At 46.8% G+C, this 71,783-nt stretch overlaps 3 protein-coding genes across 3 annotated transcripts in view; 1 reads left to right on the top strand and 2 right to left on the bottom strand.

The window, feature by feature from the left end:
• slc6a8 (solute carrier family 6 member 8) overlaps positions 1-13,887 on the top strand; it is a gene marked incomplete at both ends in the record, with an annotated part of 26,024 nt that extends 12,137 nt beyond the window's left edge. Inside the window, 11 exons of the mRNA XM_084575239.1 lie at positions 1-140; positions 1,491-1,623; positions 6,529-6,663; positions 6,762-6,865; positions 6,961-7,085; positions 10,126-10,238; positions 11,113-11,250; positions 11,346-11,448; positions 12,514-12,614; positions 13,098-13,268; positions 13,753-13,887. The exon at positions 1-140 is cut by the window's left edge and continues 131 nt beyond it. Coding sequence (XP_084431365.1) covers positions 1-140; positions 1,491-1,623; positions 6,529-6,663; positions 6,762-6,865; positions 6,961-7,085; positions 10,126-10,238; positions 11,113-11,250; positions 11,346-11,448; positions 12,514-12,614; positions 13,098-13,268; positions 13,753-13,887 — 1,398 coding nt within the window. The remainder of the gene's footprint in view (positions 141-1,490; positions 1,624-6,528; positions 6,664-6,761; positions 6,866-6,960; positions 7,086-10,125; positions 10,239-11,112; positions 11,251-11,345; positions 11,449-12,513; positions 12,615-13,097; positions 13,269-13,752) is intronic.
• A 5,765-nt stretch (positions 13,888-19,652) lies between these two features.
• On the bottom strand, positions 19,653-31,455 carry bcap31 (B cell receptor associated protein 31). The gene is made up of 8 exons (XM_084575242.1): positions 31,335-31,455; positions 27,323-27,415; positions 26,737-26,837; positions 26,131-26,275; positions 24,896-25,031; positions 21,517-21,643; positions 21,316-21,416; positions 19,653-20,475 (listed from the first exon to the last, which is right to left on the bottom strand). Exons 2-8 carry the CDS (start codon positions 27,412-27,414, stop codon positions 20,449-20,451), a joined length of 729 nt encoding a protein of 242 aa, XP_084431368.1. The 5' UTR covers position 27,415; positions 31,335-31,455; the 3' UTR covers positions 19,653-20,448.
• Positions 31,456-40,850: 9,395 nt separating this feature from the next.
• LOC311509802 (plexin A3) lies at positions 40,851-64,295 on the bottom strand (the record flags this gene model as incomplete). The annotated part of the gene is made up of 32 exons (XM_084575238.1): positions 40,851-40,964; positions 41,058-41,208; positions 42,168-42,380; positions 42,462-42,631; positions 42,798-42,910; positions 43,017-43,094; positions 45,660-45,756; positions 46,339-46,442; positions 46,688-46,847; positions 46,926-47,072; positions 47,946-48,012; positions 48,135-48,235; positions 48,320-48,475; positions 48,788-48,930; positions 49,018-49,252; positions 51,866-52,009; positions 52,296-52,415; positions 52,639-52,758; positions 52,847-52,940; positions 53,099-53,269; positions 53,351-53,487; positions 54,420-54,540; positions 54,614-54,762; positions 55,213-55,403; positions 57,742-57,838; positions 58,361-58,561; positions 61,273-61,387; positions 61,494-61,593; positions 62,069-62,222; positions 62,422-62,545; positions 63,258-63,358; positions 64,137-64,295. 32 exons carry the CDS (start codon positions 64,293-64,295, stop codon positions 40,869-40,871), a joined length of 4,329 nt encoding a protein of 1,442 aa, XP_084431364.1. The 3' UTR covers positions 40,851-40,868.
• Positions 64,296-71,783: the final 7,488 nt, after the last annotated feature.

The following is a 71,783-nucleotide window of genomic DNA, read 5'->3' as shown; positions in this document are numbered from 1 at the left end:
TGGAACACGCCCAGCTGCATCGAGATCTTCCACCACCAGGACTGCAAGAACGCCAGCATGGCCAACGCCACCGTCAGCGGCAGCAACTTGACCTGCTCAGAGCTGGCCGACGCTCGGTCGCCCATCATCGAGTTCTGGGAGTGAGTCCTGCGGGTTCTGGTCTTTAAGGGGGTTTGTTGGATCAGTCGGACTCAGTCCTCATGTCCAGTTAGAAGATAATCCTGTCACACAACAATAGTACAATAATAATCATCACACACGTAGAGCTATAGAAACACAACAAGATAATTAATCTGAACATACAAACAGAACAACCTGTTGATGGTTTAACGCTGACAGCATTCAGAAGAACTCGTCACTAGATTTATTTATCTCCATCAAAACGTACAACACACTTATTTATTTCAACCAACAGAACCATAGACTGTAGAACCAAGATGGCTGCCGCGTCTCCTCCTCCTCCTGTTGGTCAAACTGAGTCTAGAACTGGATCCAGGTTCTGGATGATCCGTCCAGCTTTCCTCTAGAAGGTTAACTCTGCTCTCTCCTCTACCTCCACCAGCTACTAATAACATTTAAATCCAGCTCCATCATAGATTCTTTTAAAAAAGAAGGACCTGGCCTCCAGAAGGCCGTGGATAGTTTCCTCAAAGCTTCATATGTGACCAGATTCAGACGATCCAGGTCCGAGAGTCTGAGAGTCTGGGTCTGGACTAACCTACACCTTGAGCTGGAATCCTTGATAAAAATCTAAATCATGAAACTTAAATTCATGTCCTCCAGATCTCGGCTAAAACAGAATTACAAACTAAAACTATAACCAACAAGTGTGGAGCTGTTTACACAGAAGAGCTGCAGCTTCTATGAACTTTATTAACAGAATTAAACGACGTTAGGGGTCAGTGTTTGAAAGTATTTCTCTCTGACTTCCTCTGAACGGCCACTAGTCTTTTATCTTTGCCTCCATGGCAGTGTTGTCATGGCAGCAAATTGAAACAAGGAGCAGTTAACGAGGTGAAAATGTTCAGAGTCAGTCAGCCATCGTCTTCTAATGAAAGACAAATCCTGATGATGTGACAGTTTTATTATAATTATTTATTATTTAAATGTGTCAAAGATTTAACTTTAACAAACTGATATTAAATCAGTGTGAAGCTCATCATTGTAAAATTAACTGATTATTTAATGAACGTTTGATTGTTTTCTCTTTTCCTCCTCTCAGATGTTTTATTAGATAAAGTTAGCATTGCTAGCATCGTTAGCATCGTTACCTCTTGTCATGTAGATTTGACAGGAAGTGTTTTCTCCTGCCTGGTTCATCTAGCTGACCAATCAGCTTTAGACTGAGGTTAGGACCTCCCACCTCATTGACATAAACATTTATGAAAAGATAAAGACGTTGTGTCTTCATCTCGTGTCCTCCATCAAGCTGAATATCCGTCCTTAGAGCTGTCTCCTCTCTGACTGACGCTGCCGTCGTCTCTCTGCAGGAACAAGGTGCTGAACATCTCGTCTGGTCTGGAGGAAACTGGACAGATGAACTGGGAGCTCATGTTGTGTCTGATGGCCGTCTGGGTTCTGGTTTACTTCTGCGTCTGGAAGGGAGTCAAATCCACGGGGAAGGTAAAACACTGACAGCTTTCAGGTTCTCTGATGGTCCGTGCTCAACGTCACTATTAGTTATCACAGTTCAACAGGTCATAGCTAAAGCTGATTTATCTGTTCCTAATGGACCTTAACCTGAGGACGTACGCTCTGCAGGGTAAAAGTATTTATTACAACAAAACGTCAGATTCTTCTTTCCAGAGACATTTAGTTTGTGTGTATTTGTGTCTCAGGACAAATCAACAGTGTTCACAACACTCTGAGTAACAGCAGAAAACAAATATAAACCAGTCTGAACCAGTCTAGACTAAATATAAACCATTCTAATCCAGTCTAGACTAAATATAAACCATTCTAATCCAGTCTAGACTAAATATAAACCATTTTAATCCAGTCTAGACTAAATATAAACCATTCTAATCCAGTCTAGACTAAATATAAACCATTTTAATCCAGTCTAGACTAAATATAAACCATTCTAATCCAGTCTAGACTAAATATAAACCATTTTAATCCAGTCTAGACTAAATATAAACCAGTCTAATCCAGTTTAGTCTCTACAGGTGTAGCACTGCCCTCTACAAGATAAAAGTGTTTACTCCCACCACACTTCAGACTCAGCTTCCAGACCAAGGTCAGACTAATAGAACATGTTCACACGTTGACCCTGATAGCTGATAGTCCTGTTATTGACTCAGTGCAGTTGTTTATATAAACTGCTGGAGGTCAGAGGTCACCTGACAGCTGATTGGGGATCATTCTCCTGATGGTGGATTCATCAACATCAGTCAATAGGAGACTGTTATGGACTCTGATCTGACCTTGAAGTTAACTTGAATCCTAGAGGTGCACCTCTATGATATGTAATATTGGCTCATTTTTAGTCTAATAAAAGTCTCTTTGTTGACTTTCAGGACTTTTAAACAGCATTAATATTTAAACAAAGAAAGGCAACAGAACAAAAACACATCTGGTGCTAAACTCAGTTAAAGTTTCTGTGTTTGTCTGTGTCGTCAAAATGAAACTAGAACCAGGAAATAAAAGAAAAGAGAATATAAATAAACATGTAAAGGATCTAATCCTCCATGGATCAACAGATCTTTTTATTCCCTGACTTTTCTCTTCAGACCTTTATTTAGTCCCTAACGTCAGAATGAACCTCTCTCAGAGCAGAATAAAACTGTCTGTGTTTAGTTTTTCATTCAAAGCTCATCATGAGACTCAGGTCGATGTCTTTCTGCCAGGACGTCCAGAAAGTGTTGGACTGTTCCTTTAACCGTCCAACCTTCAGATGACAGCTGTGATTCACTGTGAGTGCATTTCATTGGCTCATGATTCCTACACACTGCTGTCACATGGCCGGCTGAGTGTTGCTATGACAACCCTGGAGGTGGGGGTGGAGGAGGCGCCTGTGAGGTGGCAGCCTGTGATTGGCTGTCCAGTGGGAGGTCAGCTCGACTGCAGTGGGACGTGACTGAGAGAAGGGACTGCAGGGAAACCTCATAACTCCAGTCAGAGCTGACGGGACGGCAAAACAGCTTCACAGCTAATGATGAACCAGATAGAAACCAGATAGAAACCAGATAGAAACCAGATATGAACCAGATAGGAACCAGATAGGAACCAGATAGAAACCAGATAGAAACCAGATATGAACCAGATAGGAACCAGATAGGAACCAGATAGAAACCAGATATGAACCAGATAGAAACCAGATAGAAACCAGATAGAAACCAGATATGAACCAGATAGGAACCAGATAGGAACCAGATAGAAACCAGATATGAACCAGATAGAAACCAGATAGAAACCAGATAGAAACCAGATAGGAACCAGATAGGAACCAGATAGAAACCAGATATGAACCAGATAGGAACCAGATAGGAACCAGATAGAAACCAGATAGAAACTAGATATGAACCAGATAGAAACTAGAAATAAACCAGGTGTAAACCAGATATAAATTGGATTTAAACTAGATTTAAACCAGAACCAGTCTGAAACTACCTTTATAAAGTCTTTAAACTTGAGGTTGAAGACCCTATAAAGACATTCTAAAACAGACCAGAACCTCAAACAGAACCAGTCATGACAGAACCTTTAAAACATCAGAGTGTGTGTTTACTCACCAACATTCATATGATCCTCACAACTATTGTAGGATTAAGACTGGCTAAGAAACAAATCTAAACTAGAACCAACTCAGGAAATAAAGAAGAACTTTCCATCTGGTTCCAACATCTGGATCATGTCTCCAAGTCAACCAGCAGCTGTTGATGGTTCTGATCCAGCGGTAGGTAGAGATCCATTAGAGACAGCAGCTGCTACAATATTCTACTGACCACATGATGGCGCTGCTGATTTACAGACACACACACTGAGATCAGATCTCAAGTGCTGGCTGGGGACGCATGTGGAGACACATTTATATGAAGACCAGGTGGATGGACAGGTGAGGTCAGATTGATCAGCTGAGTTCAGGACGTGAACGAGGCCTCGTAGAGATGGTTAGTGAATACATGATGTCAATAGAAGGTCCTCACATGTATAGAACTCAGAGTGTTTTGTGTCTCAGGATGAATCCAGCAGCGTTCACACGACTCTCAGTCCCAACAGAAACAGTTTGTGTTGTTGGACGTCAGCAGGAGACTGACAGCTGAGACGAGGACGAGAGACATTCATAGGAAACCTCCTGACTCCACTCTGCTTCACTCTCACCTCGTGTTCATGATAAAATAAATCAGATCAATACTGATCTTTAGGTTCTTTGACTCATCTGGTTTTAAGGTGAAACATTTAAATCCAGACTGAGAAGATCTGATTGGACAAGAAGTGTTGAAGGTTTGTGACCTTCTGCTGCTCAGACTGAGGGCTGGAGGAAGGGTTCAGAGAACTACGAGGAGGAGAGGTAGGAGGTAGTAGTATGTCCTCCTCTGACATGTCCTCCTGCATGTCCTCCTCCTCCATGTCCTCCTCCATGTCCTCCTCCTCCATGTCCTCCTCCTCCATGTCCTCCTGCATGTCCTCCTCCTCCATGTCCTCCTGCATATCCTCCTCCTCCATGTCCTCCTCCTCCATGTCCTCCTGCATGTCCTCCTCCTCCACTCCTCATCAGTCTGATTAATGAGTCCATGACTAGAGTCCATGTGAATGTCTTAGTCTCACTATTTGACAGGAAATGACAGTGAAGTCAGAGTGATTCATTCTCCTCTGGTTTCAGTAACAGGAACTGTGCTGAGGTCAAAGGTCAAAGGTTAAAGAGCATCACCTTCATGTTTACACAATAACTTACATATAAAATCATCTGAACATCAGAACATACATCTAACACCTTCTGACATTATTATTATTATTATTATTCCTGGTTTTGATTGTGAATGAGCTTCAGCCTCAGAATTAAAGTGAAACCTGAACAGACCGTGTGTCATTAATATGCAGAAACATCAGAAAACACATCAACTCACCCCCAGACACACTCCAAACCAGATCTAAACCAAATCTAAGCCAGTCTAATCCAGTCTAAGCCAGTCTAAGCCAGTTTAAGACAGTCTAAACCAGTCCAAACTAAATCTAAACCAGTCTAAGCCACTCCAAACCAGATCTAAACCAGATCTAAACCAGTCCAAAACAGATCTAAACCAGTCTAAGCCAGTCTAAGCTAGGTCTAAACCAGTTTAAGACAGTCTACACCAGTCTAAACCAGTCTAAACCAGGTCTAAACCAGTCGTTGTGGTCGGAGCCTGAACAGAGTGAACTCAGAGTGTTTTGTGTCTCAGGATGAATCCAGCAGCGTTCACACGACTCTCAGTCCCAACAGACACAGTTTGTGTTGTTGGACGTCAGCAGGAGACTGACAGCTGAGACGAGGACGAGAGACATTCATAGGAAACCTCCTGACTCCACTCTGCTTCACTCTCACCTCATGTTCACAGACTCATTAACTACAAATCTTAGAATAAAAAAGTCTTATTTAAGATATTAGTGATTAGTTAGTTTTTAGATTTCTGACATGTTGAACTGGACCTCGTCAGAGTCTCTGCTGTCTTTGAGTTGTCTTCAGTTTGTCTTCATGTCTCTGATCACGTCCACCTTCTTTTAGGAAACGAGTGGTTGATAATCTCAGACCTTCATGGAGATTGTTGACTATTAGAAGTTATCTGTGAACAGCTCGTTATAAACAGATCAGTGAACAGTGTGTTTGTGTTTGTGGTTCTGAAAGAACGGTACCTGATATAAACTGTTTGTCTGTCTGGATCTAAACCTCATGATACACGTGATGTCACTGATGATGTCACTGATGATGTCACTGTGTGTCTCAGAACCAAGAACAGAACGAGCTGTTGTGGATCAGTGTGGGTCCGTTTGGTGTTAAATCATTTGTCGAAGGAGGAATATTTTCCGCTCCTTCAGCCCAGGTTCTTTCTACCTATTGGAAAGGTTAGTCTGACTATGAATAGATCACCCGACAACTTCTCTCCAATCAACAATTTATTTGACAAGCAGAGAATAGGTGCAGAGTCAGCGCTGAGACTTCAACTTAACCACCTTAAGGGTAGGACAAGAGAAGCCTAACTAAGTGTACACTCAGGTTTTATTCTATCTAGGCTCCACCCGAGGACAATAGGAGGAGCGCCGCCTTTCGTGTATCAGTGGTCTTCTATGTGTAGCTGAGGCCGGCCCTAACCGGTATCTTCAAGGTGAAATATGAGTGTGGTGCATCTTATCTAGTGAGCAAAGCTGCAGCAAAGAAGTAAATAATCCCATATCTGGTAAGACAGAAAGAAGAACATTTCTTTCTGTTTTTTCCCTACCATAACTCTTTTACATCTAACACATTGTTTGTTGTGTTTGTGTTGAGTTCTTCAGATGGTCTGTGGTTGTGAAGTGAGTTGTGTGTTTTACTGTAACATGTGTGTGTTACAGATTGTGTACTTCACGGCCACCTTCCCTTACGTGGTCCTCATCATCCTGCTGGTCAGAGGAGTCACTCTCCCTGGAGCCTACGACGGCATCATGTACTACATCAAACCGGACTGGTCCAAACTGGAGGAGGCTCAGGTCAGTCCAGCCTTAGGGCAGCTGTCACCCTGAACCCTGACTTTCAGGCTGATCTGTGAGCTGTGAACCTGTGTGACCTCTGACCTCTGACCCTGCAGGTCTGGATCGACGCCGGCACACAGATCTTCTTCTCCTACGCCATCGGCCTCGGCGCTCTGACGGCTCTGGGCAGCTACAACCGCTTCAACAACGACTGCTACAAGTAGGACAGTTAGAGGTTGTCACTGTGAATGAAGCTGACCTCCATGTCGTCCCTGAGACCTGCTTCACACCCATCTCCTCTGTCCTCCCCTGCAGAGACGCCTTCGTCTTGGCTCTCATCAACAGTGGAACCAGCTTCTTCGCCGGCTTCGTGGTGTTTTCTATCCTGGGCTTCATGGCAGCTGAGCAGGGAGTGGACATCTCACAGGTGGCTGAATCAGGTAAGAGCCAAGCTTCACTCAGACACTGAGAGCCGAGTGTTCATCTGTCCTCCAACGACAGCATCGGTAATCTGTCAGAGCTTCATGTAAACCTGGAGAGAGCTGGTCATCCGTCAGTCAGACTGATCCCATCAGATCATTGATCATTAATCACAGTGATGGTGGAGACTCAAGGTTTCTAGTGGAAACCAGAGCTCCATCAATAAAAGAAGAAGAAGAAGAAGAAACTCAGTTTACTGTCAGGACGGACACCTCGTTTATTAAACTAGGATCATGTTCAGTTCTGATAAATCATCGACAGTGTGTGAACCAATCAGCATCCAGGCTGTGGACGGGAAGTTAAAGGACAAACAGGAAGTGAGTGTATCTGAGCTGCAGCAGCTTTAACTAGTAACTGTAACTGTATGTGTATTAATAGCCGTGCAGCACATGACTCTTATATTTAGTTTGTCCACAGAAGGAGACATGGCTCACATGGCTTCACCTCCATGCTCTCATCCTGTCTGCAGGAAGACGACGATTCCTGCAACGTGCCACTGATTTACACATGATGATGATGATGATGATGATGATTCTATTTTAACACATTTAAACAGAATCTGTGAGAGAACGTGAAGCTTTTCATTTAATCTCACTGTAAAAAGAACAAACACACAAATCCAGTTATCTGTGAATCCTGTCACACACGTTTACACTGGTTTAAAGTATTAGTGTGTGTGTGTGTGTGTGTGTGTGCGTGTGTGTGCATGCATGTTGTGTGTGTGCAGGATTATTTAACCGTGACCTTTCAACTCCCACCATGTGACTCGTCTCTATTTCCTGCAGCTCAGCTCAGAAACTCAAACCAAAATAACCGGCGTACAGTGAACGCACCTTAAAGTGTCGACTCTGGTGACGTAACACACGAGGTCACAGCAGTAAATACATCAGGGGGTGGAGCTGACCTCAGCTGATTGGGTGACACACCTGTCAATCATGACAGAGCTCAGTATAAATAACAACAGATGAAATAAACTGAAATAAACTGAACCGACACATTTATAGATTATTTATTTATTTATTTATATTAAAAAGTTACCTTTCAAACTTCATATCAGTGTTTTTTATACTTTTATTTCTTTAATATATATAAGTTTAATATTACTGACATACACAACGCCCACTGAACAACAGCTGATTGGATGACACACCTGTCAATCAAGACGGATCAGAAGACTTAATTAATTGCTGTTGCTGAACTAGATGATAGCAGTGATCATAAAGGGTCCATGTCGTGGTCAAGTCGTCCCTGAGCGGGACGCAGAGGCATGAGTCACCAGTAGCGCCCCCTATAGACCGTATTACACCAAACCTGGAGGGCTAGTAAGGAGTCATCCACAGATTATTATTGTCAGATGTCAAGCTGTTTACTGTGGTGGTTTGTGAGATATAAACATGTAGTCGTTGTAGCGCCCCTACAGCCAGAATATCATGAAACTTGGCATGATTGTACGCAAGCATATTATAATGACGGTCGCTAAGTTTCATAAGGATTGGGTGAATACTCCAAAAGTTATAGGCCTTAAAGTCATATGAAATGTTTCCGTGTCACCTGTAGCGCCCCCTGTTGACGTAATGTCACACAACTTGATGAGCGTCTACACAATATGTTACAGGTTGTTTATGCCAAATGTTATAAAGTTAGCTATTGCAGTTTTTGAGATATTGAAATGTTGCTTGTGTAGCGCCCCCTAGAGACCAAGGGTCACAAAAGTTGGGGTGTTTGTACAGAATCATATTATTATCAATGATATCAAGTTTGATTCAGTTTGGGTATATACTTCACAAAATATTAGCTTTGGAGTTATACTGTTCCACGCCATAAAAACTAATTATCCATTAACGTTGTAATCAATAACTCTGATAAAGTTCTTTAGAGAACTTTTCATTATCTTTGTCCATAAATGGAACATGCCAAGTTTGGTGAGAATTAGAAGAACGGGCTAGGAGGAGTTGATTTTGCTTTGAGGTGCAATCTTTTCAAAATGGCGGGAAAAAAATGGCAGGCGGAAATGGGCGTGGCCTAGTCCATTAGAACCAGGGCTATATAAGTAACCAGAGGGAGAAAGAAATTTGTTTCTAGGACACACGGTTCTAGAGATATGAGCCAAAACGTAAAGTGTTTTTATTATAGCGCCACCTAGCTGCAGGCATGTGTAATGACACCTTGGTAAAGTGACATGATAGGACTTCTACCACGTCACCAGGTTTGATGCCTTTCACCCTGCAGCTTGTCCTGAGACACGTTAGCTACGCAGAATGAGATTAATCATTATTATTATAATAATAAGAATAAAAATCACAACAAAATCAACAGGGACCCTGCAACAACGTTAATAAAAAGAAATATAAAAATATATATTAAAAAAAGTTTAAAGGATCAGTCAGCAGCTGAACCACAGCTGTCATTACAGAGCTCGATATTAAATAAAAATGCATGAAATAAATAACCTAATTAATAAATATAAACCACAGAGTTTTATAGATAAATATTTTAAAATCTGTCGGTTTCATGACGGCTTTTTTTATATTTTTATTTCACGTAACAAAGAGTTCCTTTTTAACTATTTAATATTGATCCGTATAATTTAAAGCTTCGATTTAAAAACAAAACAAAAACAAAAGATGAACTAAGACTTATTCCTGGTCCATCCTGTCGAGGGTCTCAGCTGGTCAGATGTGTCTTTGTTTGACGTTTCCATCTTAAAATCACAACTTCAACTTTGTGTCTGTTCACACAAGACAATAAGTAAATGCTACAACCAATTATTAAAGTACTAAACTGCAAATAAATGATAAGATTAAACAGATAAATGTTTTTGTAGTTCTGAGGATCAACTCAGAGATAATTTCCTTTAATTAGAGTTCAGTCAGAGATCCACTTCTACTTGTTTCATGTCTTGTATCTAATGCTGTTTAATGTTCTCCTTTGTGTTGAGGTTTAACAGCGTTTCACTGGTTTACAGTCAGTAACTAGTCCAGTGTCTTGGGTGTCTTCCAGGTCCTGGTCTGGCCTTCATCGCTTATCCAAAGGCGGTCAGTCTGATGCCGGTGGCTCCAGTCTGGGCGGCGCTCTTCTTCTTCATGCTTCTGCTGCTTGGTCTCGACAGTCAGGTGATGATCCCTAACCCTGACCCTAACCCTGACCCTAACCCAATGCAGTCTGCAAAGTAAATGAATACATGAATTCAAGTCCTGTGTGGTTAGATGAGCCAGGATCCATCTGATTAAACAGAGATCTTCTAATGTGAGCGTCATCAGCGTATATGGAGAACGTGGACAGATGGTGGTCCCAATACAAAACCTTGTGGAACTCCACAGCAGCAAATATAACAATAAGAAGTACTTTACTTGAGTATTAACTTTGTTTCCAGGTTCATACCTGTATTCTGATATTTTAAAGGACATTATTTAACCTTTAAGGTTTTACATCATTTACGTCTGTTTTTGTTATGTTACTCTTTAACCTTTAGTCTTTTCTTTCTCATGTGTTCCTCTGACTGTGCCGAAACATTCCAGCTTGTCTTTTAGTTCCACCAACTTATTTGACTTTATACATTTATAAAATATAAATGATCCACAACTATCTAAACAACCAGCAACTTATTGTCACAAAACAAAATTAGGTTTGCAGCACTTTGAGTTTCCCTCTGGTTTGCTTGTATATAAGATATGCAGTCATTAATCTTTTTACATGAGTAACTTTGAGTTTTGGATACTTTAAGTGCATTCTGCTCATAATACGTTTTTACTTCCATCCACCGTGTTTAGTTTAATCTCGTTCCTACCAGGCAGATAGTCAAACCTTAACCCAAACCTGCAGGGACTCAAACAAACTTTATCATTTTGACAGAGTTGGATTAGCATCATGTGCTAATATGACAGACTCAGATGTTTCTGATTTCATGTGCAGTGAGGTTGTGCTTTGTTTAGTTTTTTGCATGTAGATTAATAGCTGATCTGTCTTCCTGTGTGTTTATCCGTCCAGTTTGTCGGGGTGGAGGGTTTCGTTACTGGAATTCTGGATCTGTTTCCTGGGAAATACTACCATCGCTACCGGAGGGAGATCTCTGTGGCAATATGTTGTTTACTGTGCTTCATTATTGACCTCTCCATGGTGACACAGGTCAGTTATCAGTTTATCTCTAACTCTTCAGCTCGTTAACTATTGTGGTCTAAACTGACACGGTGCATTAATCTAGAAACACACTCTGTCTGCAGGGAGGGATGTACGTCTTCCAGTTGTTTGACTACTATTCAGCCAGTGGGATGACTCTGCTGTGGCAAGCATTCTGGGAATGCATAGTAGTGTCCTGGGTCTATGGTAAGAACTATTTCACTGCAAAGCAATGGCAGTCTGTGGCTATGTAGACATGTGACTATAATATATTACAGTATAGTACGACTTTAGGGTCACATGTTATAAAAGGTCATGGTATAGAGTGAGGCTACTGTCACAGGATAGTGTGTCATATAATACGTCATAGTACATAGTACAAAGGTCATAGTAAGAATGTGATGGTAGAGTTTGACTTATAAAGCGTCTAGTGTTTCATAGAAAGGTCACAGTTAGTCATCGTATAGTGAGATTAGAAAGAACATCAGGGTGAGGATTAAAAACGTCTCCCTTTAGTGTGACCCCCCATGTTATAGTCTGTCACAAAAACATCTGAACCCCTGAGTCCTATGATCAGCTACTGGACACCTTCATGGCCAGAGGGTCCGAAGTAAAAGAAACAGACATAAAATCCTTAAATCCTAAAATCATTATTTGTTTCTGCTTTTCTTTCATAAATCACTTAAACAACTTAAACAAAACAAAGCTATCAATAGCTTTTAGGATTTTTATCACAGTATATGATAGTATATAGTAGTATATGATAGTATATAGTAGTATATGATAGTATATGATAGTATATAGTAGTATATAGTAGTATATGATAGTATATAGTAGTATATGATAGTATATAGTAGTATATGATAGCATATAGTAGTATATAGTAGTATATGATAGTATATGATAGTATATAGTAGTATATGATAGTATATGATAGTATATAGTAGTATATGATAGTATATAGTAGTATATAGTAGTATATGATAGTATATAGTAGTATATGATAGTATATGATAGTATATAGTAGTATATGATAGTATATGATAGTATATAGTAGTATATGATAGTATATGATAGTATATAGTAGTATATGATAGTATATGATAGTATATAGTAGTATATGATAGTATATAGTAGTATATGATAGTATATAGTAGTATATAGTAGTATATAGCAGTACATGATAGTATATAGTAGTACATAGTAGTATATATTAGTATATAATTATTTAGTGTGTGAGCTGTGACGTCTCTGATGGTGTCTGACTCGTAGGCGCTGATCGCTTCATGGACGATGTAGCTCGGATGATTGGCTACCGGCCGTTCCCCTGGATGAAGTGGTGCTGGTCCTTCATAACGCCGTGTGTCTGCATGGTAACCATGAGCCCCTACACACACCCCTACCCTCAACCTCTGACCCAGGACCCCCCAAACCCTGACCCTGACTCTGACCCAGGACCCCCCAAACCCTGACCCTGACTCTGACCCAGGACCCCCCTACCCTGACCCAGGACCCCCCCAAACCCTGACCCTGACTCTGACCCAGGACCACCCTACCCCCCAACCTCTGACCCAGGACCCCCCAAACCCTGACCCTGACTCTGACCCAGGACCACCCTACCCCCCAACCTCTGACCCAGGACCCCCCAACCCCCAACCCTGGCCCTGACCCAGGACCACCCTATCCCCCAACCCTGACTCTGATCCAGGACCCCCCAACCCAGGATCCCCCTACCCCCAGCCCTGACCCTGACCCAGGACCCCCCAGCCCTGACCCAGGAACATGTAAAGGACCAAATTCAACATATCTACGTATCTGGGGGGTGCAGCTGAGTCAACTGTGTCCTCTGTCCTCAGGGCATCTTCCTGTTCCACCTGGTCAACTACAAGCCTCTGACCTACAACAACGTGTACGTGTACCCGTGGTGGGGGGAGGTGATCGGCTGGTGTCTGGCTCTGTCCTCCATGCTCTGCATTCCTGTCAGCGTTCTCTACAAACTCTTCAGAGCCAAAGGAACCTTCAAAGAGGTCAGAGACAAAACCAGAACCTGAAAGAACCCAACCAGCATGTTAGACTAAAATACACCAATATTACATATCAGAGAGGAGCTCCTCTAGGATCCAATCAGAGTCCATGTGTTCAGAAGTGTTTCCATCAATGTAATGAGACTCAGGTGTGGTTCAGTTCCTGGTTTAAATAAATCAGGGATTTGTCTCAGTCTGATCTTCACAACACGTTTGTGTGTGTATATCTCTATATATATATCTCTCTCTCTATATATATATATATATATATAAAACACAGATGTGTCTACATGATATATATATATATATATATATATATATGTATATATATATATAATATAATATATATATAATGTAATATAACACATCCGTGCCAGTGTCCCGTCTACACTGATAAAGGTCCTGCCAGGTTCTGTCTGGAGTCTTTACAGGTGAGATACTGACGTAGAGATTAAATCCATTTTAAACTGACCTCCTACCTTTGCAGCGCTGGGCCCACCTGACCACTCCGGTGTGGGGGGCCCATCACCTGGAGTACATGGCCCCCGACATCAAGTCCCTGAGTTCACTGTCGCCCGGCACCGACGACAACAAGGTCATCATCTTCGAGAGCGTCATGTAGACGTATCTCCACCCGTCCCACCCGACAGCCCCCACCCCCCACCACCCTCCAGCTTCACATCAGTCTGATAGGACGCCATCGGTCGGACGTCTGCTGATCCTCAGGAGTGTTGTTGTAGGAGAGTTTCATCCAACGCGTGGGACGGGTGGGACGGGTGGGACGGGTGCAGAGCTGATGAAGGACTCTGATCAGCTGTCACACTTTCACCAGCTCAGCGTTTGGTTACTAACAGACAGAGTTGTAGACGCACCGACGGACCGAGAACATCCCAGAGCTCGTACCAGTCGTCTCTTCAGTCCTGCTTCCCTGAACGCATCGATACGACACAAACCTCCTGTTACCGAGCAGCCAGCGGTCCCTGAATGTACCACCACGCTTGGTTCTGAACCAGCAGCTCCTCCTGCTGATCCTAGAACAGCCCGGGTTCTGTGACCTCTGACCTCCGACCTGTTTCTGATTCACTCAGGTGGCGGTAGATGTGACAGGATGAAGGCTCCACGGAGCGTTCAGTCACATCTAAATTCTAAATGAATCATTTCATCAGGTTTAAAGACTTTTAATAACTTTCTAAACAGCCAATCAGTGTCTGACGTGTCAATCATCTCCACCTTTAACAGCCAGTTTGATTGGTCTGGAAGAAATGAGATGAAATGAAAAGTTATTTGATTGATGGATTGATTGTTCCAGGTACGGTCATGTGACCAGGTCATCTGTACGTCACATGACCGTCTCCCGTCTGAGAACACAAACACTAATTCTGACGCCCTATAAACTGAAACCACACAGGATCCGACCTTTGACCCCTACCTGTCCGTCATGTGTCCTCCTGACAGGGAGGTTCAGGTCTGAGTGAGAACCAGGTCAGAGGTCGGGCTTCGTTCTGCATCCCGGGTCGACTCAAGTGCCAAACGGAGCGATCTCGGCTGATCCCAGACCAGGGCTCCAGACCGCCAAGTTTTCTCTGCTTCGTCTTCGTCGTCCTCCCGCCAAACATCACGTCCTCCTCCTGAACCGTTGCACTTTTGATTTAGAACCGGAAGAAGACGATTTAAACTCCGCCTTTCTGAACGTTGTTAGTGCCAATAAAATCTGTTAGAACGCGACTCATCCGAGCGCCAGCCGATCAGCTGGTGGACGGATGAGAGCCGAAGGATTCAGCTCGTTACCGAGCGTTGCCTTACGTCGTTGTCTTACGTCGTTGTCTTACGTCGTTGTCTTACGTCGTTGTCTTAACTCTAGAGCCCAAACGGTTGATTAGCCAAACCTGGAGACCTGCACCCCGTCCTGTGTACGGCTCCACTTCCTGTCCCACCAATCAGCAGTCTGTGGGGGCGTGTCTACAACTCTGTCTCCTAGCAACCACTCTCCATCCATTAGAATGTAAGAAAAACTAAACGTACACACATTTGCACATTGTTGTGAGATCGTGTTGAAAAATCACGTTTTGTTTTACATATTGTAAAATGAATCAGAGATATTTTGTGGAGGCTTTTATTTTGTTGACAGATACTTATATACAGACGTAATATATATATATATATACATATATATATATATATACATATATATATATATATATATTACGTCTGTTCTCTATACTTGATGCAGAATGTAATTGAGGATTTGTGGCTGATTGTTCACGTTTAGCCGGCGGACACAAGCGACATGCCGCCGGCCGCCATTGGGTGGCGCTCCAGGGTACCTCACTACTCTGCATTCAGACTTTCAAAATAAACTCCTTTTAGCTTTTTATGCTAATGTTTAGCTGCTACCAGGAGGGGATTAAAGGTTCAATCTGACAGCTTCATTTTATTCTGGAATGGTGTCTGAGCGGCTAACGTGAACAAGCAGCGAGGGCCGGGGCTTTTATTGTGGCGGGTTTGCTGCGATGCAGTGATGTTTGGTGTGAATCTGAACACACGACAAAAGGGAATCTCTTCTTTATTCTCTTGTACGGCTCAAAGTGCTAAAGTGTTGTAAGAGTTTTAGCTTCAGATTATTTTAATTTTTAATTTTTTTCTCTGTGTTTAATGAAGATCAGTGCCCCCCCCCCCCCCCACACACACCTTTGATTCAATGTATTTTAGGCTGGAGGATAAAAGACGCTGAATCACTAGCATCAAACAGCAGAAACACCAGCAGTCACCTGACCTACCTGACCTACCTGGGGGGTCAGAGCGGGAAATAAAGTCTCATCTGCCAAAAATCACAAAGTCACAGGATGTTTAATCAGAACAGAACGACTTGATGAAGACGTTTCTTCACCAGAGACAGACTGACGTGGTTTGAGCCTTTTTTAGTTCCTGGTTTTGGTTTTACGACTACAAACCAGAACAAGGAAGTTTGCTCTGTTTGCTAACATGTTAGCATCAACTGCTAACGATCAAAGAAGACGTGTTTACAAAAAAAAACAAGTTCGCTTTAAATTTTAAAGATAAACCAAAACATTTAACGAAGGATCGGATCAGGTGGTCGCGTCAGTTAATCGTCAGTAAACTCGTCAGTCTGGTCAAAGCTCCGGGAAGACATTTATATAAAAATATAAACTGTAAACTAACATGTCCAGATTTTAAAACCCAGTTCAGACCTTTAACGTCTGGTCTCACCTGGTCTCACCTGGTCTCACCTGTCCATCCAATATAAATGTGTCTCCACATGCGTCCCCAGCCAGCACTTGAGATCTGATCTCAGTTTGTGTGTCTGTAAATCAGCAGCGCCATCATGTGGTCAGTAGAATATTGTACCAGCTGCTGTCTCTAATGGATCTCTACCTACCGCTGGATCAGAACCATCAACAGCTGCTTGTTGACTTGGAGACATGATCCAGATGTTGGAACCAGATGGAAAGACTCTCACATGTTAAGATCTGATTGATTTTAGAGACAAAGACTCAGATTAGACCTGAACCCTGGAAGCTTCATCCTCAGAGGAACCAGGTCTCTGATGAGGAACAAAGACACAACAAATGTGTCCCGGACCACGTCCACACCTGTTCACACCTGGATGCAGATGGACAGGTGTAATCAGATTACTCAGAGGTACTGGACAGGCTCAGAGTTATTGACTAAGATCTTGTGTAAACAGCAACTAATTTTGTTAATAATATTTTATCTCTTATATCGTGTCCGATTGTTAACGTCTATTTAATTCAGTTTAATCTGATATTTTTGTTCAAACTACAGAATGAACACAAACTACATATTTTTAGACTAATATAAAAGTAAATCTTGATAAAAATGTTTTTAAACTGCATCTTAAAGAGATTAAATGTACAGAATAAAACTGTTCTGCTGCAGGTGAAGGGATGCCAAATGTTTCAGACTCTTAAAATCTAAATGTCTCTGAACAGCTGGTTCTGATTCTGATACCTTCCTGCTGGACGTCACTGCAACGCTAAACCAAACCAAAATGGCTGAAACAGTTTTTAATGTTTAAATAAATGGAAACTAGGAAGATGGAAAGATTCTGTTTTGTGGGAATGAACAGCACAGGTTCTACTAAAAACAACCAAACATATCCTGAACGGTTTCGTGTTAGATGTTGCAGCAGTGGAACCAGCAGGGGGCGCCCTCCTCCGATCTGACCCCATCTGTGTTCGGGCTGGAAACAGGACGTCCAGAGCTGGAGGCAGGTTTAACAAAAACGAGTTTCATGTTGAGCTTCATATTAGCAGCTGGAACTAAATGAAAACAAATACAGTTACGGCCCAGAGTTAGCCGCCAGCTTTAAGATGCTGTTTAGCCACGTTTAGCTCTTAGCGTTAGCTTTGTCTCGGTTATATTTTGTAGCCGAAGAGCTAGTGTTAGTTGTAATGTAGCTAGTTTGGCTAATTCTTGTTGAATTATATATGGCCAGGGCTAATTTAGCTTAGCAAAGCTAGCTGTAGCAGTTCAGTTTATTCAGTTTCTGACCATGTTGTTCAGCTGTTCGCTAACATGTCCCACAGTCACGTTACGTCCGTACGTCAACGATAAGAACCACCTCAGGAACGGAACCGAAACTTTTAATCTCCTCAGTGTCGCTAACGGTTTAGTCCTTCCTGTTTCCAGCCCACACTCAGATACACGGTGACCTCATCATCCCAGCGTCGGCCATTTTACTGTGACTGTGTTTCTGTGACTTCCTGTTTAACCTCAGTCTTCCATAAATGTAGATTAGCTGATCGATTAGCTTCATGACTTCATTAGTAGCTGTTAATGATGGTAACGGATCTCGAGGCTTGATGCTAACCGCTAACCGCTAACCAGCCAAAAGAGTCGATGACGAAAGAGTTCATGTTGAGCCCTGATGATGTCACTTGTGTTTCACTGACCTCTGACCCCTGTGAGGGTCGTCATGCTGTAAGTCGCTGTGATCATCACTGTGTTCATTCAACTAAACCAACGGCAATAAAACTAATGTCATAACAGCTGCTCCGCCTCTCGTCTGATGGGGGGGGGGGGGGGGGGGGCTTGATGCCTGGGGGCCCTACAGGCCTGGGACCCCTACAGGCCAGGGACCCCTACAGGGACCCCTACAGGCCTGGGGGCACTACAGGGACCCCTACAGGCCAGGGGGCCCTTGAGGCCTGGGGGCCCTACAGGCCAGGGGACCCTTGAGGCCTGGGGGCCCTACAGGGACCCCTAAAGGCCTGGGGGCCCTACAGGGACCCCTACAGGCCAGGGGGCCCTACAGGCCAGGGGGCCCTTGAGGCCTGGGGGCCCTTGAGGCCTGTTGAGGAGCTGATCCCTGAGGAGGTTTTTTTCCACATTAAACTAAGAAGCTAGTTAAGCTAACACAGCCAGCTAGTAAGCCTGAGCCTGGAGGTCATTCACTGATTCATCTTCTGTAACCGCTTGTCCTCTGGAGGGTCGTGGGGGGCTGGACCCTATCCCAGCAGTCATTGGGTGAGAGGCGGGGTCCACCCTGGACAGGTCTGTCTTTGGACGTTGGGAGGAAGCCGGAGTACCCAGAGAGAACCCGTAGGTCAGACTGAGACTAAATGTTGAGTCCAGTAACGTTTACCTGGAGTCTCTCTGTTGGGAACTGATTCTGCTCCAGCAAAGATCTGATGGACCAAGCAGATAATGGGGGCGGGGCTTAATATGGTCATGTGATTAGTTTAGATGTCTCTGATTGGTTGGAGGACTGTCCAGGTGACAGAGGGATGGAGCGTTATCAGACTACGATAAAAGTCTCTCTTTGGGTAAATTTCAGAAAGTCAAACATTGACAGCTTTAACTTTGAGCAGCAGCACGTTGGACTTCCTGCTCCTTCTTCTCTGCAGCGTGAGCGTCTTGAGAGTTTCCAGGAATCATAAGTCACAAATACCAGAGGGCTTAAAAAAGTTCCCGGCCGGGTCGTCCCGCTGTCATCGGTCCGAGACAGAAGCTCGCTGCTCTGTGAAAGCTGAGCCGGTGAGATGGAGGCGGCTCGGCGGCTCAAACCGGTTCCTAATGCCAGACGGCCGTTCCAGACCGACAGCTGCTTAAGAGCAGCGAGAGGAGGAGGTGAAGACCGGACTCTATGTTTAGACACCACACCAACAAACAAACACGGGACATCGACTCCTAGAGAGCCAGGTTTAGGTTTTAGATTAGAAAGAAGGACTCATTAAAGATCTGACTCAGGTTCAGAGGTCACATCTGGTTTCAGCCTCTCTGCCAGACGTTTACAATACATCTTTAAAACCTGCAGCGAGAACACGTTTCCATCGTATCACTGGTTCTTTAAATCCAGTTCCTTTAAAAGAACCGACACAAAACAAAAAGAGGAGCAGACGAAGAAAAGCTTCACGTTTCTTTTTATTGAATTCTGTGACTGAAACAAACGTCTGACGCTTTCATTCAGATTTCCTGACAACAGATCAGCTGCTGTGATGTTTCCATGACGACCCGGTTTAATGTTTGTCCAGGTTTAACAGGAGCTGGAACATGAAGAAAAGCTTCTTGTAAACGTTAATGATTCAGGACATTTACTGCAGACGAGTCAATCACTTCAATAATAAGATCAGAGATCAGCAACAGCAGAGACGTCACCAGGAGCTCATGTCTCCCACGTTTCTGCAGCCAGTGAAGGCAGCGTGGCGTCTGGGATCAGGTCCGTCCTCGTACACTAAATAAAAGACCCGAGCGTTGGGACGTCTCTGGATGACGGGAATGAAAGTCAGAGTTTCTATTTGTTTCTGCAGGAATGTGAACAAGTCGTCTCTGCGCTCACGGCTGGAACTTATCACATTCTCCTCTAATTAATGAAACTTTTCTCATCTCATGTTTGGACTTTTAATTTGAAAATGTGCAAAGTGTCGTCATCTGAAGGCAGATGCTTTTATTTTGGAATGAACCGAATGTTTTCCTTCAAGTTGCTGGAAACAGGAAACAGCTGGACAGAACAAAACTTTGGAGGCAACAGAGAATCAGCAATGACTCTGCATATAAAGACGTAAACAGTTAACCAATCACAGCCCAGAGAGGACAGTGATGTCACATCACTGAACAGGATGGGGGGGGGGGGTGGACGCCAAAGCTGAGGACGGTGATGAAGATGAAGATGAAGAGAAGCTGGAGATCGTCTTTGTTCTTCTCAGTCGGATTTCTTGTCGCTGGTCGCCTGCAGACACAGAACAGGGATTAAAAACAATCCAGAACCATCAGGTCCATGTTCCTGACCCTGGTCTGTAGGGTCTCTGCGGACCCTGGTCTCTGTGGACCCTGGTCCCCGTGGACCCTGGTCTGTAGGGTCTCTGTGGACCCTGGTCCCCGTGGACCCTGGTCTGTAGGGTCTCTGTGGGACCCTGGTCTGTAGGGACCCTGGTCTGTAGGGTCTCTGTGGACCCTGGTCTGTAGGGACCCTGGTCTGTAGGGTCTCTGTTGCCCCTGGTCTGTAGGGTCTCTGTGGACCCTGGTCCCCCGTGGACCCTGGTCTGTAGGGTCTCTGTGGACCCTGGTCTGTAGGGACCCTGGTCTGTAGGGTCTCTGTGGACCCTGGTCTGTAGGGACCCTGGTCTGTAGGGTCTCTGTGGACCCTGGTCTGTAGGGACCCTGGTCTGTAGGGTCTCTGTTGCCCCTGGTCTGTAGGGTCTCCGTGGACCCTGGTCCCCGTGGACCCTGGTTAGTAGGGTCTCCGTGGACCCTGGTCTCCGTGGACCCTGGTTAGTAGGGTCTCTGTGGACCCTGGTCTCCGTGGACCCTGGTCTCAGACTTCAGGCCCACTCTCCATTTGGACATGTGGAGAACCAAAGAACCCAAAGTGTTCCACATCTCAATGTGAGATTTCCTCCATGTTGTTCCCAACTTATTTTTACTCTCTGATCTTCTGCAGGACGTTCTACGAGCCTCAGAGCTGTTTGGTGTCGGTGTCCCAGAAAGGTTCAGACTTGGTTTGAGGGTAAAGGTCAGAGGTCAGAGGTCAGGGGTCAATGATGTCAGCAGAAACATGACGTGGTCTTACCAGCAGTTTGCTGTGCTCGTCCAGCAGACGGTCGTACTCCACCGTCAGGTTCTCAGCCTGTTTCTTCATCGCTCGAACGTCACTGTCCGACTTCTGCAGAGCTGAAACACAAACATCAAGTTCTTCTCAATCTGAACAGGACGTATATCCATCTGTCCTCCTCCTCCTCCTCCTCCTCCTCCTCCTCCTCCTCCTCCTCACCTTTCTTGGTGGCGTCCAGCTCCTCTTTCAGGGTCTTCACCTCCTCCTTCAGAGCCTTGTTCTCCTCCTGAGGTCCTGCTCCCTTCCTCCCAGCCTCCGGCACCTCGATGCCAGCGTCACGTAGTTTCTGTTCAGACACAAACAGGTGGAGGAGTTAAAGTCTGACACTAGAGATTAAACTCTGGAGGAGATCTCACGGGTCTGGTCTCCTTTTATCGACGCTATCGATATGAAAATAAAAGATAGACAGGTTTCTACCCAACAGTGAGGGTCAGGATGAGAACTGGTTTAGTCTGAGCCTGAACCAGATCAGTACGAGCGTCTCAACAGAGAAGATCCTAAAAGTCTCTGAGCTCAAACCAGAGTTTAGTCTGATGCTTGGAGGTCATGCTAACAGCTAGCATGTTAGCAACGTTTAACAGATCAATAATTAAATCAGACTCAACTCTATGGATGGTGACCAATGAGAGGACAGAGGAAATAATGATGTCATGTTTATTATTTATCTAAACCTTAAAACCAGTCCAGGACCTGAACCTGGACTCTGGTCTAAATCCAGTCTGACTCCACCCACTCAAAGACCAACAGGTGTTCAAACCCAACGCCTCCAAACCTCTGAGTGACGCAGCAGCTGAGCGTTAGTAATATGACAGAGAATGCTGCTCTGTGATTGGTTGACGCTGTGACTCGTCTGTAAGTCACATCCTTCTGTCCAGAGGCTGGAAATAAAGTTATTAACGAGAGTCGGCTTTAAAGTATCGATCGATCTTTATTTAAACACACGAGACGTTTCAGAGACTGTCAAACAGCTGAGAGTGTTTAGTTCTAACTGGCTCCTTCAGAGGGTCAGAGGTCAGAGGTCAGGGGTCAGGGGTCAGGGGTCACGTTCAGGACAGTTTAACCAACGTCCTCCTACCTCAGGACCTCCCTGAGAAGCTAAGTAGCTAGCTAGCTAGCTGGGAGCGAGCCCCGTCCCCTGGTGGAGGGAGGGAGGTAGGAGGACGTTGGTTAAACTGTCCTGGGACATCTAAAGAGCCACACTGTCTGATCTAAAACATATTTTTATCTCCTCCAGCGGTGCAGCTACAGTTTTAGATTAGAGAAGAAGAAGTGATTTCTGGTAGCATAGCATAGCGTAGCGTAGCGTAGCGTAGCGTCAGCCAGAGCAGGAAAGCTGTGAATAGTTGACAGAGCAGACGTGTCCTCTCTGACACCTGATCAGACGCTCGTACCTCAACCAACTGCTGACTGTGACAGAGTCAAACAGCTGCTGAGCCTCGGCCATAAAACCTGGTTTTACAGCAGCACGGGGTCTCAGGTTCACAAAGGTCCACGTTCAACGCTGGAAAAACACATGTTTAGGTCCGTCCAGCTATGTCTAGTTAGTTTTCTTGTAGTTGGCCTCAGGCTGGTTGATCAAACGTTAAATGAGTCTTTACAGTTTCTTTTCTTTCTGGTCTCAAACTCTCCTCAGTCTTTGTCCTGGAGCTGAAGAGTTTAAGACGAGACGACGATAAAGACAGATGTCTCTTTTCAGAGTAAATGTGGTGAAAACTGTCTGAACTTCTGTCTGAGGGTGCAGCGACTACGTCTCTATGTCTCTAGTTTCCCTCCATTCATCTTCGTTTATACAGAAAAATATAATAGTTTAAAAACAGAAGTTGATTCAAATCTGATGCTTTAATCATTTTATCCTGCAGGTGGCAGTAATACGACGTCTGAGCCGATGCTAATGGGAATGCTAATGGAAATGCTAATGGATATGCTAATGGTGTGTGTGTGTTTCCATGTTCTCCCTGTGTCTGCTGCGTGTTAGCATGTTAGCTTCCTGAGGCTAACGTAGTGAAGTCTCTACAGGACGATTCAGATGAAGACGGTTTATTATTTAGTGGGGGGGGGGGGGGGGGGGGGTGATGATCGACTGTAGCAGCAGAGACAAACCCAGGTCACATTACCACACACTTCCACCAGTGTGAGGACATTTTGTCCGTCCACACTGGTGGACCCACAGTTTAGGGTGGAGGTGCTGACGGGACGATGAGTCTGAAGGAAGCTAATCAAAGACAAAGACGTCCTGCAGCACGATTCGCTGACTCGTCTGTTTTCTTGAACACGAGCCTTGTGAGGTCCAGCCCTTTAGTATCAGTCTATTTATACGTGTAGAATGTGCTGGCAGGGCACCAGCTGTTGTCCATCAGCTGTAGCATGCTAACAGGGTTAGCCTCCAAGCTAACCACACACTGCATGCTCCTCTCAACCAGAGATGAGACAGAGACGTCTGGACTAGAAGACGTTTCCTCCAAGTCTCTGAATGTCTGGTGGAGAGTTTATCACCTGAAGGTCACATGACTAGAGTCTGGTAGTGACCTGATACTCACCTGGACCTGGACCTGGACCTGAGATCTACATCAGTCTGAGCATCTGAGGAGTCTCTGGACATTAATGGATCATCAGAGAACCACCAGGTTCCTCCAGGTCCAGGTCCTGGTCCATGTCCATGTCCAGGTGAGTATCAGGTCACTACCAGACTCTAGTCATGTGACCTTCAGGTGATAAAAAGCTAAACTCTCCACCAGACATTTAGAGGTGGACACTATGAGGAAACGTCCTGCTGTCCAGACGTCTTTGTCTCATCTTTGGTCTTTAACCTCACAGCTGTAGCTCAGGGACGAGACTCCAAACGTTACCAGACCAGAACCTGAAGCTCCACATGGACTGAACCCAAACACCTGACCCCACAGGTACCTGGTTTCCTGCTCAGTCAGACTGCAGATCAGTGCTGCCCCCTGCTGGTCACAAAGGCTCTTAGCTCACTGTGAGGATCTGAACCAATCAGAAGGAGTTTCTGCTGCAGCTTTAAATAGTGTTGAGGTCTGTAGTTCTATTCCTGGTCAGTCAGCAGAGTATAAGGAACAAATAGTTCCTCTGACATTAGAGGCAATTTAAACATCACGTTGCCTCCACTCAGGTCTAGAGAACAATATGTGTAGTATATAGTAGATGTGTGTAGTTGCCGTGTAGTAGATGTGCAGTTGATGTGTAGTTGCCGTATAGTAGATGTGTAGTAGTTGCTGTGTACTAGATGTGTAGTTGCTGTATAGTTGCCGTATAGTAGATGTGCAGTAGATGTGTAGTTGATGTGTAGTTGCCGTATAGTAGATGTGTAGTTGATGTGTAGTTGATGTGTAGTTGCCGTATAGTAGATGTGCAGTAGATGTGTAGTTGATGTGTAGTTGCCGTGTAGTTGCCGTGTACTAGATGTGTAGTTGCCGTGTACTAGATGTGTAGTTGCCGTGTAGTTGCCGTGTACTAGATGTGTAGTTGCCGTGTAGTAGATGTGTAGTTGCCGTGTAGTTGCCGTGTGGTTGCCGTGCGTCACCTCCTGCAGCAGCTCGTTGTCCTCCATGTACTTCTTGGCGGCGGTGCTGGCGCCCTCTGCCTGTTTCTTGAAGGCTTCGTTGGAGGCCATGAGTGAAGCCTGCTGGGACAGAAGAGTTGCCAGACGACGCAGCAACCTGCAACACAACAGTAATGAAGCAACGGTTCCACCCAGATCACCACAGACACTCATCACTGACACATGAACAAGAATGAAACGCAGACGTCCAGTCAGAGCGTCTGGAAACAAGAGGAGGCAACGAATCATTTAACGAGATCAATAAAATAAAGAAATAAATAAAGAAGAAGAGAACGACGTCTAGTATTAATAATAAATAAATAAGAGTAACGAACAGATGTTACACATGGAACAGGGTTACATGGAGGTCTGGTTAGGAGTCATCAGTTCTTCCTGGTTCTGTTGGTTCTAACCCTAAAGCCCAAATTATGCTTCCGCGTTGACACAGCGCGTCCGTGCGTACGGACCTATTACGGACCTATTACGTCCTTGCGGACCCCCGTGCGTCCTACGCAAGGGCCAGACGCGCACCTCCCAAAAATCCTCGACGCGCGTCGAGGCGACGCAGCAGCAACGCAGCGGCATTGGCTGTGATTGGTCCGCTAACTACATCCGCTGGAGACCGCTTTTCCGGTTTCCACTCATAAACATCATTGTCTCCTTTGTCGTGCCCTAATTTGCAAAAGAAGTATTTCTTCCTCTGCTTGAATAATTTGGAGCTCCAACGCCAGTCTCCCTGTCTCGGTGTCCATCGTACACGGTGACTACGGCAAAAGCCAGAAGGTAAATAACGAGGCGAGATACGTCACAAGAGTCTCGGTCGGTCGGTCACAAAAAACCATAGCGCCCTCTACCGGTGTGGCATGCATTACGACACGTAAACCCCACGCAGAACCATCACGGTCTCACGACTGCGTCCGAGCAACTGCGTGGCCATTGCGTGACCACTACGCGGAAGCATAATCCAGCCTTAACACAGTGTAAATGCCCCCCCACAGACAGAAGCACCGCCCCCCTGCAGACAGAAGCACCGCCCCCCTGCAGACAGAAGCACCGCCCCCCTGCAGACAGAAGCACCGCCCCCTTACAGACAGAAGCACCGCCCCCTTACAGACAGAAGCACCGCCCCCCTGCAGACAGAAGCACCGCCCCCTTACAGACAGAAGCACCGCCCCCTTACAGACAGAAGCACCGCCCCCCCAGAGTCAGAGTCTTACAGGCAGAGCAGCAGAGCGAAGCCGGCGATGTACTGGTTCCTCTGAGCTCTGAACAGTTTCATGTGAATGTGTTCGATGGCCGTCGGGTTGTTGGTCAGATCCACCTTCTCTGTCACGCTGTACTTCCTCACCTCCCTGAAGGCGTCTGCACACAGACACATCATCATCATCATCATCATCATCATCATCACCATCAACATCATCATAGTAAACTCTGATTCAGTAGAGACACACGGTCCTGCTCTGATTGGCTGCTCTGAGCCAGAGGAAGCTCCCTGATTGGCCGCTCTGAGCCAGAGGAAGCTCCCTGATTGGCCGCTCTGAGCCAGAGGAAGCTCCCTGATTGGCCGCTCTGAGCCAGAGGAAGCTCCCTGATTGGCTGCTCTGAGCCAGAGGAAGCTCCCTGATTGGCTCCAGCTCTACTGGAGGTCTAAACAAGGCTGTGTTTGAGTCTGGATCCATGTGATGGTCCAGAGACTGGTGGAGCAGCAGGTTGTTAGGATCATCAGACCCTGAGACGTGTCCAGGTGCTTTAAAGACTTTATGAGACTGATGATGGTTTAGAACTAAGCTCAGAGAATAAATCAGACGGTTTAAAGATCGTACCGATGAGCAGGAAGACCAGGATGGCGATGGCCACCATGAACGCCGTGTTTCCATACAGAGTGACCGTCTGGACGATACGAGATTTGAAGACCTTGTTCCACCTTAAAATAAACCGGTAGAAGAATTCAGAATCAGAACAAATTAATTATTTAAAACATCCCATAAACACAGAGAGCAGTGAGTGGAGGAACATCTGGAGTTCAGGTGTGAAGGTCTCTCCAGCTGGTGACACACACGGCTCTACTGAGCATGCTCAGTGTGAGCCATCAGCACATGAAGGGATTAAATAACATGATGTTTCATTTCATCAAGTATTGAGGAGAACTGAACACGTCTCAGACCCTACTGCACATGCTCTGTGGCGTTTCCCCGCTGGCCACGCCCACTGACCACGCCCACTGGCCACGCCCACTGGCTTCCACTGAGCCAATCAACTTTTAATTCAGACTCTTTGGTTTGGACCGAAGCAGGCCAGGTGTGGCCAGGTGTGGACAGGTGTGGACAGGTGTGGCCAGGTGTGGCCAGGTGTGGACAGGTGTGGACAGGTGTGGACAGGTGTGGACAGGTGTGGACAGGTGTGACTGACCTCTTGGCTGAGATGAAGGGGATGCAGAGCAGCAGAACCAAGAAGACCTCAGCGTAGAGGAAGGTGGCCACGGCCGTCCACTGGAGACTCATCCTGATGAAGGGACAGAAACAAACAGAGACTTAACGAGAGACGAGGATCCAACGAGACGAAGAGGACAACGGAGACGAGAAAACAGGAAGACAGAAGACAAGCGGCTGCTAGCTAGGCTACAGAAGCTAAGCTAACCCAGAGCTAACGGTATCCCTACCTTAGGTAACGAGGGTCTCATACAGATATTTATTTATATGTTACAGAGTTTCTCCAGGTTTGAGCAAGTCAAGACTTTTTAAGACTATTATGGGTTAAACTTAAAACTGACTCGAAGTATGAAAAAGGACGACCTGAAACTGGTTGATCACATGAGACAGTTGGAGACTTAAGAGCCGTCTGTTGTGTCTCTGCTTTAAGTGACATTCATGTCTTCAGATCCAGGCTGCAGGTCTCAGTGTCCTCTGTCAGCTGATGGAGCAGTACCAGTTTACGCCACACGGCGGCGCCTCCTTTGTTTTCATCTCTTAGTTCAGCAGGTGTCACTCTTGAATCCGTCTCTTTTTATTTAACTTCCTCCATCATCTCCGTAATGTGGACGACGCTGAAGGCTCCAGTCCACCAACGTTTTATTATCTGTTATCATCGTGTTCTGTAATATGACCTGGTTTATATGGTTCTGTTTAATAAATGTATTGTGATGAATTCCCTCCACTTCGTCTCCTTGTTACTATCAATCCATATCGCTAACAAACGCTACGTGGCGATAAAATCTCCCCACTTCACCTGCGCCGTACGACCGTCCCGTCCCGTCCCGTCCCGTCCCGTCCCGTCCCGGTGCAGCAACACATTACAAACCGGGCTGAACACTGGTTCCACTTCAGGTCTCATTTGTAGTTTAATTTCTGCGTATCGCTAATAGTTATATTTAATAAAGAACTACACAGAACACACGGAACCAACTGTGAATGACAGACGCACTGAACGAAATGAGACTGAAGCAGTAAATGAACGTAAAGATTTAAGACTTGACCAAATGTAATTTAAGACTTTTTAAAGACTTTTAATGACTTTTTATGACTTTTAATGACTCCACTGAAACTGATGTTAAGTCTCTTATTGAATCTATAATGTTCACAAATGAATGAGTTAAACTCCTCTTCCTCAGATCAGCCCTGTTGAGTAGGTGGTCTTTAATGAGACCAGATCAGTGTTCACACCTGGACCCGTTTAACCTGGACTCTAGAGACCAGATCGGTGTTCACACCTGGACCTGTTTAACCTGGACTCTAGAGACCAGATCAGTGTTCACACCTGGACCTGTTTAACCTGGACTCTAGAGACCAGATCAGTTTTCACACCTGGACACTAGAGACCAGATCAGTGTTCACACCTGGACCTGTTTAACCTGGACTCTAGAGACCAGATCAGTGTTCACACCTGGACCTGTTTAACCTGGACTCTAGAGACCAGATCAGTTTTCACACCTGGACACTAGAGACCAGATCAGTGTTCACACCTGGACCTGTTTAACCTGGACTCTAGAGACCAGATCAGTGTTCACACCTGGACCTGTTTAACCTGGACTCTAGAGACCAGATCAGTGTTCACACCTGGACCTGTTTAACCTGGACACTAGAGACCAGATCGGTGTTCACACCTGGACCCGTTTAACCTGGACTCTAGAGACCAGATCAGTGTTCACACCTGGACTCTAGAGACCAGATCAGTGTTCACACTTGGACCTGTTTAACCTGGACTCTAGAGACCAGATCGGTGTTCACACCTGGACCCGTTTAACCTGGACTCTAGAGACCAGATCGGTGTTCACACCTGGACCCGTTTAACCTGGACTCTAGAGACCAGATCGGTGCTCACACCTGGACCCGTTTAACCTGGACTCTAGAGACCAGATCGGTGCTCACACCTGGACCCGTTTAACCTGGACTCTAGAGACCAGATCGGTGTTCACACCTGGACCCGTTTAACCTGGACTCTAGAGACCAGATCGGTGTTCACACCTGGACCCGTTTAACCTGGACTCTAGAGACCAGATCGGTGTTCACACCTGGACCCGTTTAACCTGGACTCTAGAGACCAGATCGGTGCTCACACCTGGACCCGTTTAACCTGGACTCTAGAGACCAGATCGGTGCTCACACCTGGACCCGTTTAACCTGGACTCTAGAGACCAGATCGGTGCTCACACCTGGACCCGTTTAACCTGGACTCTAGAGACCAGATCGGTGCTCACACCTGGACCCGTTTAACCTGGACTCTAGAGACCAGATCGGTGCTCACACCTGGACCCGTTTAACCTGGACTCTAGAGACCAGATCGGTGCTCACACCTGGACCCGTTTAACCTGGACTCTAGAGACCAGATCGGTGTTCACACCTGGACCCGTTTAACCTGGACTCTAGAGACCAGATCGGTGTTCACACCTGGACCCGTTTAACCTGGACTCTAGAGACCAGATCGGTGTTCACACCTGGACCCGTTTAACCTGGACTCTAGAGACCAGATCGGTGTTCACACCTGGACCCGTTTAACCTGGACTCTAGAGACCAGATCGGTGTTCACACCTGGACCCGTTTAACCTGGACTCTAGAGACCAGATCGGTGCTCACACCTGGACCCGTTTAACCTGGACTCTAGAGACCAGATCGGTGCTCACACCTGGACCCGTTTAACCTGGACTCTAGAGACCAGATCGGTGCTCACACCTGGACCCGTTTAACCTGGACTCTAGAGACCAGATCGGTGCTCACACCTGGACCCGTTTAACCTGGACTCTAGAGACCAGATCGGTGTTCACACCTGGACCCGTTTAACCTGGACTCTAGAGACCAGATCGGTGCTCACACCTGGACCCGTTTAACCTGGACTCTAGAGACCAGATCGGTGTTCACACCTGGACCCGTTTAACCTGGACTCTAGAGACCAGATCGGTGCTCACACCTGGACCCGTTTAACCTGGACTCTAGAGACCAGATCGGTGTTCACACCTGGACCCGTTTAACCTGGACTCTAGAGACCAGATCGGTGTTCACACCTGGACCCGTTTAACCTGGACTCTAGAGACCAGATCGGTGCTCACACCTGGACCCGTTTAACCTGGACTCTAGAGACCAGATCGGTGTTCACACCTGGACCTGTTTAACCTGAATCAGGTGTTAATGTGACGTCTGATTATAAGTATATGAGTTAAAAACAGTGAACTGTTAAACAAATAAAGTTTTATGTGATAAACCTGATGAAGTGATGAATCATGGATTAAACGCTAAAGTCTGAAGCCAACATATAATTTCACACTAAATCAGATTAAGCAGAAGCTCAGAGATAAATGAGAGTCTCCTGACCCGACTGAGGCCTGTGGGTGGAGGAGGACAGGGGGGTGTGGTGCTCTGAGCAGCCGGGACATGAAGCAGGGAGCTGGGGCTGACACAGCGGAACGAGACGGCCTCTGGTTCTCACTGCTATAGATTAAATAATAGATTTAAAGTTGACCTTTGACCTAAACACGTCCAGTCCCAGTGAGTCAGTCAAATTGTCTACTGAATGCTACATGCTACATGCTACATGCTAACCCTTCATCCAGAATCTCTTCATAAAACCAGTCTGTTCAACAACACCAGCTTCAGTTCATAGTGAAGCTAACTAGCATGCTAGCTGCTGTCACTCGTGTACTCACTAAGTTCCAGTTAGCCTGTTAGCCTGTTAGCTGCTGTCACTCGTGTACTCACTAAGTTCTAGTTAGCCTGTTAGCCTGTTAGCCTGTTAGCTGCTGTTGAGTTGAGCTTCTACGTCTGGGTGAAGTTTCTGTGACATTTTAAAACCGCTAACAGCTAAAAACACGAGGAGTTCAGACTTTTAAGCTAAGCTAACATCCTGGTAGCCGTTAGCATGAGTTAGCATGAGTTAGCCTCAGCGGGCTGAGAGGAAGCAGAGCCGCAGTCATCGGTGTCCAGGTCGGACTCACCTTAACAGCTGTTCACGCTCACACTCGGAGGATTCAGTCCGCACGAGCTGCTGCCTCTGCCCTGTTAGCCTGTTAGCCTGTTAGCTTCCTGGTGTAAACACTTCCGGCTTTTTAATGCCACCTCATCCTGAAATCTGATTGGACACCGCGAGATAAAGGGGCGGGGTAAGTCTGATAGCGCTTACGTCACCGCGTTTTTTTATTTACATAAATAAACTTTAACTTTATTTGTTAAAATCATTTTATTAGTTAAAATAATAATAGTTTGTTCTTACAGGTAAAGAACTTGTAATGTGTTCTTTTAAATATATATATATATAATAAAATGTGTAATTATTTAATTCACTCATTAATTCTGAGTTTGTCCTTCGTTGCTGGTTTGTTTATTGTTTAGACTGATTAACATATTAAAGGTCTGGGTGCAGTTCCTGGCTGCGGCCGCCAGGGGGAGACTCCGTCCTTCTGCTGAGCTGCTCCACAGACACACACAGGGAGGTCTCACTCTGACTGGTTTTGTTTGCACAGATAAACAGATCAGAGTAAACGCGTCGACAGCTCCTCCCTGTGACGACACAAAGAGGAACTATTATATATTATATTTATTTTATATTCAGATCATGTATTTATTTATGACACAGCAGATAAAAGAACATTAATTACCTTCAATCATTTAAAATAATAAGATATTAAGATATTAGAGTTTGTGTTGTGTACTGAGGATCCTCCCGGCAGCAGCAGCCTCAGTCTGAACAGATGGACCAGGACCAGGACCAGGTGAGTCCAGTGTCTCCTTGTCCATCCTCTGGACGTCCTGCAGTGTGAGTTTATGCTCCAGACTACTAGAAGTCTACATGTGTGACCATCATCATTATCAGACAGACCAGCAGTGATCAGCTGCTCAGGCTCCTGCTCCTGGTCCTGGTCCTGGTCCTGGTCCTGGTCCTGGTCCCGGTCCTGGTCCCGGTCCTGGTTCTGGTTCTGGTCCTGATTCTCCTCCTTGGTTTTTCCCACGATGCTCTGAGAGGACCAGATTACAGAGGGTCAAAGAAAACTGAAGACAAGGACTATAGAGGACATGTGATGAAGACTGGTGATGAAGACTGCAGTACCAGGGAGGAGCTACAGGGGGCAGTAGTCACCATCAGATCCTAACCCCCCAATCTCCAATAACAGCTCCTCCCTCAGCAGAGTTACAAGAGGAAAGCTGGCCTGTCATTGGCTGCTCAGATAAATACCACCAGCCAATGAGAGGACTGGAGAAAGGAGAGATCAGCCAGTCAGAGCAGCCGGTGGATTAAGGACCAGCCCAAGCCCAGGGAGGGACTCAGGACGGGGCGTCTCAGGGGCCCTGGTTCCTCTGACGAGAAGAAGAAGCAGAAGAAGAAGAAGAAGAAGCAGAAGAAGAAGAAGAAGAAGAAGCAGAAGCAGAAGAAGAAGAAGCAGAAGAAGAAGAAGCAGAAGAAGAAGAAGAAGAAGAAGCAGAAGAAGAAGAAGCAGAAGAAGAAGCAGCAGGTGGGTGGAGCCGTGTCTCATCTTGGTTTCTGGACTGAGGAGCTGCATCATCAACGAGCTTCAACCAGAAATAATCCTCAGTCTGTTCTGAAGACGACTGATGAAGCTGTGACCTTCATCATCCATACATCTTTCTTCTTCTGTGGTTTAATGAGTGTGACCAGCAGTGTTTGACGTTAAATGTCCACATGAACAGAGAGACTCCAGAGTCACTAAAACGTCCCGGGACGTGTTGGTCTGAACAGACGCTTAACAAAACAGGAATCAGACAAGAAGTTAGGAGTCGTGGTCACATGACGTGTCTCTGATCAGCTGTTGGTTTACTCACCGTGTCATGTGACCACGACTCACACCCAAACATTAATCATGCAGAAGCTGCTCCGCTGTTGCTAGGCAGTTTAAGTGATGACGATGAAGAACCTCCAGGATTCCTCCTCCTCCTCCTCCTCCTCCTCCTGCTGGTCAGACTGAGTCTAGATCTGGATCCAGGTTCTGGATGATCCGTTACCTCTGCTCTCTGCTCTACCTCCACCAGTTACTAATCATAGCTAATGCTAACGTAGCTAGCTAGCTAATGTTTAACGTGAGGTCAGTACGTTTACATAACAACTACTCATTTAGTAGCTTTCACACAGACAGACACTTAGCTACATGTTGTCATGGCAACTGTCAATCATCATGATGTCACTTCCTGTTTCTATAGCAACAAATAACTTGAATATATGTCAGCATAACATCGAGGGGGCGGGGCTTATGGCCTCTACTGCAGCCAGCCACCAGGGGGCGGGGCTTATGGCCTCTACTGCAGCCAGCCACCAGGGGGCGGGGCTTATGGCCTCTACTGCAGCCAGCCACCAGGGGGCGGGGCTTATGGCCTCTACTGCAGCCAGCCACCAGGGGGAGCTCCACGTGCTGTGAGGAGCCGTCATGGCGTCCGTTGGTTCTACTGTCAACGTTGTGATTCCTGTTTCATTTTTATTATTATTTATTTACATGTGATCTTTCTTTTATAAAACATAAATGATCGTAACCTGTAGAATATATATTTACCAGAGACACAGACACAGTTTTATATATTTGACTAAAGATAACGAGTGTTCAGTAAACGGACAGAAATAATAATAATTATTATTATTGCTGTTATTGTTTGAAATAAATGGATGTGATTTAAACTGAGACACGTATGATGAGTCACCATGACATGATGTCATCTCCGTTACCTCTGCTCTCTGCTCTCTGCCCCCCCCCCAGCATCTCTGATGACTCAGCCTCATCAACCTTTGGCCCCGTGTGGTTACCACGGCGACCGCATCATGTGGTCAACAAGAAAAGCCGAAGCAGATCAATTAAATCCTCGTCTGTTCAGTTGAACTGATTAGAAGCTCTGATGGACGTTGTCCTTAACGAGCCATTAGCTGATTGGCCCAGAGACACAGGAAGCAACTTCATTTCCCATCATACACCCGTCATACAGTATAAAGTTAGAGTATTTAGATTACTGTATTTCTTTAGTAGATTACTAACTGGATCCAGATTAGAGAATACAGACCACTGGCCCAGTCCTGGATTAGATTAACGGTTAATCTGGGATTAGAGTATTTAGATGATCAGGTTATTCCTAATCAGATTATTATTGATTACCTTGTTGTTTGTGTCGTGGTCACATTTTACATGATGAAGCTATAAACGTGATCTAATGCTGCTCATCCAGGGATTAGTCTGCACCTGAAGACAATGCACCACAGAGACATGTGAGTTTTGGTCTGGTCTATACTCTGGAGAGCAGACGTAATTTTGACTCAGTGCTCCATGGCGACTGTAACTAGTTCCCATTACAGACACCAACAGAGAATAGACTGGCCCCATGGGACACGTCTATCACCTGGAAACAGACTCAATTATCTGGTCAGTGTCTAATCTCTGGATGGCTAGTCTCATCAGGGCTTTGTGACCTAAATACCAGTAATGAACAACACATCTTGGTCTGGTCTATCCTCTGGAGAGCTCGTGTTATTACCCTTTGAGAATCTCAGAGAATAGTCTGGTCCACTGATAAGAATCTAAAATGTAAATAAAAGAATAAAAGTCATTAAGAGATGATATTAATTAAAAATGACGTCTTCACACCGCTCTGCACTCGGTCTAATCTCTGGAGAGCGACGGTTGATCTCCTCCTGAGGGATTGTGGGTATTTTCATCTCTGTAACAAACACACGCTGCCTCATTAAGTGAGAGAGGAGGTTCGGTACAGTCTAATCCCTGGACAGCAGTCTTTATTCCTGTCAGGACAGATTCCTCTGTGGTGCTTGTGTCATGAATATTATTTTCTGAGGATTTGATCATTTGCTGCGTCTCTGGACGTTTGTTGTTCAGACACAACGTTTGAAAGTTCAGAAGAAAACTGGAGAGTGAACTCAAAAAGCAGGAACGCTCTGAGACGAAGCCAAAGGTACCTGACTGATGCGACAGCTAGCGCTAGATAGTTAACAGACTAGAGGAATGCTAACAGACTCAAGCTAAAGCTAACAGACCAAGCTAAAGCTAAAGCTAAAGCTAATGGACCAAGGTCTCCAGATGAACATTAAATCGTCTTCAGTAAAGATGGCGGAGGTGTTAGCGTTAGCCTGAGCTCATATTTAGCTTCATCCAGGATCCATCCAGTCGCACGACGTTTCTCTTCTTCATCGTTTTCAGACATTTAAATCCTAAATTCTTCATTTGTCGGTGGCAGAGAAGAATTCAACATGGCTGCTGCTAGAAGGCAAATAGTGGTGCTAACGCTAACTAGGCAGTGTCGCCATGGAGACGTCACAGCGACAGGGTGAAGAAATGTGTTTGATCACATGACGAAGACGAATCTGCAGCGTTTTGCTCCGAGCGTCTCTGGAGTCTGAAGACATCAGCAGAAAATAAAAGCCGCTGACAGAGGGAGTTATTCCTGTGGTGGAGTCATGACTCAGCGTTTTATTTCTTTACCGCTGATGATTAACGGTTAATTTGGGAGAGTGGCTGTGTTTCTGCTCAGACTTCCATCTTTGTGGGGACCAACGGTTTAAAAACGTTTAAGTTAAAATCATGTTTAGATTCAGAGTCCTGGAAACGTAGTGAGTCCTCACACACACACACACACACACACACACACACACACACTGAGGTCTAATTAATCTCATTGGATATGATAATGAGGCCTTCAGCTCCGCCCACCTCAGATCAAAACACTGGCATTATTGAGAATTATTGTTAATTACATTTGATCAGATTAAATCTAAATTTACATTTTAATTTTAAAAACTAATAACATTCATTGTGTTTTGAACATTTCAAACATTTCTGTTGTTTTACTTTTTTAAAAACAAAAACAAAAACAAACAAGATCCTTTCTGGTAAAAAATAAATGAGTTTGTGACGAAGATGAACGTCTGTGTCGTATGTGTCACAACTAGACACAATAATGATGAAGTGAAGCTCTGCAGCATCAGGTTGAACACTATAGTAGAATCAATTAGAGCAGATTTTAATATTTTAAATGTTTAATTAAATCTGAGTAACAGCTGTTTTTAAAACCTGGTTTAGTGGTTCAGGTTAGAACCAGGTCTTGTGATCACTGTTTCCTGATGATGAAACCTGTGACAGAGACTGGATCATTGTTCTCCAGTAATTAGCCTGAGCCCTGTCCAGCAAACACAACCCTGAGTCTGCAGTTTCCATTACACTTTAATGAAATCACACAAATATACAAACTCAGCAGAAGGCAATGGCAATGATATAAAAACTGACACAGGCTATTACATGAAGATTCATCATCATCATCATCATCATCATCACATTAGAACTCAGCAAAAATAAAAAAATAAAAACAAGGCAATGGTAAATGGTATCAAAACATGGGCCCTGACTACTTCCTGGAAAGCGTTGACTCGAGGCAACAAACGTTTTCCGTGTTTTCAGTGAAAAGTAAAAAGTTTTCCAGACGGATGGCGGCGAGCTGCAGGCGGCGAGCTGCAGGCGGCGGGGCGGAGGCTTCGAGTGGTGACCAGGGACCGCAGTCAGCTGATCCTGATTCTAGAGGTTCATTGGTCGAAGCCTCGTGATCCGACGCCCCCCCTGAACTAAGACACCAGATCCAGCAAGAACAAGACTTCTCAACCGGCGGCTCAGGGACCAGGAACAGAGCCAGGACCAGAACTAGGACTAGAACCAGGTCTAGGACCAGGACCAGAACTAGGACCAGGACCAGAACTAGGACCAGAACCAGGTCTAGGACCAGGACCAGAACTAGGACCAGAACTAGGACCAGAACCAGGTCTAGGACCAGGAACAGAACTAGGACCAGGAACAGAACTAGGACCAGAACTAGGACCAGAACCAGGTCTAGGACCAGGACTAGAACTAGGACCAGAACCAAGTCTAGGACCAGGACCAGAACTAGGACCAGAACCAGAACCAGGTCTAGGACCAGGTCTAGGACCAGGTCTAGGACCAGGATGATCTTTGAGCCTGGTCGACGGCTGAGAATCTCCTCCTCAGAATAATAATAATAATAATAATAATAATAATAATTAATTAATTAATAATGGTGTTATGATACAATAGAGACTCTGGGAGTCTACTCATCTGTTGCTATGATACAATGAAGCGCGCTGGGATTCGCTGTCCACACACGACCAATCATCTGTCAGGAGTCTGCAGGGTGGGAGGGGCTTAAAGAGGCGGGGTCTAACTCATAAACCGTTCCATCCAATAAATAGAAGCCAGCGTCAAAATAAATAAAAGAATAAATATCTGCAGAACGTTCAAGACTCTCAGCGCCGAGTGTTAGTGTGTGTGTTACTGTGTGTGTGTTACAGTGTGTGTGTGTTACAGTGTGTGTGTGTGTGTTACTTTGTGTGTGTGTGTGTTACAGTGTGTGTGTTACTGTGTGTGTGTGTGTGTGTTACTGTGTGTGTGTGTGTTACAGAGTGTGTGTTACAGTGTGTGTGTGTGTTACAGAGTGTGTTACAGTGTGTGTGTGTGTGTTACTGTATGTGTGTGTGTTACAGAGTGTGTTACAGAGTGTGTGTTACAGTGTGTGTGTGTGTGTTACAGTGTGTGTGTGTGTGTTTCTGTGTGTGTGTGTGTTACAGTGTGTGTGTGTGTGTTTCTGTGTGTGTGTGTTGTTTTATTATTCCAGGAATTAGACCCATCCCTCTTACCGGCCTCTTCAGTCTCGTTAGCCTCCTCCCAGCTGACCCCCCCACCCACACACACACACACACACACACACCCACACACACACACACGCGCGCACACACACACACATGCTGTCACCATGGAAACCCACCAAACACTGATTTGCTGAATTATCAGTCTCTCTATCAGATCTGTGTAGATCAGCTGTTGATCAGCTGTTGATCAGCTGTAGATCAGCTGTTGATCAGCTGTAGATCAGCTGGTTATGAGCTTCTGGTTCTCTGTGATATTTTAGTTAAAAGATGCAGAAACTAATTTAAACGTCTTGATGTGATGAAATCAAACTAACCCAGATGGTCTCTAAGCTCCTCCCCTTCCTGCCTCCGTCTCTTCTTCTCTCCTTCCCGCCTCCATCTTTTCCTCCCTGATCAGTATTCTCCTCCTCCTTCCTCTCAGTATTCCAGCTGCGTCTCCTCCTCCTCCTCCTCCTCCTCCTCACGTTAACACAGAGAGAATCTGACCTCCTGTTTTAGAGGAACATTTATTTCAGGTTAACGCCGCTCCCTCTCTTCGTCCCAGAGTTTAAAGGACGAGTTGAGATCTGGACTAAAATGAAAAATTAAATCTGATAAAGTTGATCAGTGATTGAATGAGTTTCCAGAGCAGCGGCTGATGATCAGTGGCGTCGTTCCCTCTCTGCTCTACATGAATCATCTACAAGGCAGTCTTTTATCAGGACCCTTCCTCCTCCTCCTCCTCCTCCTCCTCCTCGTCACTCGGGTCCTTTTGGCCCCAAAGATTCAAATGACAGTGAAACAGCAAGAAAGAAAAAGGTGCTTCGTAGCTTTATGGCATCGCTGAGAGCCGACGGACAGACTTGACCGAGGTCCAACACTTCCCCCCAACATGACCCAGTTCAGAAGAAGAAGAACTGAACTGGTCTGCATAGTCTCTGGATCAGGCCCTGGATCAGGCTCTGGATCAGGCCTTGGATCAGGCCTTGGATCAGGCTCTGGATCAGGCCCTGGATCAGGCTCTGGATGAGGCCTTGGATCAGGCCTTGGATCAGGCCTTGGATCAGGCCTTGGATCAGGCTCTGGATCAGGCTCTGGATCAGGCCTTGGATCAGGCTCTGGATCAGGCCTTGGATCAGGCCTTGGATCAGGCTCTGGATCAGGCTCTGGATCAGGCCTTGGATCAGGCCTTGGATCAGGCTCTGGATCAGGCTCTGGATCAGGCCTTGGATCAGGCTCTAGATCAGGCCTTGGATCAGGCCTTGGATCAGGCTCTGGATCAGGCTCTGGATCAGGCTCTGGATCAGGCTCGTAGAACTCAAACTGAAGGACGTGTTGTGAATGAGATGCTAGCTGACCTAGCGTAGCCGTTAGCCATCGCTGAACTTTCTTCTGGACAAATGTTAGAAACTAAAAGAAGCGGTTGTTTGACGGGGAAATGTTGGACCACAGAACCCAGAGGGAGAACCAGGGCGCTGCAGCGGCGCCAGTCCTGGTCCAGACTCTTTAGATCCAGCTCGGTTCTGAGACTGAGCCGCCAGCGCCAACGCCCTCGTTCTCCGTCCAAAACCAAACCTCCACCCATCCATCCACACACCACGGCCGGTGTCTTTTCCCAGAACCAGATCAGACTGGTCCTGGTCCTGGTTCTGAGAAGTGGTGGGTTTGGTTCTGGCCCTGGTTCTGTCTCGCGGCTCTCTCTCTTTCTCTAATGTAGTAGAACGTTCATCTTTGTACAAGTTCAGCTCAGTTCTTATTACACGTTAACGTCTTTAAATCGTTGTTTTTATCTTCTTTCTTTTTTCTTCTTTACACGTTTGGCCACAAGTCCTAAGAGTTCTAGTCTCGGTTGTTTTTGGTCCAGGTCTGAAGCGGTCCGGTCCGCTGGGCTTGTAGCTCTGCACAGTATTTCCCCTGGGCACGGTTAGCATGGCGCTGTAAAGCATGGCGTGGAGACGTGGTCGTCTCCAGAACCCGTCGTCCAGCTGGTTCTGGGTGGTTCTGGTCCTGAAGAACGCCGGCTAGTCCACTTCTCTGACGGGTCGACGTATTTACAGCCTGTGCTGGAATGTATTCAAACTCTACTTTTGTTCCTCGAGATCATTATTCACGACTCTAACGAGTTCCACAGTCTTGATTGGTCGGGCAGTACATTACTAAAGAGTCTCCTGGCCAATAGGAGGCCAGAGGCCAGCGTGACTGACCAATGACGGAGCGGGAGCAGGGGGAGAAAGAGAGAGGGATGAAAGAGGAAACAAGGAAAGGAGAGGGAGGAGAGAGGAGGATGAGGAGGAGGTGAAGATGTGAGGGTCTGAGGGTTAATGGACACAGGTTCTGGTCGGTCAGTAGGCATCGGGCTCAGTGTGCTGTGGTACCGAGTGATTGTCCAGAGAAGAAAACATCGAGTGGTTGGTAGAAACATCTGGATCCAGTTCCTTCATTAAAGCTCCAAACAACGAGTCAGAGGATCCGTCCAGACCGTCAGAACCTCCTGACCCTGGCTCTGAATGCCCCCCCCCATCAATCTAAACCAACCGGTGCATCCACAGGTTTGTGTTTAGCCCCAGAACGAGTCCTGTACATGGATCCACGTCGGTTTGAGAACTGATTTCCCCTAAAATCCACCAGAGGAGGTAGTTGGGGTCCGAGCCGCTCCATCAATCGATCCATCAGTCACCTGACAAATAAATCACTGATGGATCGATTGCAGCCGGAGCTGGAGCCGTCGGTTCAACTGACTGTCAAACAGTTCAGAAACCCCCCCCCCCACGCCTCTTCCTCCCTCCCCCGTCCACCCCCCCCCATCCCCCCCATCAGTCCATTCAGGCCCCGCCTCCTCTCAGCTGCTCCCAGACATCAGGTTGATGGCTTGCTCCAGTTTGTGCCTCAGTTTGTGTTTGCGACAGTACCCGTCCCGGTCCAACGCCGTCAGGATCTGCAGACCCAGGAGAGAAACAGGAAGTGACATCACGACCTTCATGACCAGGTCTGATTGATGAACACAGCTAACATCTACCGACTGTCTCACCTCTTCCTTGTACTTGTTGATGTAGAAGTAAAGCTCACTGAGCGCGCTCAGGGTGTTGAACTCGTTGCCGTGGAGACGGGACTGTTCCACCAGGTAGGCGTCCATGTCCTGATCGCTGATGCTGGGCATCTTGGCAATATCCCTGTAGTACCTGGAGGAGACAGACACAGTCAGCTGTCTGACAACGCTAACCAGTAGCTTTACTGAGCCTGCAGTGCTAATAGAGTTAGCACTAGACCTAATTAACATATAGTTAGCACCATAGAGCTGCTCTACTCATTTATATAAACACATCTTAACTTGTTTTAAGTCATATTTAGTCGCATGTCGTCTTATTTTAGCCGGAGCGGCTTTATTGTTTTAACTTTAACTTTATAAATGATCCAGTCGTAGAAAAGACACTGGCTCTGCTTTAGTCATTAGCATATTACCACTTAGCAGGTAAGCTAATATTAGCACAGGTCCTGTGTGTTAGCTGCATACTGTACATACTGTACATGAATCAATTAGCATTATTTATTTTTATATACAGTTTGTTAGTCTGTACGTTAGCGTTCAAGCTACCATATATATATTTTATTCTTCTGCTGTTTCTTCTTATGAATGTATGTACGGTGTCCTTGAGTGCCAAGAAAGGCGCCTTTAAATAAAATGCATTATTATTATTATTATTACCACTTGACTAAATAAATTTTTTAGCTTACTAGCATGTTCGCTATCACCTCAAGATGTGAGTATTAAATGCATGTTAGCTGCATACGCTACATATGTGAATAAGTTAGCATTATTTCTTCTTACAGTATGTTTGTCGACATGCTAGCTACCTTTCCAGTAAACACATCTGTTAGCGTGCTAGCTACCTTTCCAGTAAACACATGTGTTAGCATGCTAGCTACCTTTCCAGTAAACACACGTGTTAGCATGCTAGCTACCTTTCCAGTAAACTCATGTGTTAGCGTGCTAGCTACCCTTCCAGTAAACACACGTTAGCGTGCTAGCTACCTTTCCAGTAAACTCATGTGTTAGCGTGCTAGCTACCTTTCCAGTAAACTCATGTGTTAGCGTGCTAGCTACCTTTCCAGTAAGCTCATGTGTTAGCGTGCTAGCTACCTTTCCACCCAGCTCTTGTAGTTGGGGATGTCTTTAGCGTAGAGCAGCTTGTTGGACGGAGAGTCTTTTCCGAGTCGATGCTCAGACGTGGAGCAGGAGTCCATGAAGGTCTGAGCGACGACTGACAGGCAGGCGTCGGTGATGCTGCTCTTGTGGATGTCAAACACAAACTGAGGGTTCTTGATGACGTTGACCCAGAACCTGAGAGGAAGGCTGCAGAACACAGACACCTGTTAAACCTTGACACCTTAACTTCCTGCTCAGAAAACTCTCCACTTCCTGTCAGCCTCTCACCAGTTGCTCTTCCAGGTGTGTCGGACGTCTGGGTCGCTGATCTGACGTTTGTCGGCCTGCTCATCCAGGAAGTCGAACATGTATTTAATAGCCAATGGGAGCGCAGAGCCGCGGTGGGCGGTACTAAACACCGTCTCAAAAAGGTCGTCCACAAACTTCTGCAGCGTCCCCTGGTGGTGAAAGGAACAACACACGGGATCAGACATGTCCTCTGAAGAGGGACGCAGGGTTCTGGTTCTGGTCCAGCTTTAATCCAGAAGGTTCAGATTGATGCAAGGGTCCACAGACACCTCCTGTTGTGTGTCTGTTGTGTTGTGTATTGTGTTATTGTGTTACCTTGGTGGCCAGCAGTCTGGTCAGGTAGATCTCAGAAACCATCTTGCTGCCTCGGTCTCCTTCTCTCTGGTCGCTGTGTTCGTGGTTCTTTACCAGATGCCACAGTTTGGTTCCTGGAGACAGAACAGAATCAGCTGCAGGTTCTCCCGGTTCTCCAGGTCTACATGTCAACACTAACACTCCACTACCACGGTCCAGAGATCCTAACAGAGTCAGTACCTGTCTCCTGGTCCGGGGTGATCATGGGGGCTCTGGACCTCAGGCTGTCTGGACTGCTGGACGTCCTCAGTAAAGATTCTGAGGACACAAACAGAGACATGAACAACTGAGACATGCGTAGATCACGTGTAGATCACGTGTAGATGAACACATGTAGATCATGTGTAGGTCATGTGTAGGTCATGTGTAGATGAACATGTGTAGACCATGCGTAGATCATGCGTAGATCACGTGTAGATCACGTGTAGATCATTTGTAGATGAACGTGTGTAGATGATCGTGTAGATCACGTGTAGATCATGTGTAGATCATATTTAGGTCATGTGTAGATCATGTGTAGATGAACATGTGTAGATCACGTGTAGATCATGTGTACATCAAGTGTAGATCACGTGTAGATCACGCGTAGATCACGTGTAGATCACGTGTAGATCACGTGTAGATCACGCGTAGATCACGTGTAGATCACGTGTAGATGAACACGTGTAGATCACGTGTAGATCACGTGTAGATCACGTGTAGATCACGCGTAGATCACGTCTAGATCAACACATGTAGATCATGTGTAGATCACGTGTAGATCATGCATAGATCATGTGTAGATCATGCATAGATCACGTGTCGATCGTGTGTAGATCACGTGTAGATCACGCATAGATCATGCGTAGATCATGCGTAGATCACGTGTAGATCACGCGTAGATCATGTGTAGATCACGTGTAGATCACGTGTCGATCGTGTGTAGATCACGTGTAGATCATGCATAGATCATGCGTAGATCATGTGTAGATCACGCATAGATCACGTGTCGATCGTGTGTAGATCACGTGTAGATCACGTGTAGATCACGTGTCGATCGTGTGTAGATCACGTGTAGATCATGCATAGATCATGCGTAGATCATGCGTAGATCACGTGTAGATCACGTGTAGATCATGCATAGATCATGCATAGATCACGTGTAGATCACGTGTAGATCACGTGTCGATCGTGTGTAGATCACGTGTAGATCATGCATAGATCATGCGTAGATCATGTGTAGATCACGCATAGATCACGTGTCGATCGTGTGTAGATCACGTGTAGATCATGCGTAGATCACGTGTAGATCACGTGTAGATCATGCATAGATCATGCATAGATCATGCGTAGATCACGTGTAGATCACGTGTAGATCATGCATAGATCATGCATAGATCACGTGTAGATCATGTGTAGATCACGTGTAGATGATGTGTAGATCATGTGTAGATCACGTGTAGATGAACACATGTAGATCATGTGTAGGTCATGTGTAGGTCATGTGTAGATCATGTGTAGATGAACATGTGTAGACCATGCGTAGATCATGTGTAGATCATGCATAGATCACGTGTAGATCACGTGTAGATCACGTGTAGATCATGCGTAGATCATGTGTAGATACCGTGTAGATCATGCATAGATCACGTGTAGATCACGTGTAGATCACGCGTAGATCACGTGTAGATCACGCGTAGATCACGTGTAGATCATGTGTAGATCACGTGTAGATCATGCATAGATCACGTGTAGATCACGCGTAGATCACGTGTAGATCATGTGTAGATCACGTGTAGATCATGCGTAGATCATGTGTAGATACCGTGTAGATCATGCATAGATCACGTGTAGATCACGTGTAGATCACGCGTAGATCACGTGTAGATCACGCGTAGATCATGTGTAGATCACGTGTAGATCACGTGTAGATCACGCGTAGATCACGTGTAGATCATGTGTAGATCACGTGTAGATCATGCGTAGATCCAATCCAATCCAATCCAATTTTATTTATATAGCACAATTTAAATAAACACAAGGTTTCCAAAGTGCTTCACAATAAAATACAATAAATAACACAACAGAAGTACAATAGAACAACGAACACAATGAGGTAAAAGTACGGTAAAACAAAAATAAAGCCAATGAGATAAAAGAGATAACAGATAAAACACAGTAAAAATCCTTAAAATAAAATAAATGAGGTCAACTTCCTACTAGGTGTTAAAAGCCAAGGAGAAGAGGTGGGTCTTTAGGTGGGATTTAAAAACAGACAGAGAGGAGGCCTGTCTGATGTGCTGAGGCAGATTGTTCCAGAGTTTTGGAGCTGCCACAGCGAAGGCACGATCCCCTCTTATCATGTGTAGATAATGTGTAGATCACGCGTAGATCACGTGTAGATACCGTGTAGATCACGTGTAGATCATGTGTAGATGATCACGTGTAGATCATGTGTAGATGATCACGTGTGTAGATGATCATGTGTAGATCATGTGTAGATCACGTGCAGATCATGTGTAGATCATGTGTAGATCACGTGTAGCTCACGTGTAGATCATGTGTAGATCACGTGTAGATCATGTGTAGATGATCACGTGTAGATCATGTGTAGATGATCACGTGTAGATCATGTGTAGGTCATGTGTAGATCATGTGTAGATCACGTGTAGATCATGTGTAGATCATGTGTAGATCATGTGTAGATGATCACGTGTAGATCATGTGTAGATGATCACGTGTAGATCACGTGTAGGTCATGTGTAGATCATGCGTAGATCATGTGTAGATGATCATGCGTAGATCATGTGTAGATCATGCGTAGATCATGCGTGTGCTCTGTACCGTATCTGCTCAGTGATCTGGTGAAGGTGAAGGAGTTTGCGATGTTGTAGGCTGAAACCTGCTTCTGGACCAGCGCCACCAGAGAACCATCCGTTACCTAGCAACACATCAATCAGTCAATCATCATCATCATCATCATCATCATCATTATGAAGTTGTTTTTAAAATAAATGATGTGAAACCTGAGAACACCATCACTGAATGTTCTCATCCAGCAGCAGAACACCGCTAACAAGCTAACTGGCTAACTGGCTAACGAACTACACACAGACTGACAGACGGACTGACTGACTGACTAACTAGCTAGCCAACTAGCTAACCAACTGACTGACTGATTGACTGACTGGCTAACTAGCTAGCCAACTAGCTAACCAACTGACTGGTTGACTGACTGGCTAACTAGCTAGCTAACTAGCTAACCAACTGACTGACTGATTGACTGACTGGCTAACTAGCTAGCCAACTAGCTAACCAACTGACTGACTGATTGACTGACTGGCTAACTAGCTAGCTAACGAACTGACAAGCTAACTGACAAACTAACTAGCTGACTAATTCTCTTGCTCCCTAACTAGCTAACTAAGTGACTAACTAGCTAACAAGCTAACTGACTAATGAATAACCTAAATAACTGACTGACTAGCTAGCTAGCTAACTAAAAGACTGACTAGCTAAGTACCTGATAGTGCGCCAGTGTGTTGAGTCTCTTCCAGTCACTTTCGATCTTGGTCGTGACGTCTTCGTCCTGCAGGATGATCCTGGTCAGTCGACCCTGACGCCACTCTGGTAACACAAACATAAACACAGACCCACCACTAGCATTTAGCATTTAGCACTTAGCAGGGGTTGTGGTGTGTTTTTGTTGAAATGAAGGTGGATGGTTTCCTTTTCTTTTTCTAATATGATGCAGCTGCTGCTAATAAATTCACTTCTATGTTGGAGAATCAACAGACATAAACGTCTGTGTGAATGTTCTTTAGCTAACGCCGTAGCTAGCCAACATGAACCAGGACGAATGAGCCCGTTACCGAGGTCCATGTCGTCAGCCTGCGGTCTCTGGGAGAACGGGATTCCTTTGTAGACGGCGTCCAGCAGTTTGTCTTTGACCTGAGTCACCGTGTCACAGTTCAACACCTTCACCGGCACCTCGGTCCCGGCCTCGCCCTCCGGAGGGATGCACATCAGCGTCTGACACAGAGACACCGGGGTTACATGGGTGGTCCACGTCCAACACGTCACTAATTAGACACTAACGAGATGAATTACCAGCTGTTTGTAGTCGATCTGTTGTCTGATGAGTTTGTCTTCACTCAGAGAATAACGAGCTTCTCCTGTGATGGCGTCAATCGGTCCTTTCTCCATCTGCTGCTTTATGGCACAGTACAACATGAAGAGAGGCTCCCCAGCACACTCCTGGAGGGGGGAGGAGGAGGAGGAGGAGGAGGGGGAGGAGGAGGAAAACAGGAGGAGGAGGGACGAGGAGGAGGAGGAGGAGGAGGAGGAGGAGGAGGAGGAGGAGGGAGGAGGATGAAAAGAGTTTAATCCTGAACAATCAGTCCCGTTTATCCTATGAATAAATTAAGAGCAGCTCTGATCTGATTGGTCACGGTCAGAGAAGAGGAAGGATGGAAGAGGAGGAGAGGAGGAGAGGAGGAGGAGGAAGAGAGGAGAAGAAGAAGAGGAGAGAAGGAGGAGAAGAGGAGGAGAGAAGGAGGAGGAGGAGGAGGAGAGAAGGAGGAGAGAAGGAGAGAAGGAGGAGGAGGAGGAGAGAAGGAGGAGAGAAGGAGAGAAGGAGGAAGAGAGGAGGAGAAGGAGAGGAGGAGGAGAGAAGGAGGAGAAGAGGAGAAGAGGAGGACATAGGGAGCAGAGGAGAGAAGGAGAGAAGGAGGAAGAGAGGAGGAGAGGAGGAGAGAAGGAGGAGGAGGAGAGAAGGAGCAGAGGGGAGAAGGAAGAGGACAGGAGGAGAAGATGAGAAAGAGGAGGAAGAAGAGAGGAGAGAAGGAGAGCAGGAGGAGGAGAGAAGGAGGAGAAGGAGGAGGAGAGAAGGAGGGGAGAAGGAGAGAAGGAGGAGGAGAAGGAGAGGAGGAGGAGAGAAGGAGAGAAGGAGGAACAGAGGAGGAGAAGGAGAGGAGGAGGAGAGAAGGAGGAGAAGAGGAGGAAGAAGAGGAGAGGAGGAGGAAGAAGAGAGGAGGAGAGGAGGAGAGAAGGAGCAGAGGAGAGAAGGAAGAGGACAGGAGGAGAAGATGAGAAGGAGGATGAGGAGAGAAGGAGGAGGAGGAGCAGTACCTTGAGGAATCGATGCAGCAGGAAGGTGAACCAGTTGGTCAACATCTTCTCAGCAACAGACTCAGTCCTGAACAAAGGTCAGAGGTCAGAGGTCATTAATCAATACCTGATACCTGAGCTAGAGCTTGACTTTTATTTTGAAAGAGCAGGAGGAAACAGAAGCAGTGAGGTGTCAGGACGTCCTCTGACCTCCTGAGCAGCAGTTTAGGATGGTTCCTGTTCTCCAGGTTCTTCTCTATCAGGTCGGCCAGCAGCTGCTTCAGCACCACGGTGGCGTACTCCATCCGGCCCTGACGGGACAGACAGGCTCACGTTAGCGCTCGTTAGCGGACTCGTTAGCAGACTCGTTATCAGGCTCGTTAACAGGCAGCTACCTGCAGAGCGGCCATCAGCAGCGAGGCCACGTTCCCTCGGTCTCTCATGGAGAAGGACCTCTGAGCCTCCAGAGTGTGGATGAAGGTCAACAGGAACATCTTGTTGTTGAGCAGCTGACTGAAGAGACGTAGCGCTTTCTCCACGTTAGCTGGAGACTGAAGGGACACGCCACCAGGTTAACGTATGACTGGACACACTGCTGCAGGGTTAACTGATGAAGCCACAGGTTAACAGTACACATGACCTGCTGTATGTACCTATGTCCAGGATCAGCTGATGAACTAACTAATGGAACAGGAAGTGTTTCTGATCTCCGTCTACACATCGGTACAACAGCTCAGAGATTCCTGCTGGCCTGGTTCATTAAAGCTGTGATGGTTCTACTTCCTGTTCTGTGTTCTGTGTGTTGTGTTGTGTTGTTGTTGTGTTGTGTTGCGTTGCGTTGCGTTGCGTTGCGTTGCACGTACATCCAGCTCCTTGAGGACGGGGTGCTCTTCAATCCCAGGGAACATGACTCTCATGGTGTAGGTCCGATACTCCAGGAAGGGAATCTTCACTCCGTCCATGTCGTTGGTCAGTTCCTGGATGTCGGTCTGAAGCTCAGCGAAGGCTGCATGTAGGAAGACTATGGTTACTACGGCGACGGACAGGTAGGAGGATGTAAAGGAAGGAAGGGAAGGATGTGAGGCAGGCGTACCCTCCTTGCACTCCAGCGCCACCCGGCTCTCCAGGTTGTCCATCTGAAGCTGGAGGCGTTTGAGCGTGCGGTCGGCGTCCCGGGTCTTCCTCTTGTAGGCGATCAGAACAGCGATGATGGCGATGAGCAGAACGCCTCCGCCCGCCCCGATCCCGATGATGGCGGGCAGCGTCAGGGCGCTGTCGGAGTAGATATGGAGCGTCCCCGGGGAGTACTCCAGACCTCCGACCAGGATCTGTTCAGGTAGAAGACAAAGAGTCAACACGGTGGACACTTCCATCACAACCCAGACCCCAGGAAGTAGCCTGAGCCTCAGCTCATAGGAGACAATACTGCTGTGATCGTCCTGATCTCTGGATGAGACCGAGGCGTAAGAGGACAATCATCATCATCATCATCATCATCATCATCAGAGAATCATTATTTAACCCTAAATCTGTCTCCTGCTGTTTGACACGTCCAGTTGGAGCAGAGGCTGCAGCCTCTAAGGACCGCGTCCAGGTAAGACGCTTGATCAGGACACCTCAGCCATGGACACGGCGGGAGGCGAACCTGGCACCCCTCGGTCCCAAGCTACAACTCTAACCACTAGTCCACAGCTCCCCCAGTAATGTAGGATGAGGGTGTGGTTGTTGTGTTTCTACTGTGGTTGTTGTGTCTCTATTGTGGTTGTTGTGTCTCTATTGTGGTTGTTGTGTCTCTACTGTGGTTGTTGTGTCTCTATTGTGGTTGTTGTGTCTCTACTGTGGTTGTTGTGTCTCTATTGTGGTTGTTGTGTCTCTACTGTGGTTGTTGTGTCTCTACAGTGGTTGTTGTGTCTCGATTGTGGTTGTTGTGTCTCGATTGTGGTTGTTGTGTCTCTACTGTGGTTGTTGTGTCTCTATTGTGGGTGTTGTGTCTCTATTGTGGGTGTTGTGTCTCTACTGTGGTTGTTGTGTCTCGATTGTGGTTGTTGTGTCTCTATTGTGGGTGTTGTGTCTCTATTGTGGGTGTTGTGTCTCTATTGTGGTTGTTGTGTCTCTACTGTGATTGTTGTGTCTCTACTGTAGTTGTTGTGTCTCAGTGATTGTCGTGTCTCAGTGATTGTCGTGTCTCAGTGGTTGTTGTGTCTCTATTGTAGTTGTTGTGTCTCTACTGTGGTTGTTGTGTCTCTACTGTGGTTGTTGTGTCTCAGTGGTTGTTGTGTCTCAGTGGTTGTTGTGTCTCTACTGTAGTTGTTGTGTCTCAGTGGTTGTTGTGTCTCTACTGTAGTTGTTGTGTCTCTACTGTGGTTGTTGTGTCTCAGTGGTTGTTGTGTCTCAGTGGTTGTTGTGTCTCTACTGTGGTTGTTGTGTCTCTACTGTAGTTGTTGTGTCTCAGTGGTTGTTGTGTCTCTACTGTGGTTGTTGTGTCTCTACTGTGGTTGTTGTGTCTCTACTGTAGTTGTTGTGTCTCTACTGTGGTTGTTGTGTCTCAGTGGTTGTTGTGTCTCTACTGTAGTTGTTGTGTCTCTACTGTAGTTGTTGTGTCTCTATTGTAGTTGTTGTGTCTCTACTGTGGTTGTTGTGTCTCAGTGGTTGTTGTGTCTCTACTGTAGTTGTTGTGTCTCTACTGTAGTTGTTGTGTCTCTACTGTAGTTGTTGTGTCTCTATTGTAGTTGTTGTGTCTCTACTGTGGTTGTTGTGTCTCAGTGGTTGTTGTGTCTCTACTGTAGTTGTTGTGTCTCTACTGTGGTTGTTGTGTCTCAGTGGTGATTTTCCTTTTTTCCAGCTGTTGAGGAACGTTCTGTGTCGATGTGTGGTTCTGTGTTGATGTGTGGTTCTGTGGTGGTTCTGTGGTGAGACACTTTAACGTCTTCATGAAGTGAGACTTGTCTGGAGGTGGACCAGCAGGTTGATGAATGTTTGATGAAAGAGTTTCAACATGAATAAATGATCAAGACGATGATCAATGATGACTGATGCTGCACGGACCGTTCATTAGGCTTCATACTTTAAATGTAGACACACAGTAGAAGAAAATAAATCAGACCAATTACCCATGATTCCCTGGGGCTAAACGGAATGACTTTACCCTTTATGAAGACCCCCCCCTGGCTCATGGGACCCCTCTCTCACAGGGACCCTGTCTCATAGGGCCCCTGGCTCATAGGGCCCCTGGCTCATGGGGACCCTGGCTCATGGGGCCCCTGGCTCATGGGACTCCTCTCTCACAGGGACCCTGGTTCATGGGACCCCTGGCTCATAGGGCCCCTGGCTCATGGGACCCCTGGCTCATGGGACCCCTCTCTCACAGGGACCCTGTCTCATAGGGCCCCTGGCTCATAGGGCCCCTGGCTCATGGGGACCCTGGCTCATGGGGACCCTGGCTCATGGGGCCCCTGGCTCATGGGACCCCTCTCTCACAGGGACCCTGGCTCATAGGGCCCCTGGCTCATAGGGCCCCTGGCTCATGGGGACCCTGGCTCATGGGGCCCCTGGCTCATGGGACCCCTCTCTCACAGGGACCCTGGTTCATGGGACCCCTGGCTCATAGGGCCCCTGGCTCATGGGACCCCTGGCTCATGGGACCCCTCTCTCACAGGGACCCTGGTTCATGGGACCCCTGGCTCATAGGGCCCCTGGCTCATGGGACCCCTGGCTCATGGGACCCCTCTCTCACAGGGACCCTGGCTCATAGGGCCCCTGGCTCATAGGGCCCCTGGCTCATGGGGACCCTGGCTCATGGGACCCCTCTCTCACAGGGACCCTGGTTCATGGGACCCCTGGCTCATGGGACCCCTGGCTCATAGGGCCCCCGGCTCATGGGACCCCTGGCTCATGGGGCCCCTCTCTCGCAGGGCCCCTGGTTCATGGGGCCCCTGACTCACCATGACTCGCTGTTCTCCGGTGAGATCTGGCGAATCACAGAGCAGCTGGTTCTCTGAGACGGTGAGCAGACAGGGGGCCTCTCCAATCAGGACGGTGTAGTTGAGGCGGTTGTTACCGGGGGCGGGGGGGATCAGGTTCTTCCCCTGGAACACAAACATGTCCACACTCATTACACCTCCTAGTCCATCCTCCTCATCCTCCTCCATCATCCTCCTCCTCCACCTCCTCCTCCTCCATCATCCTCCTCCTCCACCTCCTCCTTCATCATCCTCCTCCTCCTCCATCATCCTCCTCCATCATCCTCCTCCTCCTCCATCATCCTCCTCCATCATCCTCCTCCTCCACCTCCTCCTCCATCATCTTCCTCCTCCACCTCCTCCTCCTCCATCATCCTCCTCCTCCACCTCCTCCTCCACCTCCTCTACTTACCTTGAGGATAATGGGTGACCCTGGCTTCACCTCCAGGATCCCAGAGCTCCCCAGGGGGTCAAAGGTCGGGTTGGGATAGTGAGTAAAGGGGGTGGAGTTCAGGACCAGCAGAGAGGACACCTGCACAGGACGGTGATATAAAGTTAGTCCTCCTCTCGTCTCCCATCTTAAAAACGTTGAGCTCTTTTTATCACAACCAGCGGACGCCATGACGGCTCCTCAAAGCACGTGGAGCTCCCCCTGGTGGCCGGCTGCAGTATAGGCCATAAGCCCCGCCCACATCAGCACTAACAAAGGTGAATCCATGATGGAGCTGGATTTAAATGTTGTTAGTAACTGATACCTGGTCCAGGATGAAGCCGAACTCGTCTGGGTGCAGCGCCCCCTCTGGTGGGTTGGGTTTACTGTAGACCAGTCCTGGAGCCAGACACGTCATGGTGCTGTCATTGACTAATGAGCAGAACTGGAAGGAGAAAACACAGGTCTGGTTTGAACTGGTTTGACTGGCTGTGGAGTAACCAGAATCAGAACCAGAACCAGGGGCCTCTTACGTTGCTGGTTTCCACTCCTCCATACTTGGCTCTGATCTTGGGTTCCTGGATGGTCTGTAGGTTGGTTCCTGTCACTGTGATCATGGTGCTGCCGCTGTGGACACAAACCCTCTCATCATTACCTTTATTATGATTATTATTATTATTATTATTATTATTTGACTGATTCTGATCAACTCATGATCCAGGATCAGGATCCAGGATCAGGATCAGGATCTGGATCAGGATCAGGATCAGGAGCTGGAGGTTTACTTGAGGATGGTCCAGTTGGGCTCGATGCCGGTGATGGTCGGGTCCTCGGTGTAGATGTATTTGATCTCTGAGTTCGTCACCTCGGCCCTGTCAATCATCAGACGGATGGAGGCGGAGCCAGAGCCCGTGGCAGAGGTGGGGGTGATGCAGACGATCTCTCGATTGGTCCGTCTGAGGGAGGAAGACAGCGTTACACCTGCTGGACGACGCTTTAACAAAGACACCAATCAGGACCAACCGACCCAGACTCACTTGACAAACAGACACTCCTCCTTCCCGACGTAGACGCTGACGGTGCTGCCGGCGTCCAGGTGACGGCCGGTCACCGTCAGCCGGGTTCCCCCTGAAACAGGTCCCTTCTCTGGGCGAACCCGGCTGAAGCTGGGGCTCTGGAGGAGGAGACGACGGAACAAGAAACAAGAATCAGTCGAGAGTCTGACTCCGACCGCTGGTTCTGGTTCTGATGTGGTCACAAGGCCCCGCCTCCTGCCCCGCCCACAAATAAGAAACACAGAACTTCCTACAGCCTGGCGGCTGTAGCTGTGACGAGTGTTTCAGTCTGTTCTCCGGTCTGTTCTCCGGTCAGTTCTCCGCTCCGCCCCGGGACCAGACCTGGACCTCTCATCAGTATCTTTGTTCTGTGACTTTTCTTAAATGTTTGGATGTTGAATGATGTCATCACGTTCAGTCTTGTTCACTGGGCTTACGACTTTATTCACCTTTCTGTAAAAAACTAATTTATTCTAAATAAAAAGACCTCCGTCCTCATCTACTCTGGTCGTCCATGTCTCTGTAGAGGACAGTTGGTCTCTAAAAGACGTCCCTCCTGGAGACCTCCTGGACCTGGACCAACTGTTTCTAAGCCACGTCACCTCTTGGAAGCCCTGACCTCAGGTTGGACCTCAGTTCAGATCCACACACATTAGTTTGTCAGAGGGAAGAGGAGTTCATCATCTACAGGTCGTCGCTTCCTGTGAAGTCCAACTTTTAATTTACCGCTAAATCTACAGGAAACTGGACTGATACTCTGAGGATATGAGCTAAAAGCTAACTAGCTCTTAGCTCGCTAACACATGCTCTAGCTAAGCGCTAACTAGCTCTAAGAGCTAACTAGCTCTAACAGCTAACTCAGAAAGTTGATGATGACTCTCTCTCTAATCGTCTGATCAGCGTTCAGCTGAGGTCAAGATGGCAGCTGGTCTGTGGGGCGAGCAGGAGGCGGGGCTTCGAAACCATTCTGGTTGTTAAAGATATCATCAAGATGGCGGCGTCCGTTCCCCACCTACTGTGACGGAGAACGTTGCATGAAGACCGAACTCACCACGAAGGAGTAGGTCTGGGTGGAGAGCGTTCGGTACTCGGAGCTACAAACGCCGATGCAGAGCTCCACGGGTCCGCCGGGGGAATGAGGGAGGAGGGCTTCGGCCATGTCGCACACGATCCTGCAGACACACGGAGAGTCAGAACACGCCTCTGCTGCTACACGCTAACACACACACACACACACACACACACCTCTCAGCGCTGATGTACTGCGACTGGACTGGGTTACAGCGGACGCCGGCCACCTGCACGTGAGTGATCTCCTTCACCTGCAGACCCAGGTTGTCCCCCTCGATCGTCACCCGGGTCCCCCCCTCCCGAGGCCCCGTCAGAGGGTCGATCTGCAGGAGACAATCAGTGATGAGTTCATGGTCTCAGCGTTCAGACTCGTTCTAGTTCATGTTCCATGGGGGACAAGTAGTTAAAACTGAACTCATTTCACATTAAAAGCCTCTGGATTAATTAACATTAATAATAATATCTCAGGTCTGTTTCAGTGTGAATATGGGTCTTTTACTTTGAAACTACAGATATGTGATGACATCATATCCTGTTTGCCTCCTCCTCTGTGAACATGTGACTCTGAACAGATTGTGATCTGAAATTTCTTTCATTTTTATCATTTAAACCAATTATAAGTTGTTACTCTAAGGATTTATTAGATTTAAAAGAATTAAATTCTCCTTGTTATATGACCTGACTGCTGGTACCGGGTCAACAGAACCGCCGGTGTCCAGGCTCCAGATGAATGAACCAGTACCGGGTGATACCGGGTCCTGGCGGGTTCCTACCTTGGCGATGCGCGGGTGGCTGCAGCGCAGGTTGTGGCGGCCGTGGTGCATCCAGTTCTGCTCGGGAGACGGACAGTGCTGTCGCAGCAAACACTTCCTGGTCTCGGTGCACCAGCCACAGTCGAAGGCAGCCGGAGCTTTGAGGCACTGACCACAGCTGGAGCGCTGAGCCTCACACTTATAGAGCAGAGCTGGAAACCAAGACACAACGTCAACTACTGCTGCCGACACAACGTCATCACCAGACACACAACGTCATCACCAGACACACAACGTCATCACCAGAAACACAACGTCATCACCAGAAACACAACGTCATCACCAGACACACAACGTCATCACCAGAAACACAACGTCATCACCAGAAACACAACGTCGTCACCAGAAACACGTCATCACCAGAAACACAACGTCATCACCAGAAACACAACGTCGTCACCAGAAACACGTCATCACCAGAAACACAACGCCATCACCAGACACACAACGTCATCACCAGAGACACAACGTCATCACCAGACACACAACGTCATCACCAGACACACAACGTCATCACCAGAGACACGTCATCACCAGACACACAACGTCATCACCAGACACACAACGTCATCACCAGAAACACAACGTCATCACCAGAGACACAACGTCATCACCAGAGACACAACGTCATCACCACAAACACAACGTCATCACCAGACACACAACGTCATCACCAGAAACACAACGTCATCACCAGAAACACGTCATCACCAGAAACACAACGTCATCACCAGAAACACGTCATCACCAGAAACACAACGTCATCACCACAAACACGTCATCACCAGAAACACAACGTCATCACCAGAGACACGTCATCACCAGAAACACAACGTCATCACCACAAACACAACGTCATCACCAGACACACAACGTCATCACCAGACACACAACGTCATCACCAGAGACACAACGTCATCACCAGAAACACAACGTCATCACCAGAGACACGTCATCACCACAAACACAACGTCATCACCAGACACACAACGTCATCACCACAAACACAACGTCATCACCAGACACACAACGTCATCACCAGAGACACAACGTCATCACCAGAAACACAACGTCATCACCAGAGACACGTCATCACCAGAAACACGTCATCACCAGACACACAACGTCATCACCAGAGACACAACGTCATCACCAGAGACACAACGTCAACACCAGACACACAACGTCATCACCAGAAACACAACGTCATCACCAGAGACACAACGTCATCACCACAAACACAACGTCATCACCAGAAACACAACGTCATCACCAGAGACACAACGTCATCACCAGAAACACAACGTCATCACCACAAACACAACGTCATCACCACAAACACAACGTCATCACCAGAAACACAACGTCATCACCACAAACACGTCATCACCAGACACACAACGTCATCACCAGACACACAACGTCATCACCAGAAACACAACGTCATCACCAGAGACACAACGTCATCACCAGAAACACAACGTCATCACCACAAACACAACGTCATCACCAGAAACACAACGTCATCACCAGAGACACAACGTCATCACCAGAGACACAACGTCATCACCAGAAACACAACGTCATCACCAGAGACACAACGTCATCACCAGAGACACAACGTCATCACCAGAAACACAACGTCATCACCAGAGACACGTCATCACCAGAAACACAACGTCATCACCAGACACACAACGTCATCACCAGAGACACAACGTCATCACCAGACACACAACGTCATCACCAGAGACACAACGTCATCACCAGACACACAACGTCATCACCAGAAACACAACGTCATCACCAGAAACACAACGTCATCACCAGACACACAACGTCATCACCAGACACACGTCATCACCAGAGACACAACGTCATCACCAGAAACACAACGTCATCACCAGAAACACAACGTCATCACCACAAACACAACGTCATCACCACAAACACAACATCATCACCAGACACACAAGTCATCACCAGAAACACAACGTCATCACCACAAACACAACGTCATCACCAGAAACACAACGTCATCACCAGAGACACAACGTCATCACCAGAAACACAACGTCATCACCAGAGACACAACGTCATCACCAGAAACACAACGTCATCACCAGAGACACAACGTCATCACCAGAAACACAACGTCATCACCAGAGACACAACGTCATCACCAGAAACACAACGTCATCACCAGAGACACAACGTCATCACCAGAAACACAACGTCATCACCAGAAACACAACGTCATCACCAGAAACACAACGTCATCACCAGAGACACAACGTCATCACCAGAAACACAACGTCATCACCAGACACACAACGTCATCACCAGACACACAACGTCATCACCAGAGACACAACGTCATCACCAGAAACACAACGTCATCACCAGAGACACAACGTCATCACCACAAACACAACGTCATCACCACAAACACAACGTCCGGACTCAAGGTAGACACTAAACCGGTTTTACCTTTCATAGCCACTGGCTTGTCGATGAAGAAGTCGCCGTCCCAGACGATGGAGAAGTCGACGGGAAGGTCGCCGGCCTCGTCGCCGTCGTACCAGTACTACAGACACAGAGTCCAGACAACATTCACTTTACTCTCAACAGATCATCAGAAAGAGGAAACATCTGGAGTTTAGGTTTTTATCAGGAACATCTGTGGGTGGAGTCCACCTGAAGGTCACCTGGACCTGGAGGACCCTGTTCTGATCCTGGTTCTCTGATGATCCATTAATGTCCACAGACTCCAGATGTTCAGACTGATGTAGATCAGATCTCAGGTCCAGGTCCAGGTCCAGGTGAGTACCAGGTCATTAACAGACTCTAGTCATGTGACCTTCAGGTGATAAAAACCTAAACTCCTGTTGTTGACCCATGAACGGGAACGTTACACACTGTTGTAAAGGTCATGTTTCATAGAAGATGGTTATATCAGTATGTGTAGTACCACCATCAGCCCACCAGAGGGGGAAAGAGCTCAGATTCTGTCAGGCAAGTCACCGCATGGTGCATAGCTGATAGAGAATCAGTCGAATTAGTTTTGTTTTTGAGCAGCGGTGCATGCTGGGTAGTGTAGTGCTCTCACCGAGGTGTTCTGGCACTGGATGCAGGACGAGTTGAAGCGGACGGCCGGGATGCGCTGCACCTTCCCCTGGATGCTGAACACACACTCGTAGTTCTTCTGACCCGACTGAGGCTGGGGGAGGTTCCGGGCCCTCAGCGTGATGGGACGCACCATCCCAGCCGGGACCAGGATGTCCGAGGTGGGGAGGATCTGAGGACAGCCCTGGGGAGACACCGTACAACCATCAGGGCCTGATGCCAGAGACATCCACAGTGTGTCCCTGAATAGAGGACGTCTTCTAGAGGCACTCTGAGACACTCTGAGACACAATGAGACACACTGAGACACAATGAGACAGACTGAGACAGACTGAGACACAATGAGACAGACTGAGACAGAATAAGACACTCTGAGACACTCTGAGACACAAAGAGACAGACTGAGACAGACTGAGACACCCTGAGACACTCTGAGACACAATGAGACAGACTGAGACACCCTGAGACACTCTGAGACACAATGAGACAGACTGAGACAGACTGAGACACCCTGAGACACAATGAGACACCCTGAGACAGACTGAGACACCCTGAAACACTCTGAGACAGACTGAGACAGAATAAGACACCCTGAGACACAATAAGACACCCTGAGACACAATGAGACACCCTGAGACACACAGCGGTTTCTTGCTTTAGGTGAACTAGGTGAAGCTTGGGGCCCAGGTGAAAGCTTGGGGCCCAGGTAAAGCTTGGGGCCAGGTGAAAGCTTGGGGCCCAGGTGAAGCTTGGGGCCAGGTGAAGCTTGGGGCCCAGGTGAAAGCTTGGGGCCCAGGTGAAGCTTGGGCCCAGGTGAAGCTTGGGGCCAGGTGAAGCTTGGGGCCCAGGTGAAAGCTTGGGGCCCAGGTGAAGCTTGGGGCCAGGTGAAGCTTGGGGCCCAGGTGAAGCTTGGGGCCCAGGTAAAGCTTGGGGCCAGGTGAAAGCTTGGGGCCCAGGTGAAGCTTGGGGCCAGGTGAAGCTTGGGGCCAGGTGAAAGCTTGGGGCCCAGGTGAAGCTTGGGGCCAGGTGAAGCTTGGGGCCAGGTGAAGCTTGGGGCCCAGGTGAAGCTTGGGCCCAGGTGAAGCTTGGGGCCCAGGTGAAAGCTTGGGGCCCAGGTGAAAGCTTGGGGCCCAGGTGAAGCTTGGGGCCCAGGTAAAGCTTGGGGCCAGGTGAAGCTTGGGGCCCAGGTAAAGCTTGGGGTCAGGTGAAGCTTGGGGCCCAGGTGAAGCTTGGGGCCAGGTGAAGCTTGGGGCCCAGGTAAAGCTTGGGGCCCAGGTAAAGCTTGGGGCCAGGTGAAGCTTGGGGCCCAGCCACCAGGGGCCTAAAGCTGCATGTTCATCCTCATCTGAGGAGAATTAAAATCTTTATCTGTCTCTGTCTCTGTGTTTGTAACGTCCATTACACGTTTAAAAATAAACGTAGGACATAAATAAAATAAACTGCAGTGATAAGCTGCGGCATTATTACGTCCGACTCGTTGGAGCGACTCGTTGGAGCGACGTAGGGCGACCGACAGGTATGACAGGAATGATTCGGTGCTGCACCGCAGTGAAGTTAGTTTTAAGTTGGATATCTGACAGACATTCGTTCTGGGTAAACCTCTTTGTTGCTATGGGGACAGTGTGACTCCAACATTTCAAGTGTTCCCGTACTACAGACTTTACGGTAAAGACACGGAGACAGAAGACGGCTACAGCGCGTACCGGCGTCTGGTTTCCAACATAAAGGTGTGTGATAGTTAAAGCAGAGCTACGTGTTTAAAGCTGCTGAGAAGCTTTGGGCTAAAAGTCATGCAGCCAGCGTCGTAACATGATCCAGCACTGATCAGTCTGGATCACAGTCCTCCACTAGATCCTCCTCTTTGACATTTTAAATCTCTGAATATTTTTTATATGTAAATATTAGCATTTTAGCTCAATAGCTTCCAGGTCATGTGATGAATTGACTCCAATTTGTCTGTCAGATATTTGACACTTAGCATTAGCATTTAGCATTAGCTGGGATTCATTTACTAAGCTTAGTGTGTGTTTTAAAGGCCTGTGCTACTGTTTTATACTTTAAATCAATATTTATAAAGATGAGGCATCGTCTTTATTATCTTAGTTTTATTTCTTTAACTCGTCCGATGTGTAAATGAACACAGATAACTCTTAGGTACAAGCTTTAAAGGAACACTGTACATCACAATGTTTAAGAACAGAACATGTGCTCATGATCCAGGAACCAGGAAGCTCCAGGACCGTCACCATCAACCATGAGATGGACAAGCATGTGTCATAGGAGGACATCACTGATGACTGGGAGTCAAAAAGCCAGGAGACATTTAAGGACAATACACTGTGACTGAATAAACTGTTCTTATCAGACTGTGATGTTAAATAAACATTCACACACAGTGTTGTTCTGTGTTCAGTTGGTTTGTTGTATTATTTTAATGTAAATACTCAAAGTCATTTTTTTGACTGACGTATAGAGGATTGTTCTTTTCCTTGTTTTATAGTTTTTCATCAGTTTAACTTAAGATGTTTAATTTTAACTTTAGTCTGTTCTGCTCCTGAGGGTTAGGAACCTCTGCTTCAAAGCAGACAGAGTACTCTCTCTCTGTCTCTCTCTCTCTCTCTGTGTCTCCCTCTGTCTCTGTCTCTGTCTCTCTCTCTCTCTCGGCCTAATTAGCCTCTAATTAACATTAATTACTGTGATTTTGTGTCAATTAAGAGTCTTTTCATCTCTTATTAACCAATTAACTGTCACCCTGGAACGACAACGAGCAACTAGGAGACGAGGAGACAACGAGATAAGAAGACAAGGAGACAAGGAGACAATGAGACAATGAGACGTGTTGGACCTCGGGGTGGGGTGGGGGGGGGGGTGGGGGGGGGGGGGGGGTGACTGTACCTCCATGCTGCTGACCCGTCCCTCCTGGAAGGAACAGTCCTGGAGGTTGTTGGTGCAGATGTGACGATATTTACACCAGTGACACGGAAACTCACTGCTGACACAGGAAGTACACCTGAGAGAGAGACAGGCTGTGATTGGTCGGGAGCATCATCTGATCAGACAGCGAATGAGACGGCAGGAGACGAGGAGACGAGGAGACGAGGAGACGTCAGACTTACGAGTTGAGCACAGAGCAGTTGTAGTAGATGAGGCTGGTGGTGATGAACTGGTGTCCGGTCTCTGTGGATCTGAGACTGAGCTGAACCACTCGCTTCTCTCCTGGAACATCACCAACAATCAGCTGATTAACAAGCTGGAAGAGGCTAACGGAAGCTAACAGAAGCTGAAAGAGGCTAATGGAAGCTAACAGAGGCTAACAGAAGCTGGAAGAGGCTAATGGAAGCTAACGGAGGCTAACAGAGGCTAACAGAAGCTGAGAGAGGCTAATGGAAGCTAACAGAAGCTAACAGAAGCTAACAGATGCCAATAGGCTAACAGAAGCTAACAGATGCCAATAGGCTAAAAGAGGGTAACAGATGCTAACAGGCTAACAGAAGCTAACAGATGCCAATAGGCTAAAAGAGGGTAACAGATGCTAACAGGCTAACAGAAGCTAACAAATGCCAATAGGCTAAAAGAGGGTAACAGATGCTAACAGGCTAACAGAAGCTAACAGATGCCAATAGGCTAAAAGAGGGTAACAGATGCTAACAGGCTAACAGAAGTAGAGAGCAGAGAAGAACAGCAGACTGACCGTATTGAGTGTTAGCTGGAATCTCTCTCAGTAACGGGGACAAACACATCAGCTGATCTCTAGCCAGCACCTGTCCAGGTGTCTCACTCAGGTCCTCAAAGACACAGGAAACCCCTCCAGACAAGACGGGGACGTTCTGGACCTGGACGGTCAGCTGGACACAGACAGACACATGTCACTAGTCTCAGACACTCATCACTTTGTTTGTCTTACCTGTGTGGGGGGCCAGGTGTGTGTGTGTTACTTGAGTGGGGGGCCAGATGTGTGTGTGTTACCTGAGTGGGGGGCCAGGTGTGTGTGTGTGTGTGTTACCTGTGTGGGGGGCCAGGTGTGTGTGTGTGTGTGTGTGTTACCTGTGTGGGGGGCCAGGTGACAGACATGCTGCTGGGGGTCACAGAAATGTTGACGCACTGGTCCAGTCGAGTGTTGAAGTGCTGAGGCTCCTCCCACTTGTCACATGCTTCCTGTCTGGAACACCTGGAGGGGTCAAAGGTCAGCGACAGGTGAAAGGGGGTTAATCAGAGGTTACAATGATTTATTCAGGGGGCTGGAGGTCAAAGGTCACAGGGTTATTTTATTAATCAAATGTTTATATCTGATTCATTCATATAATTAGTTTTATATTTTAATATTTTAATATTTTTAAATACTTTACGCTTTTAAAACGACCTACCTTATATTTTAGTTTATAATGAAATTAAACTCTGTTCTGTTTCAGCTGTGATGTGAGACTTCACAATAAAATCCACTGGCTGTCAGGGCTTTTACTTTGAAGGGACAGATAATTGATGCTAATCCAAAGAGGAACTTCCTCCTCAGTCTCAACATCAAACGTCCCGTGAAGCGTTTACAGGAACGTTAATGACGCCTCACGGGACACACACACACAGGCAGGCACACACACACACACACACACACAGGCACACACACACTTCTTCTTGTTGTTTTCTAAAACACTTCCTGTTTCTCTTTTTCACCACATGACCAGAAGTATGTGGACAGTGAAGGCAACATTTACAACATTTTACTTGAAGCTGTCTAACTTCCTGTGTGACCACCACAGAAGAAGAAGAGGCTGATCAGGCTACTGATGTGTTTTTATATTCGTTCATGTAAAATGAAGCTCAGTAAAGATCATTGACTGGATTTAGTCCTGAAGCTAAATGAGGACGGGACGTTTGTCTCTTACTTGTTGTAGAGGACACACCATCCACAGTGAGGATCTCCTGAACCCAGACACTCTGAACAGCTGACGTACTGTTCACAGCTCTCCACCGGCAGCCGGCTCACCTGGAACACGTCAAACATGCTAAGAACATGCTAAGAACATGCTAAGAACATGCCTTGATTGATTGAAAGACTGACTGATGGACCGTGTGACGTCTACGTTTGTCTCCAGTTCACTAGAACGATGAATGAATGGCGTCCTCACAAAGACAGAGCGCCAGTGTCTTTTACCCAGAATGCCTTGCAGCAGACTCATGAATACATCCATTGTCTCTGTCTCATTATCAGCTTCCTCTTTTAAAACTTGCTGAGTCGTTGCTTCTCCTTTAAAAAGTCAAACGTCTGGATTCTCAACGTCCCACACCTTCTCTTTTAATTTTACTTTTTAATTGAAGACAGGACTTCCCTTTAAATTTAACTTAACCCCTTAATCCCTTAATATCTACACTGCTCCATGAAGTAAGTGATTAGTACTGAACAACTTCATTCAGAACCTCCATAGTAAATCTGCTGATTTAAGCCGTCTGAATGACGACAGCTGGTCGCTGTAGGATCTCGACTGAGAGCAACATCAACACATTCAACTCTGCGTCTGGACAGAGTTCTGGATTCTTCATGTTTCAGAGTAAAAGCACAAAGCGATCAGAGCGTCCTGCAGCATCACCTCATGTTTATGTAACACTGCAGAGAAACGACACTGCTTTACATCCTGGATACTAATCTGCAGAACTCCATTTAAAAACCGTCTGATTTAAGGCCCAGTCTCTGACGCAGACTGAGTTTGGTTTGAGAGTCACAACGTTGTGATGTTCGTGGTCACGAGGGGCTCAGGTGTGTTTACCTGTCGGTCACTCAGCAGGTAGATGTACTGGTGGTCTGGACTAAACACCATGTCCCTCAGGATCGGCTTCCCCTCCACCACCGTCACTGTCTCATACAGCAAAGCATTCTGGTCCGGCGGGATTCCATCCACGCGGATCTGAAACACAGGGAACAGCATGTTAGCTTCATGCTAACACTCAAGTTTGATAGTTAGCTTGATGCTAACAGAACACAGAGATGCTAACATTCAAGTCTGATAGTTAGCTTGATGCTAACAGAACACAGAGATGCTAACATTCAAATCTGGTAGTTAGCTTGATGCTAACAGAACACAGAGATGCTAACACTCAAGTCTGGTAGTTAACTTGATGCTAAATACTCCTTTTAACACAATAAAGAATGACACAAGCAGACTGTTAGCATGTGGTCAGACATCTTAGCTTTAATTAAAACCAAAGCTAACTAACTTGCTAATGTTGCTAGCTTACTGAAAATCAATTCAGAACTCCCTTTAGAAACCGGATGATATAAGATCAGACCAGTCACCACATCACCATCTGTTTTAAACTCGTTTAGTCAGAGCTCCCTCTACAGCCCATTCAGAACTTCAACAGGAAATTCATCGATTTAAGAATTTGATCAATAAAAGCTCTGTTTTAAACACTGGGCAGAATGAGACTAATCACAGCCTCATCAATAATTAACATCAGGAAAATGAAGGTCCACCAAAGATTTAACAGAGCGATGCAGGGTAGTCTCACTCTGATCCAAAAACGTAGGACTGTTTCTGACTGAGCTAAAAACTGACGCCATTTTACAGACATGAGAGCGAGTAATGGGATTAGAGGCAGCAGGAGGAGGAGGAGGAGGAGGAAGATGAAGGTGATGATGAGGATGGTGGTGGTGATGAGTGTGTGACTTTAAATACAGCAGAGACTAAAATAAGATTCCTCAAATCTCCATCCATCTGACCCAGAAAAACACCACAGAGGAAAAGAGAGTGAAGAGGAGAAAACAGGGATGAAGGAAGGAAAGATGGAGGGATGTACAGAGGAGAACCTAAGAGGATGATGTGAACGAAGGAATTAAAGACAGAAAGAAAAAAGAAAAGAGAGATTAAAAGATGAAAGGAAGTAAAAACAAAGAAAGAACAAGAAACAAGGGACAAGAGAAAACAAGGAAGGAAGAGCGAGGGATGAAGGACGAGTGCATGTGTGTTAATTAACTGTCTGCTCGTTAAGGAGAAGGGTTAATTAGAGCTGACGAGCTGCTCACACACACACACACACACACACCCACTGAGACTGTGTAGCAGACTGGGGGGGGTAAAGGGGTATAAACGGGGTGTGATGGGGTGTAGATGGGGTGTGATGGGGTGTAGATGGGGTGTGATGGGGTGTGATGGGGTGTAGATGGGGTGTAGATGGGGTGTGATGGGGTGTGATGGGGTGTAGATGGGGTGTAGATGGGGTGTAGATGGGGTGTGATGGGGGGTGTAGATGGGGTGTGATGGGGTGTAGATGATGGGGTGTGATGGGGTGTAGATGGGGTGATGGGGTGTGATGGGGTGTAGATGGGGTGTGATGGGGTGTAGATGGGGGGTGTGATGGGGTGTAGATGGGGGGTGTGATGGGGTGTGATGGGGTGTAGATGGGGTGTGATGGGGTGTAGATGATGGGGTGTGATGGGGTGTGATGGGGTGTGATGGGGTGTAGATGGGGTGTGATGGGGTGTAGATGATGGGGTGTGATGGGGTGTGATGGGGTGTGATGGGGTGTAGATGGGGGGTGTGATGGGGGGTGATGGGGTGTGATGGGGTGTAGATGATGGGGTGTGATGGGGTGTAGATGGGGTGTGATGGGGTGTGATGGGGTGTGATGGGGTGTAGATGGGGTGTAGATGATGGGGTGTAGATGGGGTGTGATGGGGTGTAGATGGGGTGTGATGGGGTGTAGATGGGGTGTAGATGATGGGGTGTGATGGGGTGTAGATGGGGGGTGTGATGGGGTGTAGATGATGGGGTGTGATGGGGTGTAGATGGGGGGTGTGATGGGGTGTAGATGGGGTGCGATGGGGTGCGATGGGGTGTGATGGGGTGTAGATGGGGTGTGATGGGGTGTAGATGGGGTGTGATGGGGTGTGATGGGGTGTGATGGGGTGTAGATGATGGGGTGTAGATGGGGTGTGATGGGGTGTGATGGGGTGTGATGGGGTGTGATGGGGTGTAGATGGGGTGTGATGGGGTGTAGATGATGGGGTGTGATGGGGTGTGATGGGGTGTAGATGGGGTGTGATGGGGTGTGATGGGGTGTAGATGATGGGGTGTGATGGGGTGTGATGGGGTGTGATGGGGTGTAGATGATGGGGTGTGATGGGGTGTGATGGGGTGTGATGGGGTGTAGATGATGGGGTGTGATGGGGTGTGATGGGGTGTAGATGGGGTGTGATGGGGTGTGATGGGGTGTAGATGATGGGGTGTGATGGGGTGTGATGGGGTGTGATGGGGTGTAGATGATGGGGTGTAGATGGGGTGTGATGGGGTGTGATGGGGTGTAGATGATGGGGTGTAGATGGGGTGTGATGGGGTGTGATGGGGTGTAGATGGGGTGTAGATGTTAAAGTAGGACACTGCAGCAGAGAAACAGGTGACGACTGCAGAGGAAGAAAAACACGAGATGAATGTAAACAATGAAATCAGATGATTAAGACTAGAAGACAACAGGAAGAGAAGAAGAAGATCAGAGAGAACCACAGAAGAAGAAATGAATGGAGGAAAAAAGAAAAGGAGAAGGAGAAGAAGAAGAAAAGGAATTAAAAGAAAAAGAAGGAGAATGAGAGGTAGAAGAAGAAGAAGAAGAAGAAGAAGAAGAAGAAGAGACAGAAGGAGAAAAAAGACAAAGAAGAATGCAGTGACAGAATGAAAGAGGAAGTGACCTTTGACCTCGGACCAGCTGGGATTCAAACCGTCAACACCTGCTTTGTTGTAAACATGTGACCTTTGACCTCCAGGCCGTGGTGTGGCTCAGTGTGTTTCATGTGTTTGTGTCATGTTGTGGGGACATTACTAAGTGTTCAACACAAGAGTCCCATTCAGAACCTCCACCAGAAACTGGTCGATTTAACTCATAGACCGATACCAGTGATACCAGAGGTTCCTTAGTTTCACTGGTTAGAAACATGAGACCACACACACACACACACAGGCACACACACCAACACACACTGATACACACTAACACGCTGATACACACTGACATGGACTGATACACACACTGACACACACTGCTACACACTAGGAGGTATTGCGTTACAGAGGAATGCCAGGCAGCTGGCTGCAGGCCTGTGTGTGTATCAGTGTGTGTGTCAGTGTGTGTGTTAGTGTGTTAGTGTGTACTAAGTGTTAAGTGTGTGTGTTAGTGTGTAAGTGTGTACTAAGTGTTAAGTGTGTGGTCTGGACTAAATCTCCGTCTTCTTCTCTCTATCACTGATAAAACTGTTTCTAGTTCAAAACTTCCATCTGAAAACCTCTAATTTAACGTTCAGCTGTAAATCTGCTGACATGTTTACTTCTAATTAATCGTCTTTAACTGATTGATGATTTATTCCAGACTCCAGGTCTGAGAGAGGAGGAAGGACAAACACCAGCATCTGTTAACAGCTTCATCCATCCAGTCATTCATTCACTCACTCATCCAGTCATTCATTCATTCATTCATCCAGTCATTCATTCATTCATTCACTCATTCACTCATTCATTCTCAGTCTCAGGTTTCACCAGCTGCTCCATGTTTCACTGGTGAACAAATCTGGAAATGACCTCGTCTGAAACTGGAGCCGCTTTGCGACATAGACACAACCAGTTACACACACACACACACACACACACACACACACACACACACACACACACACACACATATATTTGAGTCTGAGTCTGAACAGAAAAGTGTTCAGTGACCGTCCAGATAATCTAATCCAGGTGTTCCAATCTCTTCCACAGGTGTAAAAATCAGCAGCTGGTCATTCAGACAGCGTGGTGCTGTGATAGGACGACACCTGAGCAACAAGTCCAGTCGTTAATCGAGTCAACCGTCAGTGGGATTAGAACAAAGTGGAAGAGACTGGGAACGACAGCAGCTCAGCCACAAAGTGTCAGGACACGTAAAATGACAGAGGTCAGAGGTCAGAGGTCACCAACTTTCTGCAGAGTCAATCTCTATAGACCTCCAAACTTCATGTTTCCTTCAGATCAGCTCCAGAACAGTAGAGAGCTTCATGGAGTTGGTTTCCATGGTGAGCAGCTGCATCTAAGCCAAACATCACCAAGTACAATGCAAAGCGTCAGATGCAGTGGTGTAAAGCAGCCACCACTGGAGACTCTAGAGCACTGGAGACTCTGGAGCAGTGGAGACTCTGGAGCAGTGGAGACTCTAGAGCACTGGAGACTCTGGAGCAGTGGAGACTCTAGAGCAGTGGAGACTCTGGAGCAGTGGAGACTCTAGAGCAGTGGAGACTCTGGAGCAGTGGAGACTCTAGAGCAGTGGAGACTCTAGAGCAGTGGAGACTCTAGAGCAGTGGAGACTCTAGAGCAGTGGAGACTCTGGAGCAGTGGAGACTCTAGAGCAGTGGAGACTCTGGAGCAGTGGAGACTCTGGAGGGATGAATCACGCTTCTCCATCTGGTAATCTGATGGAGGAATCTGGGTTTGGTGGTTGCCATGACAACGGTACTTGTCTGACTGCATTGAGCCAAGTGTGAAGTTTGGTGGAGGGGGGGGGGTTATGGTGTGGGGGTGTTCTTCAGGAGCTGGGCTTGGCCCCTTAGTTCCAGTGAAAGGAACTCTGAATGCTTCAGCAGACCAAGAGATTCTGGACAAGTCCATGCTCCCAACTTTGTTGGAACAGTTTGGGGACGGACCCATCCTGTTCCAACATGACTGAGCACCAGAGCACAAAGCAAGGTCCATAAAGACATGGGCGAGAGAGTTTGGTGAGGAAGAACTTGACTGGCCTGCACAGAGTCCTGACCTCAACCTGATAGAACACCTTTAGGATGAATTAGAGTGAAGACTGAGAGCCAGACCTTCTAGTCCAACATCAGTGTCTGACCTCACTAATGAGCTTCTAGAAGAACGGTCAGAAATATAAAGACACTCCTTAACCTTGTGGAAAGCCTTCCCAGAAGAGTTGAAGCTGTTCTAGCTGTAAAGGGTGGACCCACGTCATATTAAACCCTATGGATTAATTGTGTATATGTATATATGTATGTGTGTGTGTGTGTGTGTGTGTGTGTATATGTGTCAGGGGGCACGGTAACTGAATATTTTCCGTCATTGACCGTTTTTTTTTAAATGTTTTTTTTTTAAATGTTTTTTTTTTAAATGTTTTTTTTTTTTTGTCGGAGCATGATTTCCTGGTACATCGATTACACTGACGCACACGTCAGAGCTCTGCTAACCATAGACCATATATATAATATATATAATATATATATTATATATGTATATATGTATATATGTCTGTGTCTACGCAGCTAACGGCTACCAGAATGGAGTTAGCATAGCACTGAAGCACTTCAACCCTACGGTTCCGTCTAACAGCTGTTAGCGCTAGCAGTCCGTTCTGAGTACGGACAAGACGTGTCGGCAACATTTAACGTCAATACTGTTCTGAAAAAAGTACTAAATTAAACTTTAATGAAAATGAAATGTTATTGAATATGTCTTTATTATCATTTAAAAAATTAAAGTGACGGGTAAAAATAGATTATGACGGGATATTTATGACCCTGTCAGTCAAAATGACAGGCAACAAAAAAGCCTAACGCAACCTCTGTATATACACTATATTACCAAAAGTATTCGCTCACCTGCCTTTACTCATTCTATGAACTGAAGTGCCATCCCATTCCTAACTCATAGAATTCAATATGATGTCGGTCCACCTTCAACTCTTCTGGGAAGACTGTCCACAAGGTTGAGGAGAGTGTTTATAGGAATTTTTGACCATTCTTCCAAAAGCGCATTGGTGAGGTCACACACTGATGTTGGTCGAGAAGGCCTGGCTCTCAGTCTCCGCTCTAATTCATCCCAAAGGTGTTCTATCGGGTTCAGGTCAGGACTCTGTGCAGGCCAGTCAAGTTCATCCACACCAGACTCTGTCATCCACGTCTTTATGGACCTTGCTTTGTGCACTGGTGCACAGTCATGTTGGAAGAGGAAGGGGCCCGCTCCAAACTGTTCCCACAAGGTTGGGAGCATGGAATTGTCCAAAATGTTTTGGTATCCTGAAGCATTCAATGTTCCTTTCACTGGAACTAAGGGGCCAAGCCCAGCTCCTGAAAAACAACCCCATACCATAATTCCTCCTCCACCAAATTTCACAGTTGGCACAATGCAATCTGAAATGTACCGTTCTCCTGGCAACCTCCAAACCCAGACTCGTCCATCAGATTGCCAGATGGAAAAGCGTGATTCATCACTCCAGAGAACGCGTCTCCACTGCTCTAGAGGCCAGTGGCGGCGTGCTTTACACCATTGCATCCGACGCCTTGCATTGCACTTGGTGATGTGTGGCTTGGCTGCAGCTGCTCGGCCATGGAAACCCATTCCATGAAGCTCTCTGCGTACTGTACTTGGGCTAATCTGAAGGTCACATGAAGTTTGTAGCTCTGTAGCAATTGACTGTGCAGAAAGTCGGCGACCTCTTTGCACTATGCGCTTCAGCATCCGCTGACCCCTCTCCGTCACTTTACGTGGCCTACCACTTCGTGGCTGAGTTGCTGTTTTTCCCAAACGCTTCCATTTTGTTATAATAGAGCTGACAGTTGACTGTGGAATATTTAGGAGCGAGGAAATTTCACGACTGGATTTGTTGCACAAGTGGCATCCTATGACAGTTCCACGCTGGAATTCACTGAGCTCCTGAGAGCGGCCCATTCTTTCACAAATGTCTTGTTTCACAGTCCTGCATGCCTGAGTGCTTGAATTTATACACCTGGGGCCAGGCCAAGTGATTAGAACACCTGATTCTGATCATTTGAATGGGTGAGCGAATACTTTTGTAATATAGTGTATGTCTGTGTGTGTGTGTGTGTGTGTGTGTGTATATGTATATATACACACACACACACACACACACACACACACACATGGCCGAGTGCTGGAGTGAAGCGCAGAGACAAACACAGAGAGAGGAGGAAGAGTCTTCTCCTCAGGGATTCTGACAGATTCACTCGTTCTTCCATCGTCTCCATGGCAACAGAATAATAATTAATCCACCTCTCAGTGTGTGTGTGTGTGTGTGTGTGTGTGTGTGTGTGTGAGTGATGCAATAATCTCCATCGTAGAGCAGCTGCAGCAGAGACATGATTCAGACTGAAGCCATTCAGAAGTTCCTTTAGAAAGTGTCTGATTTAACGTCTCCATGTTCAACAGACAGATGTTCAGATTCATCTCGTCAGTCAGAACCTTCATCATCAATCTGATCATTTAACTCAGACTCATCCTACATGATCCTAGAATCTGACTTCCTCACACACTACAGGAGAATCTGGACAGATAATCTCTGTGATCAGTGATGGTGCGCCTCCACAGGAGCAGGAGGAGGAGGAGGAGGAAGAGGAGGAGAGGCAGAGACAGAGGAGAGGGAAGGAGGAGGAGGAGGAG

The sequence above is a fragment of the Chelon labrosus genome (genome assembly GCF_963514085.1).
Source record: "Chelon labrosus genome assembly, contig: SCAFFOLD_55, whole genome shotgun sequence".
Lineage (NCBI taxonomy): Eukaryota > Metazoa > Chordata > Actinopteri > Mugiliformes > Mugilidae > Chelon > Chelon labrosus.
The sequence above is the reverse complement of the archived record's forward strand: the minus strand, read 5'-3'. Positions and strand labels throughout refer to the sequence as shown.

Excerpts from the sequence above, each read along its gene's own strand:
- bcap31 (XM_084575242.1), bottom strand. The coding sequence starts at position 27,414 with ATGAGTCTCCAGTGGACGGCCGTGGCCACCTTCCTCTACGCTGAGGTC. Across the intron at positions 25,032-26,130 it reads TTCGCTCTGCTGCTCTGCCT|GTTGCTGCGTCGTCTGGCAA; the intron begins GTAAGACTCTGA and ends GTTGTGTTGCAG. Across the intron at positions 21,417-21,516 it reads GCTGGACGCCACCAAGAAAG|CTCTGCAGAAGTCGGACAGT; the intron begins GTGAGGAGGAGG and ends TTTGTGTTTCAG.